We start from the raw sequence: 72,089 nt of genomic DNA, 5'->3' as shown, positions 1-72,089 counted from the left end.
TGTACCACGTCCCCAGTCTCTGGCCATCTCCTGTACCACGTCCCCAGTCTCTGGCCATCTCCTGTACCACGTCCCCAGTCTCTGGCCATCTCCTGTACCACGTCCCCAGTCTCTGGCCATCTCCTGTACCACGTCCCCAGTCTCTGGCCATCTCCTGTACCACGTCCCCAGTCTCTGGCCATCTCCTGTACCACGTCCCCAGTCTCTGGCCATCTCCTGTACCACGTCCCCAGTCTCTGGCCATCTCCTGTACCACGTCCCCAGTCTCTGGCCATCTCCTGTACCACGTCCCCAGTCTCTGGCCATCTCCTGTACCATGTCCCCAGTCTCTGACCATCTCCTGTATAAAAATATTTTTTAAAAACAAACAGTCATTTTCGGTATCGGTTTCGGCCTAGTGTATTTTTCATTTTCGGTATCGGTTTCGGCACCAAAAAACACATTCGGTGCATCCCTAATACTAACCTTTCTACCTGTCTGCTTTGTTTTTTCTTATTGTACTCTATTTTGTACACGTTTGAAAGTCTATGACCTATACATGTATCAGTGGCAGACATTTGCTGTATCACTGAACCTCCCTTAATAAATGTAAAAAAAAAAAAAAAAAAAAAAAAAAGAAGAATACTGCAAGCAGAATTTGTTTTTTCAGTGCACACCAAAGCAACACTGTAGTGTGAACATTAGAAGCCAGGTATTTTGCCTTGTCATTGCATTGGCACTGTACTGGAAATAGCAGCCAGTACAGCCCTAATGCCCTAAAAGCAGGGGTCAAGTCCTAGGAGAAAAAAAATAAAATAAAAAAAAAAGAAGAAGAAGTGTGGGGACTGACCCAAGATCCCCACCTGAAAAAAAAAAAAAATAAATAAAATTTATTGTTTATATTTTATCAAATAAATCTATCTATATTACACATACATACACACACAAATAAAGTGCAACATTTATTGTAAAGTGCCTCCAAAATTCACATGCATAAAACTAATCTAGAACAGATGTAACAACAAAATAATTTAAACTTGTGTGCTATACTAACAAAAGAAAAACACCACAATGTGCGATAATGGTTCAGTGCAGACTCACTGTGCCCATCACTGCAGCCTCATCGTGCCCATCCCTGCAGCATCACCGTGCCCATCCCTGCAGCATCACCGTGCCCAAGTTGGGAAGCACTGCAAGCCAATGGGAATTTTCAAAAATCTAAACACATGATGGCCTTCTCAGTGCTGAAAAAACAAGGGACCCAACAAAAAACCTTTTCAGAAAGAAGAGCCAAAGTCCACACTGCCACAAAGCAGAATGTGTGTTTGTGATATGCACTATCATGACTTCATGTACTTTGCACTTGATGGCAAACTGCAGGTCAACACCTTCCAAATGCAACAGGAACTGCACTGGAATACATGGATAGGTTATGTTAACAATGAAGTTACTCGCACCCATGCTGTTGTCTGCACTGGAAACTGCAGTAAACGTATGACAATGAAGCTGGACGGATCGGACCACAAAGGGTTCCATAATAAATAGAAACTGAAAACATTTTGCTGAACTAGAAAGTGCAGTTTTTTCATGTTCTGAGCAATTAAAAAAAAACGTATTACAATTTTAGAAGTCTACCAATAGGGCATGCGGCTTAATACATGCCGTTTTATCATCATGATTAAAGACCTGTAACAATGGATGAGGATATGGGCAACTTACAATTAAACAATATGTACAGAGACATATCCCTCACACTATAGAAAAGTTTATAGACTCCTGAATAAAGGGGAATGTCACTGTATCTGAGCACCAAACACTGAAAATGTGAATTCATTTTTATTAAAGCAAACTCGTCAATCCAACCCCCAATGTTTTATTTGGTTGAAAAAAAAAAAAACTGATTTGAAAAAGCACCACCCTAATATTTCTAGCTGTGGCCACCTTCAGAAAGGTCATATATTCATGTTTAATTTACTTTCTGAAATCCATCTGCCCTTAGCTCAGGCATGCATGCAGGAGGGTTTGCTGAGAAAGCCTCTCCTCCAGATATGGTGTCCCGAATCTCAGGAGCCTTTTTGGTCTAAGCCAGAAACCAGGAAGCAACTGAATGCTAGCAACAGAAGGATTAAAAATAGATCATGCTGATTGAAGGAGTTTAGATAATATACAGGATGAGAGAAGCATATTCTGGACTTGTCAGGGCAGAAAGTGGCAGAAAATCTCCCCAGTGCAACAAAATGAATATCTGTCGACTCCAGTGACAATACCGCCCCTGAATTCTGTCCAGCTATCACAGGGGCAGAAAGCTCCTCTGCCAATCCCATTAAAAAGGGGGGGGGGGGGCGTGCCGGTCCTAAAGTGTCACCCATAAGAGGTGGGCAGTCATAGGCACCATTTAGATACCGCCTGTTGATGCACAGAGTGGCTAGATAGACGCAGCAGAGTCTCTGCAAACATGGAACAGATAAACAAAAATGCCTGTACTGAGTTGGAGGGACTGTAAACAACATGGATTACCAAACAAGAATGCATGCAAGTGCTGCAACGTGATGTTCATCTTTAACAATAGGGCTTAATAACATTTTAAAAGCGTTTGAGGGTATAGAAATGCTGGAGAAACATAAAAGATATGATAAGGCCAGCAGATAAGGGAGGAGGAGTGGTGTGACTCTCGAAGGAATTTTACCATAGGCAGATTAGTGAGATGTTATCGGATGAAGAGACATATCGATTACTTGAAAAGGATCCCATTCAGCCCTACAGAGACCAATGAAAGATCTTGGTGGATATGGGATTCCGGACAGGAATACTATCAATCAAGAAAATAGATTTTTGGTACCCTCAAGCAGTCGTATCCCAACTCTGTATACATTGCCTAAGATCCATAAGGATCCAGTTAATCCTCCAGCTAGGCCCATAGTAAACAGCATAGATTCAGTATCCTCAAGAATGGGCCAATATTTGGACAAATTTTTTACAAAATAGTGTGATAAAAACTAGGATCCTATTTGAGGGATACGAAGAATTTTTTTAATTGTCTTCAGACAGTCAACCTGATAGATAGGCCGGATGTGATACTTGTAACAGCTGAGGTGTCATCTCTATATTCAGTAATACAACATGAAGACGCACTCCTGCCTTTAAACTGGGCCCTGAGCCAAAAAGATGATTTACCGCATAATCAAAAAACATTTTTGGGGCATTCCCTTGAATTTTGTCTACCCCACAACTATTTTTAGTATAATAATAGCTGCTAAGAGGTGTTGCTATGGGTGCAAAGTTTGGCCCAGTCTAGCAAATTTTTTTTGGTTGAGTGGGAAGACCAGGTGTTTTTTTAAAAATATGCGTGATTAATTGATTTTTTTTTATTTATTTTTTTTACAGACGTTTTATAGATGACCTCTTTTTTATTTGGGTGGGGACTAGCGAGTCACTATTACAGTACAAGTATTGAACAACAGGTTGACTTGTCAGTTCCATACTGAAGAAATTAATTTCCTCGATAAATTAGATACAAAAGTCTATTTTAAAGCGGGAGTCCACCGGGACTCCGCGTTTTTTTTTTTTTTTTTAAAGCCAGCAGCTACAAATACTGCAGCTGCTGACTTTTAAATAGTGACACTTACCTGTCCAGCGCGCCCGCGATGTCGGCACCCGAAGCCGATCGCTCGCTCGTCTGGCGGGTCCTGCCGCCGCCATCTTGGGTATGGGAATCAGGAAATGGAGCCTTTCGGCTTCATTTACCGGTTCCCTACTGCGCATGCGCGAGCCACGCGGCTCAATCCGGACGGTCCCCGCTGCCTCTGGGAGCTGTGTGTTTCCCAGCAGGCAGCGGGGCACTTGCTGAAGGGGGCGGGCGCTTGCGGAAAGGGGCGTAACGTACGCCCCTTTCCGCAGAGAGCTAGCCCGGAAGTGGGTGCAGTTACCTGGATTATCCAGGTAACTGCACCCCCCTCCCCCCTGAAAGGTGCCGATTGTGGCGCCGGAGGGGGGGGGATTCCGATGAGCGGAGGTCCATTTTAGGGTGGACCTCCGCTTTAAGGCAACGGATAGAAATAGCTATCTTCCGACCTCTAATGGCCATCACCCTCTTTGGCTTAAAAATATTCCAAAGGGGCAGATTATGAGGGTCAGGAGAAATTGCTCGGAAGATACCAACTTTGTCCTTCAATCTAAATTTTGACTAATATGATCCGCAATTATTGGAAAAAGTGATTGAAGAATTAGGTTCTATTCCAAGAAATACATGTTTGAACGAAAAAGAAGAAGATAACACCATCGTGAAATCCTATATGAATAAAGAATGGGGATTCATCTCAGGATTTAATGCTCAATATAAAGGAGGTTGAGTCCATCTTTTGACAACGCTGGCATGCATGTCCTCTTAATGGATAAAAAAAAACAAAGTCCTGTTTTACCATCTGCACCACAATTTATCTACAGAAAGGCACCCAGTTTTGGGGATTGAGTGGTTACAAAAGTTCTTGATCCACTAGAGCGGCCACAATCCTTGGAACAAAAGTGTTTTTTTTTTCCCCCGTGTAGAAGATGCAAGGCCTGTAGGGAGGTCTCAAAACCAAAATTCGAGGACTCAAAACATTTAGTTCCCCTGCGAACAATAAAAGTTGACATCAAACAATTCATAACTTGCAATAGCACACATGTGGTGTATGTTCTAAAATGTCCTTGCAATCTCCTGTATATAGGGCATACCAAAAGGATGCTAAGAGTCAGGATAGCTGAACATATCCAGAAAATTAAGGTAGGATTCAAGGACCACAATGTATCCCTCCATTTTAAATTAAAACACAACCAGGACCCATCAGGTTTACAATTTTGGGGTGTGGAACATCTAGAGCCCCATTGGCGAGGATCCAATCTCATTCATGAGTTATCAAAACGAGAAACTCAATGGATATCTAACAGAGGCGCTCTCCCCAAAAGGTTTAAACATTGAGTTAGATATCAACTGTTTTATCAGGGATATGTAGTGGGGTCTGGTTAATTTCAGTTTTAGTTTGGATGTTAACGATTTGAGTCAATTTTGATAAAATTACAGTATTGTTGTAATAACACCAAATTTTAAAAAAGGTCTATTTTGCAGTGTCTATTATTCGCCTTCTTCACCCATGATCGCTTATTTAGATAGGTATTTGTGTGTGTGTGTATTGCATGCGCATAAGAATTTGTGCATTTGTGTACACACATATATTTTAAAATTTATTCTATTGGTTATTATGCTTTGATGTTTGCTGCTGTATTGTATATATTTATAGTAGTATATTCATATGCCCCACTCTGATTTTATTTAATTTATTTACAGTGGTAGTAATTTTTTTTTAGGAAAGAAGAGTGGAGCCTCACGCATTTTACATATACTCCTATATGCAGACCCATGAGCTTGATTACACGTTAGTATTATTATTTTAAATGTGCAGTTTTATGTGTTTTGTCATACGTTAGCACTACACATATTTAGAAGTTGGTGGCTTCTTATATTGTGAATTGATTATGTACCGGATTACGTTTATAAATGCACATATACCATTGTTTTTAATCAGAACTAATTATGCACATTCATTTACGTATGTAATGAATTGCATATCTGCGTTTTAAATAGCCGGTCTCCAATGTTGCCCATTTCAAATCTACGGCGACCTCAGGGCTGCTTTGTTTACATGTGTGGCTGAGAACCATACGGCCAGCTGGGTTAGACATCACGGTGGTCTGGGCGACGTGGGCCGGTGACATGCTTGAGCTCCATATAAATGTATCTTCCAGACCACGCTCTCAAACGAAGACAGGAAGTGACGAAACGCATCATGGACGTGATCACGATGGTTTCCGGAAGTGACGCGTGCGTTTTATGGACAGCTGGAATGCTGATATTCATACACACTCTGCAATTACTACCAGCTAATGGGCGATTCATGCACTGGCACTTTGTTCGCTTAAGTTTATGATTTTTTGGTACGTATATATTGTAAGGGGCTGTTCTGGGAATTAAAATGTGGATTGACAGACTTACGCTATGTGGCCGATTTGTTCTTTTCACATGAATCCCTGCATAATACATTGGTAAAAACGGTGGGAGTTCATTCAGAACGGTGGAGATTCAGTCTGAGATTGTATGCACATTATCTCTGCATATGTGTTTAGTGCATTCCCAAAGGGGAGATCATCTCACGTGGAGGATTTTTTTTCTGGTGGAAGGTGCTTCTTCACAATTGATGACTACATATGACATCACTGAATCACATCATTTCCATATATGAACATTAGATTGAAGCTTGCCATCTTTAATTATATGACAAGAGTGCTGCTGCAATGTTATAAGGAGCTCAGTTGTTCGAGTGATTTTATTATTGTTTTGTATGTTTGTAAACCCACTAACAAAAAATAAATAAAAAACAAAAAAAACACCTGCAAAACAAAGGCATAATGAGCTAGTATGCATAGCATACTAGCGCATTATGAAATATTCACCTTAGATCGAAGCACCTGCTGCGGTCCCAGTACACAGCTCCGGCTGGCGACATCACTCCTGGAATTACTTCAGGATATCGCAGGCTCCGACACTGATTGACCGCAGCCGCGATGACGTCACTCCCACACATGCGCGTGGGAGCCGCCAGCAACTACACAAACATGCCATTGCTTCAGTGCGCATGTGCCGATGACGTATGCAGATACAGGGGATATCTCCTAAACCGTGCAGGGAGATATCTGGGGTAGCTACAGGTAAGTCTTATTATACCTGTAGTAAAAAATGGATTGTAAGGGTTTACAGCCACTTTAAGGGCTTGTTCACATTTGACTAAATTACTGACGCTCAACAAATGCTCCTATAGCGTTTGTATGGCATTAGCATGGGCGTCAGACAGACATCAATGAGCTTTAGAATGGGTTATTTTTTTAAAGTGTTAAACGCCCCCTAAACGCCCTATGCGCGTTTTAATTCACTGCACCCATACCGCGCCAAAAACACTAGAGGGTTTGCAGAGCGTTTACATAGACTTGAATGGGAGGCGCTGAAAGGCCTCAAATGCCTCCTGACTCGACATGAGGCTTCAATTTTGAAGCGATGCAACGCTAATGCTTAGTGTGAACAGCACAATGTGCTGGTTATTATATCTTGTGCATAGGCATTTGAGGGGCATTTTTAATGCCTCTCAAATGCTTGCTCTTAATGTCAGTGTGAACTAAGCCTAAGTCTTGGGGTAGAGTAATCTGCTGTATGAGGTCATTTACATCAGCCTGCCTGCTAACACGGAGACTTCCGCGTACCAAGCCAGGCCATTGCCCCCCCCGGCAAACTCTGTGTACTAAGCCAGGTCATTACCCCCCTCCAGCAAACTGTGTACTAAGCCAGGCCATTGTCCCCCTCCGGCAAACTCCGCGTACTAAGCCAGGCCATTGTCCCCCTCCGGCAAACTCCGCATACTAAGCCAGGCCATTGTCCCCCTCCGGCAAACTCCACGTACCAAGCCAGGCCATTGCGCCCACCCCATCTGGCAAACTCTGCATAATAAGCCAGGCCGTTGCCCCCCTGGCAAACTCCGCATACTAAGCCAGGCCCCCCCCCCCCCCCCAAAACTCTGTTCTAAACCAGGCCCTACCCCTGGCGAATTCTGCATTCTGTGATCCACCCAGCAGAGATCCATCATGAAGCCCTTGGTTGGGATGATGTAACACTTTTTAGCAACATGTGAGTGCATGTTATTTTAACCCTATGTTTTAATAGATCTACACTTGGATGGCTGTGCCCTCCCTCTTTACTTTGTCAGCATTAGTGTGAGACTCCCAGCTGCCTTAGGCCGCGTACACACGGGCGGACTGTTCGCCCAACTTAGTTAGTCAGACAATCCGACAGACAGTCCGTTCAAAATTTGCATGAACGGACTTGACCACACACGATGAGCATACAGTCCGCTGAAAGCGTGCGCGATGACGTGAACGGCACGTACGACGGGACGAGAAATTCGACGTCCAATACACTGCAATGCAACCTTCGGCCGTGTAAATCCTTTCTGAGCATGCGCCAAACTTAGTCTGTCGAACTAGCCTACACACGAGCGGACTGTCTGCTGAAACCAAGTTTGGACGGACTGTCTTACGGAAATTCCGTAAAACTTTGTTCGTCAGACTGTCCGCTGAAGCGGACACACGAGCGGATTGTCCGCTGAAACACTGTTCAGCGGACTAAGTTGGGCGAACAGTCCGCCCGTGTGTACGCGGCCTTAGAGAAGTTTTGGGGGACCGGTTGCATGGTATGATTAAAGCCTGCTGGAGGGAGGAAAAAGGCAATTACAGCTTAATCCTCTACCCCTATGAATTAAAGTCTAAATAAAAAAAAAAAAAAATAATTCAAGAAGGCAGACTTGTTAGTACATGCAATGTAATTCCTGCAATAAAATAAACCTACCTGCCTGCTCATAATCTTCTTTAAAAATAAATGAGCTGTAGATGCACAGCTCAGTTTATACTGCCAGACAGTTGCTTAGTTGCAGGGATGAATGAACTCCCACACATTCACAGGAGTTACATCCACCCTGGCCAATCAAGACACGCAGGCGTCGGACCGTTAAAGCAGAGATAAGTATTGCAGATATTAGTTCTGCTGTAGCAAGCATTTACCCTTGCACTGTGGGTGCCCTCCAGGAGTTTAGCCGATACCTTGGCATTCTGAGAAATTTAGAGCTGCTGCTCTGCCCTGTACATCCTTTCACATCATCCTCCTAACAAAAACATACTTGATGGCTGTAGTGCCATGGCTGTATACCACACAGTACTACAATGCGATATGTATGCACATTGCGATTCCTTTGAATGGCATTGCAAAGCTCAAACACAATGCACATTTTCTACAGAGCACTGCAGCACACAATGGGGGATATTCGACAAATTAGCAACAAAATCAGATGCAAATCTGCTTCTCATTTGGCAAAGTCTATGCAACAGTTTTTCTGTCCATCTGAGACCCCTGTGCAGCCAACAGAGACAGATGTGCACAGGTCTGAGACACATTTCTCAAGAAGAGGAGGCAGCAAATGTTCCCTAAAAACAGCACAATAAAGTAGTAGGGAGGCTTCATTCTGTCCGTTGTTTCACAGCTCCCATTTAGCATTACCTTCCTGTGCAGAAGAACTGAGAAGTGTCTACCTGGGTGTATGCAGCATTGCAATACATGTCCCTGCGTACAAAAAGAGCTATAAAATGTGACTGGGTCCTTAAAGTGGTATTAAGCCCACAGTTTTAAGCATGTTCGGCAGCTTATTTAATCACTTCCCGAGTACGCAGTTTTTTTTTTTTTGTTTTTTTTTTACTTTTAATCCTTGTCTAGGTTCCAGTTTAAGCTGGTGCCATGACCACTGCCCCAATTTTCCTGTTTCAGGGCAGCTCCTTTCTTTCAGCATCCTATGGAGTCACTATTGCATGCAGAGCCCAGAGTTGTGTCTCCCTACATCAGGACCATTGAATAAAAATTTGTGGAGGTCCAATCGGTGAAATCTTCTTCCCGCAGGAGGTCTGCATTGCATGTTTGTGCAATGACTGAGATCCTTCACATCCTTTCCCCCTCCCCTCCTCTTATATCACAATCCTGTTCTTACATCGGTGTCCTCAATCCCCCTGCACATCACAATCTCCCCTTTAGAGCAGTGTCCTCTGCCCCTCTTTCACATCACAGCCACCCTTCCAATCACAGCCTCCTTGCAGTTGAAGCGCAATTCACATCACAATCCGCCCTGAAGCTCTGCCCCCTTTCCACATGACAGCCTCCTCGCAGCTTGGCCTCCCTTTGCACATCACAGCCCCCCCTGAAGCCCTGCACCCCCTTTCACATGACAGCCCCCTACTCCCCCTTTCACATCCCACCCCCCCCCCCGCAGCTCTGCTCTCCCTTTCACACCTCAGCCGCAGGCATTGACATCACCGCCTGGGCTCCCTCCTCATTCCCCGGCCGCCGGGCCAGTAGGAGAGAAGAGTGGAGCCTCGCGCATGCGCAGTAGGCTTCACTGTCGGGTTCCCTTACTCGCAATGGAGGCGGCATGCACCTGACAGCTGATGGGAACATCAGCTGTGGTACCGACATCGTTGGACTCCAGGACAGGCAAGTGTAGCTGCTGGCTTTTAATTTTTGCAGTGGTGGGCGGACCTCTGCTTTAAGGTGAGCAAGGAAGGTTTTTAGCCTTTGGGTAGAGGCACTATGATACATGTGACAATGTCATCGATGCATGAAAGTGGTATAATTGGGGTCAGTTGTACTTGATATTTTACCTAAACTCCTGAACTATACCCACATTTATGCTATCCTCTTGAAGAAGCAGACAGTGAAACGTGTCAGGAAGGTATCATTCTCTGCTCTACTGATTGAATTGATATAAATAAATGGACAGCATAACTATGTAAGCCAATGATGGATGCTGCATGACATATGTACATTATTAAGGGATATGTAAGGAGGTGGATACCAAGAAGTATCAGGGTCAATCCTTTAAACGTGGAACTATAGTTCCACTATAACAAACAGCGAGAAGGCAAGCTCTTTATAGTAGAAGAGAGATGCAGCGATTCTTCCACAATAAAATGCCCCTACCTGCCTGCTCGCCGTCTTCTCTGGCACTATAAACTGAGCTGTGCATAAGCAGCTCAGCTTACAATGTCGGGTCAGTCTCTGTGTGCGGGCCAATGAAGGCAGCCAAAGATCGGCACACAGGAGAAGGCACCGACAAGGCAATTTAGTTCTGCTTTAACAGGCGCATGGATATATCTATGGTTTGTATAGGATAGAATTTGAAGCTTTATTTTTAGTATTTGTTTATTATTTAGTGTTTTTTTTCTTTGTAATAAAATAATAATTTTAGAGGTGCTACAAAGAGTTAGGCCTCTTTCACACGGGGCGGATCAGTAATGATCCGCCCCGTGATGATCCGCTCGCTCAGCGGGGATCACTCCGTTGTCCCCGCTGATCCAGGGGCGGACAGGACGGTCTCTGCACACTGTGCAGGGACCGCCCTGTCAGCTCTCTGCTCTCCTCTATGGGGATCGGACGAGCACGGACCATCTGTTCGTGTTCATCCGATCTGCTCTGCAGACGGATAGAAAAATAGGATTTTCCTCCGTCTGCAGAATCGGACTGTTGCGGAGGCGGACAATAGCGGGTGTCTGCGGATGCTCATCCGCAGACACCCGCTATCCCATAGGGATGAATGTATGTCCATATTTCATCCGCAAACGGATGGATGAAATACGGACATACCATCCGCATGTGTGAAAGGGGCCTTAGGCTCTGAAATTCACACTAAACTCTGGTTAAAAAAGAAATATATAGATTTTTTTTTTATTTTTTTTTCAGAAAAGTAACATCTATTGCTCTCAGCCTCCTCCTCCTGTTTGAACCTAGCCATCCTCTTTCTCCATGGTGGCACCATATGTAGGAACATAGTAGAGTTGTGCGATTCTGGACAAAATGAGAATCACAATTTTTTTTTTGCTTAGAATAAAGCTCACGATTCTCAGCGTAACATCTTTTACATTATACAAAAAAAATTTGCGGAACTTTAGTGTGTTTTTTTTTTTTTTTTTTTTTTTAATTCATTGAAGTGTATTTCCCCCCCCCCCCAAAAAATTGTGTTTGAAAGGCCGCTATGCAAATACAGTACGATATAAAATATTGCAACAACCACCATTTTATTCTCTGGAGTTTCTGCTAAAAAGATATATGTTTGGGGGTTCCAAGTAATTTTGTAGCAAAAAATATTGATTTGATTTAAGCATCAAGTGTCAGAAAAAGGCCCAGTCTTTAAGTGGTTAAACTGATCTCATTTACAGACCAAAGTTCTTACCTTTGATCTCTAAAAGAACCGAAGATACGTTTCCTTTTATCTCTCAGCGCTGAGCAATGTTGATAAACATCACTGGCTGTTTTTTTTTTTTATTTTTTTTTTTGACAGTTGTATACATTCCCCTCCCCCCCATGATCTTCACCAAGTAAAAAACACATACAAAGAATAGATCCTTGATTGGATATTATTGGAATGCTGTGACCTATAGGGACTCCTATAACCGAGACAGCAAACAGGACATCAGAGAGGCAAATGAAAAGGGAAAAGGGGGGAAAAGGGGTTAGCCGCCCTCTCCTGCACCATGTTTTTATTGCAATCTGAGTTCTCGCTAGACAGATTGACACCATCAGTCCTACTGACCATTATCACCGTATTGGTCAATTGAGAGCACGCTCAGGGCACAGTACCAGCACAGAGAGAGGTGCCAAAGACAGCGCTCAGTGCAAACTAAAGAGCGGTAGCATCCAATCAGATGACCACTGTGATAGTGGTCACGATTGCCAATCCTTCCTGCTCCCCGCATTCAGTTTAAAAGGGATGCCGGGGTGGGTGGGAGTTCAAAATCCACTTTCCAGTGTGTGACAATTTAATCGCACGGGTTGTCAATTCTAGATGAATTATTCCCATTGGAAAAGATCAATAGATTTCTCAAAGCATGCAAATACCTCATACACACGGTCGGATTTTGATGGAAGCCTTTTGTCGGAAATTCTGACCATGTGTAGGCTCCATCGGACAGTTTCCACCGGAATTTCCTGTTGCACAAAATTTGAGAGCGGATTCTTAAATTTTCCAGCAAAACAAAATTCCGACGCAAAGTGCCACGCATGCTCGGAATCAAGCAGAAGAGCAGCACTGGCTATTGAACTTCATTTTTATCAGCTTGTCGTACGGGTTGTACGTCACCGCGTTCTTGACGTTTGGAATTTCCGACCAACTTTGTGTGACCGTGTGTATGCAAGACAAGTTTGAGCCAACATCCGTCGGGAAAAAAACATGGGATTTTGTTGCCGGAATGTCCGATCGTGTGTACGTGGCATTAAACTTACCAACACCATGTAATAGGACAAACCTAAACAAGTCAATTGAGTTTGTATGGGCAGGCTGATTTTACCCAAAGTCAATCCATCAATCAACACGTCGTAATTTTTTTTTTTTTCCGTGCTTGTGATCATTGCTGGCGGCTATAGCCTCTAGCAGTAATCGTGTTCTGCAAGTCAATAAGGCTCCCTGTGCGCACATCCCCCCCCCCCCCATGCCAGAATACAATAGTGCTGTGGGAGGGATTCCACACTCTGTTGAGGAAATTAAGCGATTTTCTTTCTTGCAACTCATGGTGGAATCATCTACGGCCAGCCATACACTATGTAGATGAAGGTGGATCTGATGGTGATCATAGAGGGACTGATTTTATATACGATCATATTTAATAGATTTATAGTCTGATCTGAAGTTTGAAAAGATCACTCGATGTGCCATACACTTGACCATCGTGCCAAACAAGCAACGTTCCATATAAACAGATTTTCTGTCAAGACCACTCAGCAGAATTGCATCAAAATCAATCCGTGTTACTCAAAAATCGACTGATAAACGCAGCGTGCGTCTTTTCCATTATTCAAGCATCCGATCTTGTGAAGAATCCTTCCATCAGATCATTTGGTGCATGACCACCATAAAGAAGACTGTACAACCAGATTGTATCATGTACAATCACCTCCAGACTTTCCAGGTGTCACCAGAACACAAGGAGAGAGTGAACTAAGGGGCTTGTTTATACCTGTGTTGCTCTTTGAAGAGTGAGGTGCAGTGGATCACTTTTCAGAGGGGGGGTACAATTGTCAGGCACACAGGAGGCGATACTGCTGCCACCTAACTACCTGATTTTTTTTTTGGACAGCTGAATGAGATGCTTTAATGGGAACACCACAACCACCAGCCTAGCGTTTCACTTGATTGGGTCGCACTCAGTGGTAGTATTTCCCACCCAACACAACAGGGAGGGATCATTTTTGCACATCACAAAGCATCAGAGCCATGGCATGTGTACACCCCGTCCAACTGCCTGTGCAGCTTAACCCCTTCCTGCCTGCCCTGGTGTCCCTTCAAATAGTTCTGAATGTATAGGGGTGGGAAGGATCAGCGATCATGTGACCGCTGTCACAACTGGAGGCTGGTCCTGTCAGTTACCGGTTTCAGGGAGAATTCACACCAGTCAATGCAGCAGCTGGTGTGCAGTACAGTGGGATCCCAGCACTGCCAATTGCAATGCATTGCACTTTTTTCTTTGTAAATAAAAACTTTATTGAATTCTCAGAGTGACAGGACCCTGCATTCACTATATATGGTCTCCCACAGAACACGGAAATGCAATTATTTTAGTAACTATAAACTGCTAAATACCTTTTCTCCTCAGCAGTATATAGCAGTCTTGTGACTTCTATCAGTGTCTGGTTAAAGCTTGAAGGAGTTATTCTCCTCTGTCTTATGAGGCTGCGGGGCCCCTGTGCTGATCACATGCACCCTCCCAAGAGAAAAAAAAATAAAAAATACACCACACTCTAGCAATACACACAAAACTAACGTTGGCCATACACTATACGAAAAATCGGCTGAAATTCGGTCATTTAGACAGCTTGTTCATTTTTCGGCCAGTTAATGGGCACAAAATCCATAATTGTTGGGATATTTCTGAGCCTCTGAGCCGAAAAAACGAAGGACAAGGTTGGAAATTTTCTCCCAACTGAATGATAAATTGAAAGGTTAATGCGTTTCCCTGTCCAAACTGTCTGCACAAGGTATATGTGCAAAAAACACACACACACACACACAAAAAATGCATTAATTTATGTCCACTGAACGATTTTTTGATCATTACATGACGGCACTATTGTTTGCGCTCGCGGCCGAATGTTGGTTTTTTCGAAAATGGGTTTGGCCGATTTTTCATATAGTGTATGGTGAGCTTATGTGCAGCCTGTCCTCTGGCTCTGTATTATCAGGAAATATATATTGGGGACAGTGGAAGAAGAGGAGGACCAGAGAAGACGGGATCAAACAGCTGTTTTAGCACAATGCAGAGGTTTAACCCCTTGGGTTCCACAGTGAGTACAACAAGCGTGCTTTACTGCATATAGACTGATTTTACTAATGTGGGTTTAGTAACACTAAAGTAGAAGTAAACCCTCCTGTCATTTTCAGCCAAGGAAGCTGCCATCTTGGCCTTTGTTTTTAATCCCCAACTGCCATGTGATCAGTTATGACACCAGCTATTGGATGGTCTGACAGTACAAGCAAATGTGACAGTTAGCGATCCCGGCATGCTGGGAATGTAACTGTTTTCTGAAATCTTTAAATCAATGGGTTTATACGGTGGATTGCCTTACACTGCACTGCGTTGATGAACAGTGTGGACTGCCGCACTTTTTTTTTTTTTTTCACTGCCCCCCACTGTAATGTGGTTGTGTGAATCGGGTAGTTTGCGTTGCTGAGCGGCTGGAATAGCTGCCCCCACACCTGCTGTAAACAATCTCAGTCCAGCTGAAGCTCCGTCTTTGACAGCACTCTCAGAATACAATCACACCACCCAGTGACACATATGTGCGGCACGAGAGCATTAAAACCCACCCTTTAGCCGCCACACGTGTTGAGTGGTCGTAAGGGGTAGGGTGGGGGGGTAGAAAAAAAAAAAACCAGCTCAGCCACCTACTTTTATTGGTGTAAAAAAGTGAAGAGGAACCTCTAACTTTGTAGGGATTTCCTGTTGCATCACAGACAGGAAATGGAGTGAAATCTTCCCATAGAGACACAGTCAGCAGAACCTAGGTAGCCAGTGGATTCCCCCTGCCCTCCTCTGGGCTCTACCCTGACCGCTCTGGGCTCTACACACTCTACCCTGACCGATCTGGGCTCTACACACTCTACCCTGACCGATCTGGGCTCTACACACTCTACCCTGACCGATCTGGGCTCTACCCTGACCGCTCTACACACTCTACCCTGACCGCTCTACACACTCTACCCTGACCGCTCTACACACTCTACCCTGACCGCTCTACACACTCTACCCTGACCGCTCTACACACTCTACACTGACCGCTCTGGGCTCTACACTGACCGCTCTGGGCTCTACACTGACCGCTCTGGGCTCTACACACTCTACACTGACCGCTCTGGGCTCTACACACTCTACACTGACCGCTCTGGGCTCTACACGCTCTACACGCTCTACACTGACCGCTCTGGGCTCTACACTGACCGCTCTGGGCTCTACACACTCTACACTGACCGCTCTGGGCTCTACACACTCTACCCTGACCGCTCTGGGCTCTACACACTCTACCCTGACCGCTCTGGGCTCTACACACTCTACCCTGACCGATCTGGGCTCTACACACTCTACCCTGACCGCTCTGGGCTCTATACTGGCCGCTCTGGGCTGTATGAAGCCTGGAGAGTAGTAGCAGGGAAGGAGAGCAGGTTGTGGCTGGGCAGAGCCGGTATAGGGGACCCGGGGAGCAGAAAAGCGATGGATGGAGGAAGGAAGGAAGTGAGCGGTGGGTGTGGCCACGGCACTCACCGATGGTGGAGATGAAGGTGGTGTTGAAGGCGTCCTCGCTGAACCTGAAGAGCAGGCACGTCTTCCCCACCCCGCTGTCCCCGATCAGCAGCAGTTTGAACAGGTAGTCGTACGTCTTCGCCATCTTCACACTTTCCTCCCTGGGAACAGGAGCCACCGCCGGCCCGCCGGGACCGCAGAACACCAATGGGATGCCGGTACGGGGGACTCTACTGATGACGTCACCTTTCCTTCCACTCGCTCGCCAATAGAGAAGGAGAGGCGGGACCCCGAAGTCCGGTGTCACCCCGGAGACGGGTGACGCGCCCACGTTATCCCCGCCTCTTCATTCTAATGAGCTGTCCTGGCGCAAGGCAGAGAGGGGAATGTAGTCCTCTCCATGCAGGCTGTGCTGACCAGAGGCCACGCCTTGTATGCGTGTTGTGTGTAGTACCACCGTCTGGAAGTGGATGATTATAGCGCTATGACTCCCTCTAGTGTGCGAAATGAGAATGGACAGGCCATATCAAAATAAAGTGTAACTCCAGTCTTGTGCAGAAAAAACGACACCCTCAGTCATTGAAGGGTCCCGTCAGCTTTGGTCCTCCTGCCCTCTGTTCTGCTGGCAGTACTGTTTGCTTCACAATGTCCTTCCTCACACTAGGCTAGGGTTGCCACATTTTCTTCAAGTCAAACACGAAACACTTTAGCGGCACACAGCAATTTTTTAATAAACAGACCTGGGGCAGCTTTTTGGGCACTCCAAAGAAAATAACAATGCTGAGTGCATAGTGCCCCCTCACCCTCCTGCCAGGCTATGTTCTGAGGCACATCCCTGTGAGAATATTGTGTCCAAGGTTCAGTCCGCTTGGACATATGATTCAAAATCCGAAGTGTCCGGGTGAATCCTAGACAGGTGAGAACCATACACTAGGCCCTATTCACACATTGAAGCTTCAAAATGCTCAACATCCAAAGTCCTGTGTACTTCAGTTGTGGCTCCTTACACCTGAGCATAGTGTCACTTCAGGCTTGACTTGCTTGTCTTTGGCCCTATGAACCTGAATATCAACGACATCAAGTTTCTTGCCTAAAAAACAAACATAAATGGAACAGGCGTAACCAGGCAGCATTTGTTTCCATCTAGTCAGATCCGTCTAAACAGAAAAGGACGCAGTCTTGTTGCATTCTAAAAAATGGACCTGAACAGACGCAGATGTGGTTGGCTGTAAATGGATGATAATATCGCCTATTAATCACCATTGAAAAGCGTTAATTGTTACTGGCACCCCCAGGTATCTGCAAACACAAAATGTTTTCATGCACACGAAATCGCATGGTGCCACGGTTTTGGAAAAGAGTCTGAGATCTGTTTTTCACACATGGGGCAGTCCACTGAAGTGGAAATGCACAAAAAACATGCACCTGTAGGTGTGGACCAAGCCTTATTCATGCATAAATCCTGGGGGTTTTACCGCCTTAATGCCGGTGGTACTCGTACACTATTTTGCTAAAAGTATTGGGACACCTGCCTTTACACGCACATGAACTTTAATTGTATCCCAATCTTAGTCCGTAGGGTTCCATATTGAGTTGGCCCACCCTTTGCAGCTATAAAAGCTTCAACTCTTCTGAGAAGACCGTCCACAAGGTTTAGGAGTGTGTCTATGGGAATGTTTGACCATTCTTCCAGAAGCGCATTTGTGAGGTCAGGCACTGATGTTGGACAAGAAGACCTGGCTCGCTGTCTCTGCTCAAATTCATCCAAAGGCGTTCTATCGGGCTGAGGTCAGGACTCTGTGCAGGCCAGTCAAGTTCCTCCACCCCAAACTCGCTCATCCATGTCTTTATGAACATTGAATTTGATGGAGGGGGGATTATGGTGTGGGGTTGTTTTTCAGGGTTTAGGCTTGACCCCTTAGTTTCCAGTGAAGGGAACTCTTAAGGTTTCAGCATACCAAGACATTCTGGACAATTTCATGCTCCCAACTTTGTGGGAACAGTTTGGGGATGGCTCCTTCCTGTTCCAACTTTACTGCGCACCAGTGCACAAAGCAAGGTCTATAAAGACATAGATGAGTGAGTTTGGGGTGGAGGAACTTGACTGGCCTGCATAGAGTCCTGACCTCAACCAATAGAAAAAAAGAAGGGGGTTTTGGGACTTTAAATGAGGCATGTGCGGAATAGAAAAGATAGTCAATGTTAAAAAACAAAAAATGTACACACTGTCAGACTTTGCAGCGGAGGTCCGCTGGACTTTCCGAACGAGCAGACCTGCACACACACGACCAGACTTTTCTGGGGGACTAGGTCCACTGGACAATCTGCCTGACTATGGCGGGGGTCCGCCGGACTTTTGAAATGAACAGACTTGCCCACACCTGGAGTAAAGTCCGTTCATTTTGAACTTGGCTCCAGGTAGACGGAACTAGCAAAGGAAGTGAAGGAAGTGAATGTCGCCGCCTCCACCCGCGAGATGGACACCTCGCTAGTCCCGTCACCTGGTATGAATTTAAAGGGGAACCCCTACACCGAAAAACCGGCGTGGGGGTCCCCCCAAAGTCCATAGCAGACCCTTATCCGAGCATGCAGCCCGGCCGGTCAGGAAAGGGGGTGGGGACGAGTGAGTGCCCCCCGCCCTCTGAGCCATACCACACCACGTGCCCTCAACATGGGGGGGTGCCTAAAGCACCTTGTCCCCATGTTGATGAGGACAAGGGCCTCTTCCCAACAACCCTGGCCGTTGGTTGTCTGGGTCTGCGGGCGGGGGGCTTATCAGAATCCGGGAGCCCCCTTTAATAAGGGGCTCCCAGATTCCGGCCCCCTACCCTATGTGAATGAGTATGGGGTACGATGTACCCCTACCCATTCACCTGGGGAAAAAAGTGTACATAAAAAAACACAACACAGGTTTTTAAAGTAGTTTATTAGACAGCTCCGGGGGTCTTCTTTCGTCTTCATGGGGTCTTCTCGCCGGACTCCTCCGTTATCTTCTGCTCTTTTGCTAGCTCTTTTACTAGCGGAGGAGCTCGTCTTTCTCCTTCGTCACCGCCACCGTCCGGGGATCTTCTTCTGACTTCGGGAGTCTTGTCCCGCTCTTCGGTTCTTCTTGCCGGGCCTCCGCTTTCTTCTTCCAGCTCTTTAACTAGCGTTGGCCCGGTCTTGTCGCTGTCGCCGCCTTCTTCTTCTGTTCTTCTTCCTTCTGATGTTGACATGATGCTCTCTCCAGCCTTAATGGCAGGGACACGTTATGTGGCGACTTATATAGGGATAAGGGGCAGGGTCACCGGGTGATGTCACATGGTGACCCTGCCCCTTATGATGTCACAGTCCTGGGGCTAGCGAGGAGTCAATCTCGCCAATGGAGGCAGCAACATTGACTTTCTTCGCTAGTTCCGTCTACCTGGAGCCATGTTCAAAATGAACGGACTTTACTCCATGTGTGGGCAAGTCCGTTCATTTCAAAAGTCCAGCGGACTAGCACACAGACGGGCGGATTGTCCGCAGGGAAGAAAAAGTCTGCCAGAGCCCACACACGGGCGAATTCGGCCGGATAGTCTGATCGTGTGTAAGAGAATAAATTTTATGCTTTTTAACATTGAGTATCTTTTCTATGCCTCACTCAAAATTCCAAACTCCCCTTTTTTTGCTCAACCCAATAGAACACCTTTGGGATTAATTAGAGCGGATACTGTGAGCCAGGTTTTCTAGTCCAACATCAGTGCCTGACCTCACAAATGCGCTTCTGGAAGAATGGTCAAACATTCCCATAGACACACTCCTAAACCTTGTTGACAGCCTTCCCAGAAGAGTTGAAGCTGTTATAGCTGCAAAGGGTGGACCGACTCAATATTGAACCCTACAGACTAAGACTGGGATGCCATTAAAGTTCATGTGCTTGTAAAGGCAGGTGTCTCAATACTTCTGGTAATATAGTGTATATGCGGCCTCTCAGCAGGTGGGCCTTAAAGCTGAGCAGCCACATATATGCGTACCAGAATGTAAATAGAGCTCTGACGAGAGCGTACACCCTGCGCACTCCCGGCACAGTTACCCACGGCTAAAGGAAAGCTCCCGATCTCTACTTGCGATTGGGAGCTCTCCGTTCATGTGACAGCCAATCGCGGTGGTCACATGATCAGAAACCCTACCCCACCACATCAGAAACCTCTTAAAGGGCCAGGAGGTACCAGAGTTAATAGGTTAAATTGTCACCTATGGAAAATTTAGTATTGAAACTTAATGCAGTTTCATGGGCACACACAACTGTAAAGCTTGAAACTGTAAAGCTTGTAAAAATTTTAATTTTTTCAAATGTGTGCAAAAAATGCACCATTTTTATTGAATGACAAAATTTCTAATGAAAAAACGAATATTGGTACCCCAGTTCAGTACACATATCCTAATGAGAGCTGTGGGGCTTCCTGTTATTCCAGAATAGTCATCAGCTTACATGCACATACTACAACAGGGGACTCAAAACTTTCTAAACAAAGGGCCAGTTTGCTGCCCCTAGACTTCATGGGGGCAAGACTATGGCCAATGGCAACCATATGACCTCTTCTTGGATGCACAGGGGCAAGAGAGAGGATAGCGTGAGTAGAGCAGCTCCACTGGAGACTTAGAACGGGGGAGATTTCCACATATAACCAGTTCTTCCTGAAGACAAAGGTGTGATTAAGTTGTCAACTGTTACGGTACTACTACAGTGAGCCCACGGGCGAGCAGGTAACTCGGGATCCCCCGGGGCGCGGAGTCTACGGGCCAGCTGGTATTCTGCCAGGGACCCCCTCACAAGAGTTTGGGCTTAGCTGAGTGTTAACCCCAGGTCACGACTCCCGGGTTCACCTGCTCGCTAGGGGAGCACCAGAAGACACTTTCAGACAAGGGTGGATGGATGAAGCAAAGGAGAGCCGGATAGCGAGCCAAGGTGACTAGAGGACTAGCCGAGTCGGTACACAAGAGATCAGTTCACGAGAGGTCAGGTTCAAACAGGTTACACGAAGGGAGCTCAGGGACAAGCGTTGTTCAAGCAACCAGAAACTGGTCTGAGAGAAATTTAAATAGAGAAGCAAATGGGGGGCTGGACAGGAAGTAGCAGGAAGGAATGATATATTAAGCAACAGGTGAAGCCGGCGACATCCATAGCTGTAGAGTGCAGCCAGAGCTGAACACAAGCTAGTGGAACAACAGCTGCCAGTCGACCTACAGCAGTAAAGGTAAGACACAGATCAGCTCTGCAGCTGATCTGTGACATCAACCTTCCATGGGAGATCTCCTGAGAGTGAGCCGTGCGGGCTGGAGAGAGTCAGTCTGGAGGACTGAAGGCCTAGTGAAAGGGGGAGCTGCAGCTTGGTGGGTTGGAAGTCCCTAAAGAGGTGGTGCTGGGACCAGTAGCCACAGGAGGAGAAGTACAAGATGGTCAATGTATTCTGTAACACAGCAAGGGGCTTCGAGTTCAAACCTGTAAGGGGCCATTGCTTAAATCTGATGGAGAGTTTGTCAGATCTACTAACAGTGATCTACCTGGAGTCTGCAAGCAAGCGAAGTGCAGGAGGAGTGTCAAGGAGACTGTATATAGGAAGATGTCGCTAAAGTTGTTGGCAAAGTTTGTTGCTGAAGCCAAGTGGACATCCCATAACATCCCATCTTTATTCAACTTATTAGCCCACAATAAATTGCAAAAACAAAATCACGGGCTGTTCTCTGACTTTGGAGTGCCTGTGAAAATTTGGTGTGCCTAGCTGTGCAGAAGTGACGGATCCAGTTCATCTATGGCCCTTAAGGGAGTGCACTACACATCAGTTGAAGGAAAGGTGTTGCAAGGGCCAGATAAAGGCAAGCAAAGGGCCACAGTTTGGAGACCACTGCTCTACAGCATAATGCCCTTGGAAATCATTTAAAAATCAATTTTGGCTACTGTTTAGAAAGAGTATGTGGTATATTAGATTGGAAACTTTTCTTGGTTAGGGACTGATGTGGATTTCTATATTTCTTCAATACAATACATAAACCAAAGACTGGAAGGTTTTGATAAGGAGGTTTGCTGGTGTTAAGAATAGTCCTATTCCTCAAATGCAATTATATAATATTGAAAACTTTTCCTAAACCTAAAAACTAGTTAAACAAATATATATGGGTTTCTCACAGCAAACTTCCATAGTTTCACCATCTTAGTACAGTAAACCTGTTTAACTCATATTCAGTGTTGCTGTATCGTATTTGTTATTGTCAAAATGTCTTTATTTTCATTGATAAAGGTATGAATGAATTCAGAATGGTTGAGAATTTTAGCATTCCTATTTATTGGCTGCATGAGAGTGGAAAGTAACGTGCTGATCCTTTGGCCTGAAGGCACTTGACACTAGAAGGCGTGGTGGATTATTTCATTTTCCGGAGACACCTCTGACCTTCCCATTGAGGGGTCTGAAAGTTTCCCTGGAATGTTTTATAAATATATATCCCATTATAATATCCACTGATACTACAAATGACTGCTCTATTTGTTCTATGTAATTTCATTGCATAGTCAATAGCCTAAACTTTAATCAGAGATTCGGTATCTGAGCAATGAATAAGCTCATTGTTTTAGTGCCCTGACTAGTACATTCCTAGAAATCCAACGTTAGGGAGTTATGTTAATGGACAGCATAAGTTGACATTTATTTTATTTTTCCATTGTGCATTTTCAGTTTACAAGTAGATTAGTTGAAATAAAAAAGTGGCATATACAGAACAATTTTCACCAAATCCATCCAATTATTGTTGGGATGGGCATGTTCTAATCTCTGTGGACCCTCTGCAATATCTTCAAGCCAAGCCATCTTGGAGGACAAAGCAATTGGCCAGGAGGGAATGATTGTTAAAGTAGTTGTAAACTCTTACAAACAGTATACCCAATGAAGTGGGCGGCACAGTGGTGTAGTGGGTAGCACTGTTGCCTAGTTCAAATCCCAATCACAACACTACCTGCCTGGAGTTTGCATGTTCTCCCTGTGCCTACGTGGGTTTTATATATATGTACTGTACACACAAGCATGGTTTGAATTGGTTTAGTAAAAAACACTTGATAAGACAGTGCCATACATAGAGCAACCTTCACCGAATCCACCTAGTTACTGTTGGAATGGGCAATGATTCTATCTATGTAGACCCTCTTCAACATCTACAAGCCAAGCACTCAAAGCAATTGGTTGGGTGTTTCCCTTCGGGGGGGATGGTTAGTCAAATTTTTGCAACATTATTTCATAATTATATTCATTCAGATAATTCAGTAATCAGAATTGGTTTTATAAAGAAAACGATAGATGGAACACTTGATATTCGATAGTATTGAGTGACCAGCTCTTGAAGTCTTTAGTGTAACTATGTCAGGGCTGGGCTCCTTCTCTGAGCTGGCCACTCAGCTGTCAGCTAATTGCCAGCTCCCATCTCTCTCCACAGTTACTCAGCTGTTGATGATGCTGCTCGTCAGTCCTGCCTACTTAAGCCATCCAGTCCAGAGGAGCTCTGCCTTCGCCTTGGTCACATCACAAGAAACTATTTCCTGCGTTCCTGTTTAAAGACTGGCTTTGCTGACATCAGTTATGGCTCTAGATCCTGCTTGTTGATCCACTACATTGATCCCTGACTTCTGGCTTGGCTGACTATCCATTCTGGTTACTGAACTTTGGATATGTTTTGACTATGTTTGTTCTTTTTACTTTTATTATTAAACAAGTGTGATTTAACTGTACTTCTGTCTGATTTCATGGTTTCTGACAAACTGTGACACTTCAGCTAGGATCCATTTTAGCACTGGACTAAAGCTGAGGTTTGGCTAAAGAGGATGTTTAGTCTAACAGCTTTATTAGTGACCTAACTTACCTGGAATGTATGTCTTGTGTCTTGCAGGCTGGATCCTGGAGAATTCTTCACTGCAGGGATGCCCCGTCTTTTTTTTTATCTCTGAACTTTTGGCTCAGCAATGGGTAATTGCTTCGGGTCTCCAGGCAGAATTAAATAGAAAAGTTTCTCAATGGGCACCATCCCCTCTCCCCCACCTTCTCCATTAAAGAGTATGGGGTTAAGAAAAAAAATAATTATACTCACCTAGGTGGATAGAAAATCAGTTCGATGTTGCAGCTGTCCCCCGCCAGCTCTACAGTGAGAACTTAGTGATCAAACACTGCTGATCGCTCAGTTTTCCTGGGACTGTCACGGCACCAGCTCTCTGCTGGGACCCTCCAGGGCTCACTGGAGTGCCAGACTGTGGAGGGGTGTAAAGGGCTGGCTCAGCCTCTCAGCATCCCGCTTCCAATCCCTGCACTGGCACCAATCTATAGCAAGATCGTGCACTGTATTGTGATGCTCCCTGACAGCTGGTTTGTCCACACAGTGATTGGGGACCCACGCCAGAACACCAATAGAAAGGTATTATAAAGGCACTATCAGCATGTTTTTTTTTCTAATCCCTTCATTTGTTATATGTTGTTTCTTAAATCTGTGATTTTGTGTTAATGTATTTGAATTATTTGAACTGTTTTGAAGGGATTTGTGATGTCATACCAGTCTGGGGGTGGGAGGAGCTTTGTTTTTTTCATCTTTTTTTCCGCTTTCTCTGATTGGTTGATGGTTATTTAAATTCTTTTCACTGTTACCCCACATTTATCACATGCCTGATGAAGGGTTCCTGCGTGACTCCAAAAGGTTGCACTCTCCCTGTGTTGGGATCATGCAATAAATTACCCGTTTGGACGCTATTTATGTCGTTCTATGGTGTGCTGGCAAATATCTTCACTGTGACTTGAACCAGGATCCAACTGGTTGTTGCTGGAGCACCCAAATTCGAGAGCTCATCCAGGAATGTGTGCGATGGGAATATGAAGTATTACTTTCTAGAATCGTAACTGATTGATTTTCGGAAATTGCTAAGAGGCATGTTGAGCCTTTTAAAGATATACATTTTTTCCACAAGTTCTTGGAATATGAAGAAAGAAAATAAAATGTTCAAGGAACATGTATCAAGAATATTAAATCTGTAAAAGACTCAACATGCCTCTTAGCAAATCCCTTGGAGTATCTGCTTTCCAAAAGTGGTAATTTTGTGGGTGTTTCTCCTGTCCTGGAACTTCAGGGCCTCAAAAATGTAATAGGTAGTCAGGAAAACAGATGCATAATTTATGCCTTTTGAAATCTTTAAAGTGGAAGTAAACTTCCATTGATTGTTTGTACCTATAGGTAAGCCTATAATAAGGCTTACCTATAGGTACTGTCACATGGCTCTGGCCAGTCACACAGCTGGAAGTCTGTGGACCTGGAAGAAAGATGGGTGAAGATGGATGCGGCCTCAAGCGGTGACAACGAGGACTTCATTTGCAGGTAAGCTTCACATAATTTGTTAGTATGCAGTGCATTATACATTATGCCTTTATTTTGCAGGTGTCAGAAACCATGAATCAGACTGAAAAAGAAGTACAGTTAAATCCCACTTGTTTAATAATAAAAGTAAGTAGAAAAAAAACTTAGTCAAAACATAGCCAAAGTTTGGTAACCAGAACAGACAGTCAGACAAGCCAGTAGGTCAGGAAGCCAGGAATCAGCGTAGTTTAACAGCAAGCAGGATCTGGAGCCAGAAGGAATGTTAGCCAAGCCTGTTTTTAATAGGAGCGCAGGAGAAAGTCTCTATGATGTTGGCGAAGGCAGAGATCATTTGGGCTGGACAGCTTAAGTAAGCAGGACTGGCGAGCAGGATATCATCAACAGGTGAATCACTGTGGAGATATAGGAGCTGGCAATTAGCCGATAGCTGAGCAGACAGCTCAGAGAAGTAAGGGCTGAGCTCAGCCCTGACAGTACCCCCCCTCAATGACCCCTCCCCCTCAGAGGACCACCAGGCTTGAGGGGAAAATGTCTATGGAAATCATGGAGGAGGACAGGGACATGTACGTCCAAGGATGAGACCCAAGAGTATTCCTCCAGACCGTACCCTTTCCAATGCACCAGGAATTATATGCACCCACAGAAACTACGGGAGTCAACAAAGGACTGTACTTCATACTCCTCATGCTTCTCAATGTGTACGGGGTGAGGACGTGGCACCAAGGTGGTAAAGCGGTTGCAGACAAAAGGTTTTAATAAGGAGACATGAAATACATTTGAGATATACATATTAGAAGGAAAGTCTAATGTGTAAGCCACGGGGTTAATCCTGCGGAGAATACAGAAAGGTCCAAAAAACAGAGGTGCAAACTTCAGAGAGGGAACACAAAGTCGGAGGTTGCGAGATGACAGCCATACCCTGTCCCCTGCCAGGTTGGAAGGCACAGGCAGGTGTCTCCAGTCAGCATGCAGTCTGTACCTATCATTAGCATGTCGCAAAGCCTCCTGAACTTGTGCCCACATGGAATGAAGATCACGGAGATGCTCCTCTAATGCAGGAATACTCTACGGAACAAATGAGTCAGGCAACATGGAAGGCTGGAAACCATAGTTCACCATAAACGGGGACAATCGGGAAGCAGAATTCAAGGGACTACTGTGAGTAAACTCTGCCCATGGTAAGAGGTCTGACCAGCTGTTATGATGGTCAGAAATATAGCAACGTAGAAACTGTTCCAAGGACTGACTGGCTCGTTCTGCAGCCCCATTAGACTGCGGGTGATACACAGAGGAGAAAGCAAGCTGCATACGCAACTGTGCACAAAAGGCTCACCAGAACCAGGCCACAGACTGACTACCCCTGTCCGAGATGATCACCTTGGGTAGCACATGTAAGCGAAAGATCTCCAGAGAAAAAAATGGAAGCCAGTTCTTTAAAAGTGTGCAATTTCGTAAGTGGAATACGAGACATTTTCAAGAACCGGTCAACCACCATAAGGATAACTGTGTTGCCCTGGGAGTTGGGTAACTCCACAATGAAATCCATAGACAGGTGGGTCCTGGGCCTATCTCCATTGGGTATGAGTTGTAGGAGGCCCACTGGAAGGTGTCATGGAGTCTTACTCTGAGCACACACGGAACAGGCAGCTACGAAGACGGTTACATCAACACGTAGACTAGGTCACCCGAACTGTTGGAAAATGGCCCAAAAGAGTTGATTTTTCCCAGGGTGGCCAGCAGCCTTGTGAGAATGGTAAGTCTGGAGCATGGCTGTACAGAGACTCTCTGGGACAACACAGCGGTCACAAGGTTTCTCAGGAGGAGCATGGACCTGAGCAGCAAGAATTTTGTAACCCAAAGGAGAAGTGAGACTGGTGCAAACTGTAGCCAGAATACGATCAGGAGGGATCACAGGATGCGGATGACATACTCCTATATATGATCAACCCCCAAACATCGATGCCAGGCCTGATAAGGGAGATCAGAGACTATGGGGCCCTCTCTAATTTTAAAATAAATCCAACTAAAACAGTTATCCTGAACATTGGATTAGGGGTGCAGGAAGAGGAAAAGATACGGTATAAATTTCCCTTTACATGGGAAAAAAAAAGAAATAACATACCTAGGGATCAAATTAACAAAGACAATTTGAGGGCTATATCAGGCTAACTATATCCCACTAATAAATGAAGTAAAAGCGTTACTTACGAAGATGAATAAAGGAACGATATCATGGATGGGAAGAATCAATGTGTTGAAGATGATGGTATTACCAAAAATTATATATAAAATGCAAATGCTTCCGATAAACATTCCAATTGGTTTTTTTAATATATTAAGATCTTTATTTCTAAAATTTATATGGCAAAATAAAAAACCTAGGATAAAATACAATCTATTAACCAGAAAATAGGGGAGGGATGGCACTACCAGATATATACAGATATTATTTAGCAATTATTTTAACGAGAGTGGTTGAAAGCACTAATTTAAACACTAAAAAGAAATGGGTAAAAATGGAGGAGATATTGATGGGGTCACAATTACAAAAAAATATCTGGATTCCACCAAAATTCTGATTTATTAGTAACACCACACATGAAATCACCTTAACAGCACTGAAAAAATGGGATACAATACACCGTAAAAATAAATGGCAATATAATTCACCACTAATCCCTCTCGAGGGCACGAGTTTTTTTTCACCAGGATATGATACACTACTAGGGAAACAAATAAAGGATTTACAATTAAAAGATATTATAAGGGAGGGGAAGCTAATGCCAAAACTAGACTTAATGACAAAGTATAAGTGGCAAATATTGAAAGATTGGGAATACCTACAGATGCAACACTTTGTTAGTTCCATCCCAAAACCAATAAGAAAAGAAAATAGGTTAACCCCAATGGAAAAATTATATATAAGGAAAACAGCACTTAAACATAGTGTCTCACAGCTATATGACTGCTTGTCTGAATTAGAAGTCCAAGGAAATATCCCATTCATAGTTAAATGGGAAAAAGACCTGGGCTATAAAGTGGATGAGACCCAAATGATCAACTCGGTATATGACTCTGTATTTGATATAAGATCAATAGAAGTAAACTATAAATGTTTAACGAGATGGCATTTTACACCTGATAAATTACATAAAATGGACGCCTCCAACTCTAAGTTATGTTGGAGAGAATGTGGTACACTAGGAACAATATTCCATTTCTGGTGGGATTGCCCAGAAATAAATCAATATTGGAGTAAAATAACAGAATATATAGAGAAAATAACAGGGCAAAAAATACCTCTAACGCCAGGGGAGTGTTTGTTCTTAGGAGTAGATGAAAAAACGAGTAAGCACTTTAAAAGAAGAATAAAACTCACTAGTACCCATCTTACTTAATGCTGCAAAAGCCACAATCCCAAAAAATTGGCTACAGGTGAAAAAACCCTCGATTCGCGAATGGATTCAAAGAATAGAATATATCAATAACATGGAATATCTAAGAAAAATGGAAGAAAATAAAATGAAAAAATACCGCAGTACATGGGAAAAATGGAGATTATTTAAAAAGACGCAGCATTATACACAAGCATTAATGGAATAAAGAGTAGTGGAGACGAGGAAGGTCAACAGATAGTGGAGAAGAGGGAAGGGTGGGAAGGTTTAAAAGTAATCAAGTTTAATAACTAAGATATTGGTAGCATATAAAGGATGGTAAAGATAACTAAGTAGATGTTAGTAGAACTGTTGTCTTTGCTGTTTTTTCTGTTTTTTCTCTCTTTCTCTCTCTTAATTTGAATGGCTTTTTTCTTTTTATAACGGATAAATAATAAATAGATACAAGCAAATAAATGAGAAGATAAAAAAAAAAAAAAAAAAAAGAGAGAGACTTGGGAAAAAGATAAAAATATCTTGCCACAATGATGTTAAAAGAGAATATAAGGATTCTGATAATGAACCTGATTAGAATCTATCAATACACAAGCATTTTACTGAGTGGTAAAAAAAAAAAAAAAAAGGAGGGATCACAGGAAACGGAACGGACTCTTGGAACTGGAGGAAAATTGTTGCATCAAAGCGTCAGCTCTTACATTCTTAGTACCAGGTAAGAATGAGACAATGTAATTGAAACTTGACAGAAAAAAGAGCCTCAGACAAGAATGTGAGATTCTTAAGCCGCGTACACACGTAGCCGTCTGTCCGACGTACTTAGTCTGGTGGACGTCCGCCAAACTGTCCATCGGAATTTTCGAACGGGCTACTTGCCCACACACGGCACTTTTTCAGCGGACTAATACGGCGTACTAAGTCCGCCGTACTAAGTCCGCCGTACTTTCGAAATGAACGGACTCGCCCACAAATGTGGAGGAAAGTCCGCTCATTTCGAGCGCGTCTCCAGGTAGGCGGGCCCGCGAAGGAGACGTCGCTGGCCCCGCCGCCTAGTATGGACTTAAAGGGGAACCCCCAACGCCGAAAAAAATCGGCGTGGGGGTCCCCCCCAAGACCACAACAGACCCTTGTCCGAGCACGCTACCCGGCCGGCCAGGAAAGGAGGGCGAGCGAGCGCCCCCCCCCTCCTGAGCCGTACCAGGCCGCGTGCCCTCAACATGGGGGGTGCCTTGGGGAAGGGGGGGGCCGCGCGGCCCCCCCACCCCAAAGCACCTTGTCCCCATGTTGATGAGGACAAGGGCCTCTTCCTGACAACCCTGGCCGTTGGTTGTCGGGGTCTGCGGGCAGGGGGCTTATCGGAATCCGGGAGCCCCCTTTAATAAGGGGGCCCCCGGATACCGGCCCCCCACCCTATGTGAATGAGTATGGGGTACAATGTACCCCTACCCATTCACCTGTAAAATAAAAGTACAAAAAAAAACACAACACATCTTGATCTATATCTTTCTATATTTACTGATTTTTCTAATGCTTTAGTGTATTGTTTTTGTTTTTGCTTTAAAATTAATAAAAATTACAATTATAAAAATAAAAAAAAAGTACAAAAAAAAACACAACACACGAGATAAAATACTTTATTGCACAGCTCCGGGGGTCTTCCGTCTTCGGGGGTCTTCTCGCTGGACTCCTCCGCTATCTTCTTGTAGCTCTTTTGCTAGCGGAGGAGTCCGGCTTTCTTCCTCGCCGCCGGCCTCTTCTTCCGACTTCGAGGGTCTTGTCCCCCTCTTCAGTTCTTCTGCCGGGCCACCGCGCCTTCTTATAGCTCTTTTACAGGCGGTGGCCCGGTCTTCTGTCGCCGCTGCCGCCTTCCGTTCTTCTTCTTCTTCTTCTTCTCCTTCTTCTCCTGGAGATGTTGATTCGACTCTCTCTCCGGCCACAATGCCAGGGACACGCTGCGCGGCCACTTATATAGGGACAAGGGGCGGTGTCACATGGCTTTATGTCACATGGGTTGGTCACATGGGTTGATGTCACATGGGGACTGTGACATCGTAAGGGGGCGGGGTCACCATGTGACCAACCCATGTGACATAAAGCCATGTGACACCGCCCCTTGTCCCTATATAAGTGGCCGCGCAGCGCGTCCCTGGCATTGTGGCCGGAGAGAGCGTCGAGTCAACATCTCCAGGAGAAGAAGAAGAAGAAGAAGAAGAAGAACGGAAGGCGGCAGCGGCGACAGAAGACCGGGCCACCGCCTGTAAAAGAGCTATGAGAAGGCGCGGTGGCCCGGCAGAAGAACCGAAGAGGGGGACAAGACCCCCGAAGTCGGGAGAAGAGGCCGGCGGCGAGGAAGAAAGCCGGACTCCTCCGCTAGCAAAAGAGCTACAAGAAGATAGCGGAGGAGTCCGGCGAGAAGACCCCCGAAGACGGAAGACCCCCGGAGCTGTGCAATAAAGTATTTTATCTCGTGTGTTGTGTTTTTTTTTGTACTTTTTTTTTATTTTTATAATTGTAATTTTTATTAATTTTAAAGCAAAAACAAAAACAATACACTAAAGCATTAGAAAAATCAGTAAATATAGAAAGATATAGATCAAGATGTAAGGCATAAGTTACAACAGACAGAGAAAAAAGTCCACAAACGCAGGCACAAGGGTGAACTGCGTATCCATATCTCGTACTATAAATAACAAACAGTCAGTGTAAATCAAACAAACTATTCTGAGCATCAAGAGGCCGGAGGCCAAAAAGAGGCAAAAAACGAATATTCACATGGTCAGCATAGTATGTCCCCGGGAGGGGAGGGGGACAAGACAGGGTAGGGAAGGGGGGGGGCGGAAGCCATCAACAAAGGGCCCCGATCGGTAGCTGCAGTCAGATGGACATACCGGCAGGGGGGGCCCCATATGCTGATCGATCCCAGGGTTCCCATACTTTATCGAACTGGGGAACCAAATCATGCACCGAGGCTGTCAAATACTCCATTCTCCGAATTTCAGACACCAGTTGGAGTAACCTAGGCCAGGGGGGAGTTGCATTGGACAACCAACACAATGGGACAAGCCTCTTAGCAGCAAGCAAAATGTAGGAAACCAGTCGATTGGTGTTTTTAGGTATACCTGGTATAGGGAGACCCAGCAAGCAATATAGGGGATCAATCGGGAGGGATACCCCCGTCACCTCCACCACCAAAGACCCCACCGCTATCCAGAAAGGCCGTATCAAAGGGCATGTCCAGAAGATATGGAACAATGACCCAATGTCAAGGCCACATCGCCAACAAGATGGCGAGACTGAGAAATCGTATTTGTGGATGACATTGGGGGTCTTATACCAAAACATAAGGATTTTTATTGCTGTTTCCCTTTGCGTAACACACTTAGAGGATTTGAAAGTAGAGGACCAAATCCTATCCCACGTCTGCAGGGAGATAGGCTTGTCCAACAACTGAGACCATCTACTCATATACAGATGCGTAAATTCAGTTAGAGGGGTCGACTCATGGAGGATGCGGTGAATAGAGGAAATTAAATTAGGTTGATGTGGACCTTGAGCGCAGAGATGCTCAAAAGCTGTGGGAGTGTCAAGGGTTAAGGTCGGAGATTTAGAGTTAAAGAAGTGTCTCACCTGTAGGTAGAAGTAAAACGAATGTTTGGGAATGTCATATTTTTCTCGCAAGGTCTCAAAGGCGTGAAGTCTACGGGAGACAGGGTGTACCAGGTTTCTAAGTTGGAAAAGAGGGGGATCTAGCCACGGGGAAATCCTACCCATGGACAGTCCATCAGGGATATTAGGATTAAATAAGACATTCGTGAGGGGGGGGGCAGGCCGAAGAGAGGGAGTACTTTTTGTTACACTTTTGCCACAAGTCCAAGGTAAATGACATTGGGGCAGTACATTGACGTCTGAGGGTGGAGGGTAGTGGGGATGGTGCGCCCCAGATCAAGGAGCATGGGTGAACCGGATACAGGACCCCCTTTTCAATAGTAGCCCACCGACTCGTGGCATTAAGAGAGGACCAGGTAGCAATAATTCGTAAATGGGTAGCTTGATAATATTTCACAATATCCGGAGCACCCAACCCCCCCCGACCCGCGGGCGCAAACACCACAGAGCTGGCAAAGCGATGAGACCTATCAGCCCAAATAAATTTAAGGAAACGTCGTCGGAGGAGTTTAAGCTGAGGGGACGGAACGGCAACTGGCAGTGTCTCAAAGTGATAGAGCAGTCTGGGCAAGACTGACATTTTAAGGACGTTGACCCTGCCTAGCAGGGATAGAGGGTATTTAGACCAGGTCAGTAGTGAATTATTTATATCCTGAAACAGGGCAGGAAAGTTCGCACGGAACAGGTGGGAATAAGAAGGGGTCAGAAAAACCCCCAGGTACTTGAGTGAATCACTGCACCATCTGTAGGGGTAAGATTCTTTTAGTCTAGAAAGTTGTGTGGCAGGGATGTGTATGGGGAGGGCCTCAGTCTTAGAGGTGTTAACCCTGTACCCAGAAATACCCCCAAAGGATGTTAGTAGCTTGTGCAAAGAGGGGAGGGATATCTGGGGGTTGGTAATAGTTAGCAGGACGTCGTCAGCAAAAAGTGATAATTTGTACTCTCCCTGTCGCATCACCACCCCACGAATATCTGGATGAGAGCGTACAGCCTCGGCCAGGGGTTCCAGACATAAAATAAATATTAGCGGAGATAGAGGACACCCCTGCCGAGTACCATTCAATAGGGGGAAGCGAGGCGACAGAAAGGACGACATCTGTACCTGGGCAGTGACCGTTGAGTATAAAGCTTCCAATGCCCTCAAAAAAGGGCCCCGAAACCCATAAACCCTGAGCGTGGCGAACATATAAGGCCAGCTGAGCCTATCAAAGGCCTTTTGGGCGTCTAAGCTAAGTAGGAGTGCTGGTGTGTTGGTCCTATCCAAAAGATCGACCAGGTTGATCGTGCGGCGGGTGTTGTCACCTGCATGTCTGCCAGGCACAAACCCCACCTGATCTCTGTGAATAAGTTTGGGGGCAAGAACCGATAGCCGGGAGGCAAGAATTTTTTTTTTTTGTATAATCAGTTTTTATTGCAATATAACAGAGACAGAAACATAAATAAAAAAATAAGACAAGTCCAACATCACATTCAAGTGCAATGCTTATCGGCCTCAGAAAAAGCCGCTTCAGTGTCAGATTAACAGCATGTAAGTTGAACATATAAACAAACTGAAAGAGAGAGGTCTTAGAGTCATAAAGAAAGGGAGAATGTCGTGGGTATACACAAAGTAGGTGGGCGGGGAAAACCGTATACTTGCAAGGGCAAAAAGAAACTAATTACCCCAACAGATAGCGGGACTACTCTGGCAAAAAGTTACCTGAAAAATGGACACCGTCCCGGCACTAGGGTAGAGGGGGGGGCCCTAACAGCCGCCAACTAACCATCCTCCACCGCCAGCGTTTCCCAGGAGCCGGTGTCACCACAGAGGGTCGGCCGGAACGCCATCCTCTGTCAATCTCAAAAATTCTTGCCTGGCAGCCCCCGCGTCAAAATAGGGATCCCCGCCCACCATCTACCAGCTCCGTTATCTCAGACTACACGACATTCAGACCAGAGAAAGGTGGAGAGGTAAGGAAGGAGGAGGAGGAAGAGAGAGGAGGACAGCATAGGGTAGTAAGGAAGGTTAACTGCATCTGCAGCGGATAGAGGGGAAGAGGTATAGTAGGGGGGGACAAAAGAAGGGAAGGGAGACAAGAGGAAAAAGACAGGAAAAAAATAGGAAGAGTAGGTCAATTTACCTGAGTATAGGCTCCGAATGTCTGCTCTGTCCGCACCGGGCGCACCACTCTCGATTGTTAAGTTTCATAGGCAGTATTCCCTCGCTAAGAGCTTCCAGGGGGAAATCCAGTCCCCCCTCGGGCTCCACCCAGTCTGAGAGCCTTAAGGGTAGGGTCTGCCAACTCCAGCAGAGCCACGTCTAAACTGGAGGGTACGTGGTTAGGGTCTGATGCATATGCCGACCAAGGTCTCCAGATCTCATGAAATCGATCTTCAAGGCCTTTACATGTGGCAACCCAATTCTCTGCCTCTTTCACCGCGTGCACTCCCCTGCACCACTCTTCTCGAGTGGGGATTCCAGGCCTTCTCCAGTATATCGGAATCAGGCGTCTTGCTGCATTCAGCAAATGTGCCAGCACAGTTTTCTTATAAACACTGAGCGGGACCGGGGGTATCTGCAAAAGGAAGTGCAGCGGCGAGAGAGGGACATCTATCCCGGTCACTGCTTTCACTTGGCCCTGTATGTCTTCCCAGAAGGGTCGAATTAGGGGGCACTCCCACCATATGTGGATTAGGGTCCCTCGTTGCCCACACCCCCTCCAACATAGCTCCGAAGCGGAGGGATAAATACAAGCTAAGTCTGCTGGCACCCGATACCAGCGTGCCAATAGCTTAAAATTGGTCTCCTGGACCTTGGAGTCCCTAGAGGACGAGTGGGTGAGGGAATAAAGGTGTGATAATTGCGTCTCCGTAAACGTCGTCCTCATGTCAGTCTCCCATCGTCTAATATAAGCAGGGGTGGCCTGGGGGCCGGCTGAGTCCAACAGCTGGTATAACTCAGAAACCAGGTGCGGAGTCGGCTCCTCCGCTAGAAAAATGCGCTCAAATGGGGTAAGGGATAAGGGATCCCTGATAGTATGACCATGTACCTGGAAAAAGTGGTGCAGTTGTCGGTATCTCCAGAAGTTCATGCGTGAACCGCACCTACCCACGGGCAGGGCTTCATATGGCATGAGACCACCATCCCTTAAGAGCTTCCCGCAACTAGCGTTCCCATCGTCCACCCAATCCTCAAAAAAAGCCATCCGTTCTCCCGGCGGGAACCATAAAAAACCACCTAGTGGGGCCAACGGGGACATAGGGGGAGCTAGCTTAAGGGTTGGGTTAAGCCTGTCCCAAACTGAAAACACATGGGTCGTCAAAGGGGAGGTCGTCTCCGCTAGGCCTCTATATTCCCGGGGCAGCCAGGGCGCGTAAGATAAATTCCTACCCGCCAGACATTTCTCTAAAGGGACCCAGAGCTTAGTTCGAGAATGGAAATGCCAATCCAGAATCTTCTGGAGGGCCACAGCTTGATAGTACCGTCTAACATCCGGGACACCCAGGCCACCCCTCCTCTTCGAACGACGCAGCATCTGTAACGCTATTCTAGGTTTACGGTCGTTCCAAATAAAACGAGACATCATACTACTTAAGCGGTCAAAGAAGCACTTAGGTAAGGGGACCAGAAGCATCTGCAAGTAAAAAAGTATACGGGGTAGGACATTCATCTTTATGACGTTCACCCGGCCAAGCCACGTGAACGCCGTCCCCGTCCATTGCAAAAGATCTCTCCTGATCGCATCAAGTAAAGGTGGGTAATTGGCTAGGTACAGGGTATCAAAACGGTTCGTTAAGTGCACTCCCAAGTATCGTAGGGACGACATAGTCCAAACGAAGGGGAAAGCTGCCTTAAGGGACGCTACTAGGTGAGGGGCTAAGTGAACGGGGAGTATTTCCGACTTCGAAAAATTGATCTTAAAATTAGATAACGACCCAAAAAGTTTCAGTTCCTTCATCAGGTTCGGCAGAGAGAGCAGGGGGTCCGTAAGGTGAAACAACACATCATCAGCATAGGCCGAGAGTTTGTGTTCCGTATTACCAACTTGGAGGCCCTTAATATCAGGGCTAGCCCTTACCGTGCGGAGAAATGGCTCCAGCACCAGGGCAAACAAGGGGGGCGAAAGAGGACACCCCTGCCTCGTGCCGTTTCTAATGGGGAACCAAGCTGACAAAGACCCATTCACCTTGACCTGGGCACAAGGCGTGGAATATAGGGCCGCGATCGTAGTCAACATCCGTGGGCCTAATTGTATAGAGCGAAGCACTTCCGTCAGGAAGGACCAGTCTATGCGGTCAAAGGCCTTTTCGGCGTCAGTGGACAGAACAATATACGGTTGCGGGGTTGGGTGGGAGCGTGCCCAGTGAATAAGATGGACCGCTCGAAGAGAGTTATCCCTGGCTTCCCTCCCGGCAACGAAGCCCGTCTGGTCAGGGTGGACAAGGTCAGGAATAAGGAGCTTCATTCTATTTGCTAAAATTTTTTACAGAATCTTTATGTCCAAATTAAGAAGGGAAATAGGGCGGTAGCTCTGGGGGACGGTGGGGTCCTTGCCCTCCTTCGGTATCACGGTGATGTGAGCTAGAAGGGCTTCCGGGGGGACGGCACCACCTCCAGCTATAGCATTAAAGTAGGCGCACATAGGAGCCCGCAGCTGGGGCAGGAAAGTTTTGTAGTAAACCTTAGTAAATCCGTCCGGACCAGGACTCTTACCATTAGGCAAGGACTCCACCGTGGCCCCAAGCTCCTCCACAGTAATTGGGAGCTCCAGGGCAGCGGATTGTTCTTCAGTGAGTTTCGGCAGGTCAGCCGCCGCCAAGTAGGTACGGGTCGCCTTAAGCCTTTCCACTCGGGACGCGGGGGAAGTTGTAGAGTCCAGATTATATAGCGTCGCATAGTAGGCACGGAACCCGGCCGCTATTTTAGAGGATTGGACCACCGGAACCCCCGCAGAATCGTGCAATTTGTGAATATAGGTCTGAGCGTGGCGTTTACGGAGGGCGCGGGCCAGCATCCGTCCGCACTTATTCCCGTGTTCATAATATTTATGGGCCAAAAAGCGAAATTGTTTGCGGGCTTGGCGGTCCAACAACCGCAGAAACAATTCCCGTAGCTCCGTCAATGCCGACAAAGCCTCTGGACTCCCATTAGTCTTATGATCGAGTTCAGCTTTCTGAAGGGCAGTGTATACCCGAGTGAAATCAGCCTGGCGTTCTTTTTTCAGCCTAGACCCCTGAGAAATTAAGGCCCCTCTAACCACCGCCTTATGGGCCTCCCATACTACCCCTACACCCACCTCGGCAGGCGGATTCTCCTTAAAGTAGTTAGTCAATGTATCTGTGATCTCCTTCACTGCTACCCCATCATCTAATAAATTATCATTGAGCCGCCATGTCCAGGTCCTCTGCAGGCCCATGGGCAGGGCAAAAGCCACCGTCACTGGGGCATGATCTGAGATAGAAATTACGTCAATAGACGCGGACTGAAGGAGTTCCAGGACATTGCGGTCAACGTAGATGTGGTCAATACGCGTATAGACATCATGCACCTTCGAATAATAACTGTAGTCCCTTTCAAGGGGGTGCAGTGTCCGCCAACTGTCCGATAGGAGATGGGATTGCATAGTCTTGCGGTAATGTTTAAGGAATTTGTAGGAATGGGAGGGTCTCGCATGGGATGTGTCCAACTGGGGGTCAGGGCTTACGTTAAAGTCGCCTCCTACAATTAAAAAACCCTCCCTGAAATCCGCTAGTCGGTCTAATGTACGGTCAATAAAAGTGAGTTGGTCGGCGTTAGGGGCATAAATCGTCGCGAACGTGTAGAGTTGTCCAGCTATGGTGCCCTTCAAAAAAACATATCTGCCCTGGGGGTCTACCTTATGATCAGAAGGTTGGAAGGGGCAGGACTTATGTATGCCAATAGCTGTACCTCTCGATTTAGCCAGGGGGGAGTTACTCAAGAACCACTGGTTAAAAAGATGGGTAGGCAGTCTAGGGGACGACTGATGTGTAAAGTGAGTCTCCTGAAGGAAAATCACCTGTGACCTCAGCCGCTTCAATTCCCCCCAGAGCTTACTACGCTTATGAGGAGAGCATAGGCCCCTAACATTGTAAGTGCTTACCTGTAGTGCAGCCATCCAAATAAGTCAGGTCGGGTCATACTCGAAAAGTGGAGGCGCGCCCGGTGCAGACGGCAGAGTGGCGGGAATGACCTAAAGAAAGGAGAGTCAGAAAAAGGAGAGTAGTCACGGGAAGAGAGAGAGAGATAGGGGGGGAGAGAAAACATACACGTGAGAGATATATAAGGCACAATCGGTAAAACATAGCGGCCTAGGCCGGTCAGAGGTAGAAAAAAACTAAAAGTTACGGCGAGGTCCCCCCCCCCCCCAAAGGGAGGGTGGGGACCAGGCCACAACTTCAGATCCCAACCAGGATCTAAGCCCGTAAAAAAGAAAAAAAAAGTAAAGAACGGGCATCCTACTGGGGGTACGTGGAATCCCATAACAAAGAGGGAAGTGGGTCCCCACCTCCGCCCACCGCATCTAACTTGGTGCGATAAAGGAGGGGGAAAATAATAAAAAAAGAAAAAGGGGGCAACAATGACCAACGTGTAGCAGGTTCCCCACTGCCGAACAAAAACAGTGCCATTCAAAGAGGAAAAAAAGGAAAATTAACTACATATGTGAGGCAAAAACTCAAACCAGCACAGGATGCCATGGGGAATCCCAGGTAAGTCAAATCGAGTCAACGCAGAGTTCCTCAGAGCACAGGCGTGCGTCTTTGGGATAAGATGTGGCACCCTCAGGGACCTAGGACAGCAGAGTCCGTGGAAGGATCCATGGATTGTCTCCTATGGCGCCGTCTGCGGTTCTGACTTCTAGCGGGAAGCCACGGTTGCGGTGTCGGCAATCTAAAGGCCGCAAAGTCCGAAGTGTTCCTCCAGTCCGGAAAGTCAATCTGTTCCAGCTCCAAGGAAGCTAAAAAGTGCGGGAGATCATCCTTAGTACGAAGAGTCACGGTCTTTCCGTCCCTGGTTGCCTGGAGGGCAAAGGGGAACCCCCAGCGGTACGGCAGGCCAGCCTCTTGAAGAGCCAGCAGGAGGGGGCGCAAGGCCCTGCGTTGCATAAGAGTGCGCCTTGAAATGTCCTGGTAAAAAGCCAGATGTGCACCATCAAAGTCAAAATAAGGCTTCCCTCTCATTTTCTGCATTATGCGATCTTTAAGCGTATACTTATGTAGTTTACAGATAATGTCTCTGGGATTATTCACGTCTTGGGAGGGGGGCTTCAAAGCCCTATGTGCACGGTCAATTTCCACAGTAGCCGTGGCAGGAAGGCCTAAGATCTCCTTAAAGACGCCTTCCAGGGTGGGAACAATGTCTCTAGCTCCTGTGGCCTCCGGGAGGCCCCGGATCCTAATGTTAGCTCTGCGACTGCGATTCTCGGCGTCGTCCAACTGACAAAGCAGGGCCTCAATCTGACGGCCCTGCGTATCACATTGGTCCCGCAACATATTAATAACAGGGAGGGTCTCCTCAAACCTCTGCTCCAGGGACTCCATCCTGCCCCCCAGGTGTACTGTGTCTGCCTTAAGCTGTGCAATGTCCTCCTTAAACGCCTTCTCCACTCTATCAGCAAAACGCTCCAGGTCAGCCTTGGTGGGGAGGGACAGAATATGGCGCCTGATATCAGCATCAGCCAGGGGGTCCGGTTCGTCAGGGGCTTCCATCGGCAACTCGGGGGACCCTGGGGAGGTCGGGGGGACCGAATCACTCACCGACTGCGGGGAAGGTATCGGCGATGCGTCCCTCCGGTGCGACTTTGCGGCCTTGCCAGCTTTCGGGGCCTTGCCGGCCGGCGCCATTTTGTAGGCCTCCCGGCCCTTCTCCTCCTGTCCTGGGAAGAAATTATCGAGCTGTGCTTGCCGTGAGCGGTCCACCCGCGGGTGCTGGGATGACGCCCGGCTCTTGTGGGACATCGCCGTGTGAGGATGGGGAGAGATTCACCCTCCTTGCGCTGTTATAATGCGGCGGTGAGACGGAGCTGAGGAGACACACGTCTTCACTCCTCCATGGTCAGGCCACGCCCCCGGGAGGCAAGAATTTTAGTAAATATTTTGTAGTCAGAATTCAGAAGGGCTATGGGCCTATAATTATCTGGGATGGAGGGATCCTTACCCGGTTTGGGGATCACTGAGATCAGGGCCGGCGCTAGCAATAGGCGGGTCAGGCGGCTGCCTAGGGCGCCCGGGTAGGGGGGGCGGCAAAATACGGATCCCCAGCCACTCGCTGTGATTCGGATTATTAAAATATATCCAGGATTGTAATTTTTTTTAAATACATGCTGCCTCATAGAGGGCGATTGCGCCTGTGAAGAGACATCCCGGACCGCTCTGTCCCCAGCCTGCAGTGCCGCCCTAGCAGTGAGAAGCCGCCCTAGCAGTGAGAAGATGAGGGGAGACAGCCGGCCGATCCGGAAGTACAGCATGATCGGTGGAACTGGCTGGAGCGGATGAGATGGCATGCAACTCTGGGCTTGCCGATATCCGCTCCCCCTCCTCCTGGCCGCTCGGCATCTGTTATAGAAGAACAGGCAGGCAGCAGCACCACTCTCCTGGAGTAAAGGCATCACCGCCGCTGGCTCAGGTATAGTGGAAGCTCAGGCAGCATGCTTAGTTCTGCAGCCTGCAAACACATGAAATAAAAAAATGTACTCTGTCAAGTTTATAGTTTATTTCGCTGTGTGTGTGTGTGTGTGGGATTAGGAACAGACGTGCAGGGGGGTATGTAGGGGGAACAGAGGTGTGTGGGGGGGTACATAGGGGGAACAGAGGTGTGTGTGTGTGTGGTACATAGGGGGGAACAGAGGTGTGTGTACATAGGGGGAACAGAGGTGTGTGTGGGGGTACATAGGGGGAACAGAGGTGTGTGTGTGTGGGGGGGCACATAGGGGGAACAGGTGTGTGTTTATGTATGTGGGGGGGTTACAGAGGGGGAACAGGTGTGTGTGTGTGTGTGTGTGTGTGTGTGTGTGTGTGTGTGTGTGTGTGTGTGGGGGGGGGGGCACATAGGGGGAACAGGTGTGTGTTTATGTATGTGGGGGGTTACAGAGGGGGAACAGGTGTGTGTGTGTGTGTGTGTGTGTGTGTGTGTGTGGGGGGGGCACATAGGGGGAACAGGTGTGTGTTTATGTATGTGGGGGGGTTACAGAGGGGGAACAGGTGTGTGTGTGTGTGTGTGTGTGTGTGTGTGTGTGGGGGGGGCACATAGGGGGAACAGGTGTGTGTTTATGTATGTGGGGGGGTTACAGAGGGGGAACAGGTGTGTGTGTGTGTGTGTGTGTGTGTGTGTGTGTGTGTGTGTGGGGTACATAGGGGGAACAGAGGTGTGTGTGGGGGTACATAGGGGAAACAGAGGTGTGTGTGTGTGTGTGTGTGTGTGGGAGGCAGACAGACGTGCAAGGGGGTATATAGGGGGAACAGGTGTGTGTGTGTGTGTGTGTGTGTGTGTGTGTGGGGTACATAGGGGGAACAGAGGTGTGTGTGGGGGTACATAGGGGAAACAGAGGTGTGTGTGTGTGTGTGTGGGAGGCAGACAGACGTGCAAGGGGGTATATAGGGGGAACAGGTGTGTGTGTGTGTGTGTGTGTGTGTGTGTGTGTGTGTGGGGGGGGGGGGGGGGAAGGAACAGACATGCAGGGAGGTATAGAGGGGGGAACAGATGTGTGTGGACACGGGACAGATGTGCAGGGGGTACAGAGGGGTAACGTGTGTGTGGGGGAGGGAACAGACTTGCAGGGGGGTACAGAAAGACAACAGGTGTATGTCTTGGGGGGGGGACAGACTTTCAGGGGGTACAGAGGGGTAACAGGTGTGTGTGGGGGGACAGACTTGCAGGGGGTACAGAGGGGTAACAGGTGTGTGTGTGGGGTGGACAGACGTTCAGGGGGGTACAGAGGGGTAGATTGTGTGTGAGAGGAACTGATATGTGTGGGGGGTTTGAGATGAACAGAGATACAGAGGAGGGGTGCAGAGGGGAACAAGTATTCAGGGTGATAGTGATCTAGTGAAAGTGATGGAGAGATCTGACGTGTGAAGATGGAAGAATTGTGGTGATCTGAAACTTGAAAATAAAGAAATTGGGGTGATTTGAGGTGTGGAGGTTCAAGTCCACCTTTGTAAAAAAAATTAAGAAATTAAGATCCTTTTGCATACAAAAAAGGTACAAAAATGTGCATTTATTATTATTTTTAGTAGGTGTCTGTAAAGCAAGGTAAGTAAGTGTATCTGTATACTCGTACAGACAGGCAATTATACAGTTAGCCTGTCTGTATACTGCCCTAGCTTGTGGACCACAGCTGGCTTGATTAAGCAAGCCGGTGCCATCCACTATTTGTTTTCGGGCCGGGTCCAGATGCACAGGTACAGGCCTGTGGACCACAGCTGAAGAAATGGGTGAAGAGGCGCCGCAAAAGTCTCAGTGAAGGGGCGGAGCCAACGGGGGCGGCAAAATTAGGTTTCGCCTAGGGCGCCAAAAATCCTTGCACCAGCCCTGACTGAGATGAAGGAATGTGAGAAATGTGGATGGGGATGGGTCCCCTGTAGTAAAGTATCAAATAGAGTGAGCATGTGAGGTCCTAAAATGTCTAGATAGGTTTTATAGTAGAAAGTCCATCAGGACCAGGTGACTTATGCGATGGAAGATCCCGCACTACGTCAGAAAGCTCCTCCGCCGATACCGCCTTATTAAGGGTCTCCAGATCGCTCGACGAGAGTTTGGGGAGTTTAAGATTGGAGAAGAAGGCTCTAAATTTCTCTTGAGTAAAGTGAAAATGGTTTTCCGGGGAAAGACAGTTGTAGAGTTTATGGTAAAATTTACCGAAAATGTTTGAAATTTCACGAGGGCAATAGGTCCTAGATCCGTCAGGTCGGGAAAGAAACTCAGGAAAAGAATTGAATGCACGTGGGCGCAATTTGTTGACTAGCATTGTATGAGGTTTATTGGAAAATTCGTAGAATTTCTGCCTCATCCAAAGCAGCGATTTGGCTGCCCGGTTGAGTTGTGCTGTTTTAATCTGTTCCCTAAGGAGAGTGACCCTCCGGAGTCTTTCCACCGTGGGGGCGGCCAGGAGCTTCCGTTCAGCCGTGAGAATTTTTTTGTACTTTTATTTTACAGGTGAATGGGTAGGGGTACATTGTACCCCATACTCATTCACATAGGGTGGGGGGCCGGTATCCGGGGGCCCCCTTATTAAAGGGGGGTCCCGGATTCCGATAAGCCCCCTGCCCGCAGACCCCGACAACCAATGGCCAGGGATGTCGGGAAGAGGCCCCTGGTCCTCATCAACATGGGGACAAGGTGCTTTGTGGTGGGGGGGCCGCGCGGCCCCCCCCTTCCCCAAGGCACCCCCCATGTTGAGGGCACGCGGCCTGGTACGGCTCAGGAGGGGGGGGCTCGCTCGTCCCCCTTTCCTGGCCGGCCGGGTAGCGTGCTCAGACAAGGGTCTGTTGTGGACTTGGGTGGGACCGGCGTTGGGGGTTCCCCTTTAAGTCCATACCAGGCGGCGGGGCCAGCGACGTCTCCTTCGCGTGCCCCGCCTACCTGGAGACCCGCTCGAAATGAGAGGACTTTTCTCCGGGTGGGAAAAGTCCGCTCATTTCAAAAGTACGGCGGACTGGCATACACACGGCCGGATTGTCCGCCGAAATGCGAGTACGGCGGGCAGATTGATGTGCAACACGAAATTCTAAGTCCGCCGTACTGTCGGGTCAAAAAAGTATGCCGGAGGCTACACACAGGAGGATTGTTTGGCGGACTTGAGTTTGCCGGACTTTTCCACCGGATTGTTTGATCGTGTGTACGCGGCATTATGGTCAGTAAGAATGAGAACCGGCACAGTGGTACCTTTGAGGAAATATCTCCATTCTTTCAGGGTTAAAATGATCGCCAACAGCTCTCTGTCCCCAATCTTGTAATTGGAAACAATTTCTTGGAAAAGTAGCCACAAGGATGCATAGAGCTCTCAGAGGCAGGACGCTGAGACAGAAGGACGCCAACTCCAGTCTCAGAAGCATCAACCTCAAAGATAAAAGGTAACGTAGGATCAGGATGTGCCAACACAGGAGAAGAAACAAAGGCAGCCTTGAGACTCTCAAAGGCCTTAATGGACTCCGGAGACCAACTCTGTGGGTTACCGTCCTTTCTGGTCATATTAGTCAGGGGCTTGACTAGAGATGAGAAGTTACAAATAAACTTCCGATAATAGTTGGCAAAGCTAAGAAAGCACTGCAGAGGAGGTAAACCCTCACGTTGGGGGCACTGTAGGACTGCTGAAAGTTTCTCTGGGTCCATCAAAAAACCAGCAGTGGAAATGACATAACCCAGGAATTTAACCTGTTCACGATGGAATTCGCACTTCTCCAATTTACAATAGAGATTGTTTTCTCTTAGTTTTTGAAGCACACGACAGACAACTGTGTGGTGGCTCTCCAAGGAAAATATGAGGATATGATTGAGATAAACCACCACACGTAACTGCAACAAATCTCGGATGACATCATTAATAAATTCCTGGAAAACTGCCGGAGCGTTGCAAAGGCCAAATGGCATTACGAGGTACTCACAATGGCCTGTTCTGGTACTAAATGCAGTTTTGCACTCGTCATCCTCCTTAATCCTCATGAGATTGTATGCACCTCTCAAATCAAGCTTTGTCAAAACCGTTGCTCTGTTGAGGCGGTAAAATAACTCCGTAATCAACAGATTTGCGGATGAAACCTCAAGAAAGTGAGTCTGCAAGATACTCCTTCATGGCTTTATCCTCCAAGACAGACAAAGGGTAAACCCGGCCACAAGGGGGTATGGCACCAGGGTGAAGGTCAATTACATAATCATACGACCGGTGTGGAGGCAAACTACCGGTTTGAACTTTGTCAAAGACATTGCTAAAATTGCGGTACTATTCCGGCAGGGAGGAGAGTGAAGAGGTAAACAGGAACATGGCTACCTTCTGGAAGCATGATTTACTGCATTGTGGTGACCAGGAGAGAACCTCAGCATGGAGCCAATCAAAGGAGTGGTTGTGCCTCTGTAACCAAGGATAACCAATAACCAGTGGAAACTTAGGAGAGAAAATAACTTTTCTTCTAAAATAACTTTAATAACAGCCATGGACAATGGAACAATCTTATGAGTCACATGGGCAGACTGTAAAGGTCTCCCGTCAAAAGCCTCAGTGGCGAGTGGAGTGGCACACAGCTGCAGCGGAATCGAATGCTTCGATACAAAGGCAGCATCAACGAACAGGCCTGCAGCCCCAGAGACGATTAGAGAGCCTGTATCTCAACGGACGACTCAGCCCAAGAAAGGGTGACCGGAAGCAGGGGCTTATCCTTCTGGATAACTGGGGATGAAACAACACCACCTAAGGTCTGTCTGTGACAGGACCTCAAGGTTTGGGCGTTCCCTGGACAGGTAGGACAAGACTTCAAAAAGTGACCTGCCTGGCTACAATAAAGGCACAATCTCTCCCTCCTCCTAGGGGTTTTCTCATCCGCAGAGAGACGCATGTAGGCCAAGTGCATGGGTTCACCTTCACTGACCTACTCGGTACCAAGAGACATGGGAGGTGAGGGAGGCGAGGGTGGGACTGCAAAGCTCTGAGACAAATGTACACGAGGCTTCCACAAGTGCTCCTTAAAAGAGAGTTTTCCTCTGAGTCTGGAGTCAATGAGGATGGCAAACGTGATTAACTTTTCCAGCTCAGTGGGTATATCTCGGGCTGCTATCTCATCCTTGATGGTATCCGAGAGACCATGAGAAAAAGCAACCACAAGGGCCTCATTGTTCCAAGCAACCTCTGCTGCCAGAATACAGAATTCAATTGCATAATCGGCAACAGTTCTCATACTCTAGTACCCATAGTGCAGAATGTAGTAATGTTACATAGGGAGTATACAGTGCAGAGTGTATGGCAGTGGGTAGTATGTGCATGTGAGGAGTGTGGACTCTTACAGCGGTGAATAGTAGGTGCAGGATGGTGTCAGTAGGGCAGTAGATGGTGCCAGTAGCTCTTTATTTTTACAATTATTATTTTTTTACAATTGTATTTTTAAAATTATTTTTTACAATTAACTTTTTTGTTTTTCACAATGATTAGGGGTGGGGGGAGGGGACAGTGTCACTAGAGCAGTGTGTCAATACTTTTTTGTTTTTATTTTTTTCTTTAAATCGTTTTTTCAAATATTTTTTTCATGGTGCTTCTGGGGAAGAGGTGGAGAGTACGTGGCATTGATGGTGTCAGTAGGGCAGTGGGTGGTGTCAGTAGTTTTTATTTTTACATATTTTTTTTATTTATTTTTTATTCACAATGCTTTTTGGGGGGGAGTGGGTTGGGGCAGTGGACAGTTTATAATTAAATTTTTTATAATTTTTGTTTACAATTTCATTTTTTTCTTTTTATTAAATTTTTTTTTTAATCAACCCTGTTGGGGGGGGGGCGGCTTAGGTGATATATCAGGGGTCTAAACAGATCCCTGACATCTCCTCTTTGAGACAGGAAAAGGGACTGAGGACACAGATTCCCCAGTCCCTTTCTCAGCATTGAAGATGAATGGACAGGAGTCAGCGGCTCCTGTCCATTAATAAACTCAGCAGAGTAACACAGAGGTTACTCTGCTCAGTTTTCACAGGACACAGGAGCGATCTCGTTCACTGTGTCCAATTCAGAAAAGGTAGGGGCTGGTAAACGACTGGTCCCTTCCTCCGCTCTCCACCCTGACAGATCCCCACAGCTGGAGGGAAGAGGAGAGGAGGGAAGCCGGCTGCGGGGGATGAGAGGGGGGGGGGGAGGAGGAGGACAGGGAGTGGAGAAGAACAGAGGGGGGTGAAGGACACGGAGGGGAGCTGTAGAAGAATGGGGGAGAAGGACACAGAGGGGGCTGGAGGAGGAGGATGCAGGGAACAGCTGGGATGATCGGTGTGGCGGGGAACAGCTGTGATCACCGATCTCCCTGTGTAGCTTTTTATCCTTCACCCGTGGGAGGGAGAGAAGGAAAAGCGGATGTCAGCTGTCCCTCCTGCTGCACGGATCATCCCCCGCTGTGAACCAGGGGACAATCCCGGATTGGCCCCGCAGCCAGGATATCGGGCAGTACTTGCGGGTGTCTGGGAGGCACCCCCAAGATGCGGGAGACTTGGGATGTCTGCAATGCATTGTTGGAAATGTACATTGAACACACCTCTCAACTTTTTGAGATGAGAATGAGGGACACCTATTATCAAAAGTACCGGTATGTAGGCATAGGACACACCCCTGCCACGCCCCCTTAAAGGAGGATTCTACGGGCAAAAAATGATTAGTTAAACCCACATGTGTTTTTTTTTAACCACTACTATTCCTTTATACTGTCTGTTGAAATTTACAAATGCAGCAATTTAGCACTTTTAGCGCTTTTTAGCACTGGGAAACACTTTTTTGAAGGATAAAAAGTGCATTTTATATGCAACTATAAAGATCAGACCAAAATGAGGAACACATGAGGAGAAAAGAGGAACAGAGGGACTTTGTACCAAATCAGTACTTGATCACATGCCTGACGAAGGGGCCCTGCGCATCTCTGAAAAGTTGTGTTGTGATCATGCAATAAATCACTCGTTTGGACGCTATTAGTGTCGTTCCATTGTGTTCTGGCAAATATCTTCACCACCACTTTGTACCAAATCAGGGACAGTCCCTCGAAATCAGGGACAGTTGGGAGCTATGCATTGAATGCTATGGAGTATAGAAATGCAGCTGTCAGGTGGGAAAGTGAACCATGCTATACTATGATGAAGTGAGTGTACAGGAATAACAAAATCCTTCCACTAATAATCAGTGCAATGTTTATTAAGGCCTAGTTCACACCTATGCAGGTTGCAGTTTGCATTTTCCAGGTGCATTTTGCAGTTTTCAATTCACGTTTTTGATCCATTGAAGTCTATGGAACCAAAATCTATAACAAAATCCCTAACCCTTTCTATAAAATGCACAGATGTGAACTACATCCATAGGATCATCATCAACATCATATGACGTCCTCCCATTTAAACAGGGAATACGCACGATCATGCGCACGCATCTCTGTTCCTACGGTGGCGGCGAGACACCGCTCGCCACCGAGGGGGGTGAACAGCCATTAGGTATGGCTGTTTAACATGTGATCGGCTGTGATGAAGTCACGGCCGATCACAGATGGTTACATCCCCACTGTGCACAGCGTGTGCACGTCGGTGGCAGTGTGTTCCCGGGAACATTGCTCATCACCGACGCTGGTAAACAGCCATTGGCCGGCTGTTTACCCACGTGATTGGCTGTGATCATTTCACAGCCGATCACTAAATGTAAACAAACCGCCGTAACGAGATGCTACCGGGTTCTCCTCCTCACACACCGATCATGTGTGAGGAGGAGATTGCAGGAACATCTCGTTACCGCTTACAGTGTACACCAATCACACTGATTGCCCCCCCCCCCCCAATTAAGAGGACCTGTCACCACCCATCATAGTACCTGTCACTCACAGTCCATCAGAGTACCTGACACAGTCTGAGTACCCGAGTACCTGTCACAGCCCATCTGAGTACCTGTCACAGCCCATCAGAGTACCCGAGTACCTGTCACAGCCCATCTGAGTACCCAAGTACCTGTCACAGCCCACCTGAGTACCTAAGTACCTGTCACAGCCCATCAGAATACCCGAGTACCTGTCACAGCGCATCAGACTACCCAAGTACCTGTCACAGTCCATCTGAGTACCCGAGTACCTGTCCCAGTCCATATGAGTACCCGAGTACCTGTCACAGCTCATCTGAGTACCTGTCAAAGTCCATATGAGTACCTGAATGCCTATCACAGTTCATCTGAGTACCGGAGTACCTGTCAGTCCATCTGAGTACCTGAGTACCTGTCACAATCCATATGAGTACCTGTCACAGTTTATCTGAGTACCCGAGTACCTGTCACAGTCCATATGAATAGCTGAGTACCTATCACCGCCCTTCAGAGTACTCGAATACCAGTCACCAGGCCATCAGAGAACCTGTCACCAGGCCATCAGAGTACCCGAGTACCTGTCACCAGGCCATCAGAGTACCTGTCACCAGGCCATCAGAGTACCCGAGCACCTGTAACCAGGCCATCAGAGTACTCCAGTACCTGTCACCAGCCCATCAGAGTACCTGAGTACCTATCTGCAGCCGATAGAATATACGTTGGGGTGTTTGTTTTCCAAAATGGGGTCATTTTGTGGGTAATTTCACTGTCCTGGTGCTCCAGGACCTTCAAAGGTGTGATGGGTAGGAATGAGGGAGAAATGAGATGTGTCATTTATGCTCCTAGAACGTCTGAAGGTACTACTTCAATGTTTGGCCTCTCTATGTGAACAGGCTGTGTAAAAGTCCTACACATGTGGTATTGCCATACTTAGGAGGAGTAGCAGAATGTGTTTTGGGGTGTAATTTTTGCTATATACATGCTATGTGTTAGAAATATCTTATAAATTGACAACTTTGTGTAAAAAAAAAAAAAATGCGGTTTAATTTTTTTTCACATATTCCAAAAATTTCTGGAAAAAAATGAACCTTTCAAAAGACTCATCATGCCTCACAGATTATACGTTGGGGTGTTTGATTTCCAAAATGGGGTCATTTTGTGGGCAATTCCACTGTCTTGGTACTCCAGGGCCTACAAATGTGTAATAGGTGGATGTGAAATGAGATGTGTAATTTTTGCACGTAGAACGCCTGAAGTTGCTACTTCAATGTTGGTGCTCTGTATGTGGCCAGGCTGTGTAAAAGTCTCACACATTTGGTATCGCCATACTCGGGAAGAGTAGCAGAATGTATTTTGGGGTGTAATTTGTTGTATGCATATGCTGTGTGTGAGAAATAACCTGATAATATGACAATTTTGTAAAAAAAATAAAAAAAAATCTTAATTTTGCAAAGAATTGTGGGAAAAAATGACAACTTAAAAAAACTCACCATGCTACTTACTTAATACCTTGGAATGCCTACTTTCTAAAAAGGGGTAATGTGGGGGGTATTTGTACTTTCCTGACTTGTTAGTGTCTCAAGAAATGAGATACACCTGATGTACTGAAGGCCTGATCAGATTTGATCGATTTTCAGTGATTGGCACCATAGTTTGTAGACTCTATAACTTTCACAAAGACCAAATAATATATACTAATGTGGGTTATTTTTACCAAAGATATGTAGCAGTATAAATTTTGGCCAAAATTTATGAAGGCAAATTACTAATTAGCAAAATTTTATGACAGAAACAAAAAAAAGGCATTTTTTTCACAAAATTTACATTTTTTTAAATTTATAGCACGAAAAATAAAAAACCTACTAGTGATTAAATACCACTAAAAGAAAGCTCAATTTGTGTGGAAAAAAGGACGCAAGTTTCATATGGGTACAGTGTTGCATGACTGAGTAATTGTCATTCAAACTGTGAGAGCGCTGAAAGCTGAAAATTGGTCTGGCCAGGAAGGGGGTGTAAGTGCACTGTATTGAGGTGGTTAATGGACTGTAGTGTGTTTCTGCAAACCTGAAAACGCACTAAAAAAAGCATAGGTGTGAACCAGGCCTTAAAAAGCGGGGTTCCACCCTAAAGTGGAACATCCACTCATTGGAGCCCTCCCCCCCTCCGGTGTTACAGTTGGCACCTTTCAGGGGGAGGGGGGTGCAGATACCTGTCTAAGACAGGTATTTGCACCCACTTCTGGGCATAGACTCCCACGGGAGTCTATGCCTCTTCCTGTCCTGGTGCGCTGTCTGCTGGGATACACCAGGGTCCCAGAGATAGCGCAGACCATTCCTATTGCACTGCGCGACTCGCGCATGCGCAGTAGGGAACCGGGAAGTGAAGCCGCAACGTTTCACTTCCTGATTCCCTCACCTAGAATGGCGGCAGCAGCAGCCGAGAGCCGAGCGATCGATTGGCCTCAGCTGCCAACATTGCTGGACCCTGGGACAGGTGAGTGTCCATTTATTAAAAGTCAGCAGCTGTAGTATTTATGGCTGCTGGCTTTTAATAATTTTTTTTCCAGTGAAATCCCTCTTTAACACAGGCTAATATTCCCATGTCTTCACTTCTACCAAATGCCCAGAAGGTGTCCACATAGAGCAAGGCAGGGTGACCAAACAAATGACAGGAAGCCATGTATACTAAGGGCAAGCCTTTCACTCCTCTGTGCAGAGACGTTTCTGTCGTGCAGCGACAGCTGTGCCCACATTAAACATGGCGCGCCCAATCGCTTATCTTGCGCAGCCGCCTTATATCTTTCTCCGCCCCTCTTTTCCCGGAACTCGGATTCTGCGTGCTGCGTGGAGTGTGTTGATGTCCACGAGGGAGAACCATGCCTGTGAGTTGACAGTTCGTGGCGCACTTTGGGTGCCATCTTTCGCACATGTCCCTGTTAGGTGGAGGTATTTGCGAAGTGTTCGTAGGAGCCCGCCGTCTATGGAGCGGCAAGTGCCCTGACTTGGAGTTGGGTGACGTCACGTGATCCTGTCCTGGGTCCTGCTGACACATGACAGCTGCAGTGTGTCCATGTGATCGGCGGGTGTATGGAAGATCGGTCAGTGTGTGCTGTCCGGGCTGATCTGTGGCCTGTGAGGCATGCACCGCTGACCGATCACACAGCTGATCGTAGGGCATGGTCATTATTCATGTCTGCCAGATGAAATGACCTGTGATCAGAGAGGACTTGTTATTCATAATATAATATTCTTCACATTCCATGATCTGGGATTCGCCTTACATTCACCTTCCGGGGGTATTCCCCTACAGATCATTCTGTACCATATGGATCAGTGCTGGGCAGTGTATGGCTGCCAGTCGTATACAGGCGATTCTATTGCAGTGTATGCCAACACACTACATTTGTCTTCCCAGCACCCTGTGGGCAGATTCATACTGGTGCGGGCAAGGTGCGTTCCATCTGCGTTTCCTGCGCCACACGTGAATGCGCCACCCTCACAAGATGTGGGTGACATTAAGGTTTGGTTCACATGGGCATCTTAGTCTCCTGACTCTGAAGTCGTACAGCTCGCAAAAGATTTGTTTAATCACTTCAGGCCTGGAAGGTTTTACCCCCTTCCTGACCAGAGCACTTTTCTTGCAATTAGCATTATGTCGCTTTAACTGACAATTGCACGGTCGTACGACGTGGCTCCCAAACAAAATGTCCACCCCTCCCCTTTTTTTTTTTTTTTTTTTTATTTATTTTTTCCCCCCCACAAATAGAACTTTCTTTTGGTGGTATTTGATCACCTCCTGCAGTTTTTATTTTTTGCACTATAAACAAAAAAAGCGACAATTATTAAAGGGGGGGTGGGGGGAGTGGTTTTTTTTAATATCCCCCAAATTTTTTTTTTTTAAATATGGTTACGGTTTGCGCAAAAGTTATAGCTTCTACAAAATAGGGGATAGTTTTATGGCATTTTTATTGATGGTGTTTTTTTTTTTTTTTTGTGACTGCAACATGGCAGACCCACTGGACAATTTTGACACATTTTTGGGACCATTGTCATTTACACAGCAATTAATGCTAAAAAATTGCATTGATTACTGTAAAAATGTCACTGCCAGTGAAGGGGTTAACCACTAGGTGGCACTGTAAGGGTTAAGTGTGTCCTAGGGAGTGATTCTAACTGTGGGGGGAGGGGCTGTGTGTGACATGTCACTGATCAGCGCTCCCGATTACAGGGAGCGCTGATCAGTGTCATTGGGCAGAACGGGGAACTTGCTTACATTAGCATTTCCCTGTTCTTCCTCACCGTGAGATGATCGCGGGTATCCCCACAGATATAGGGTCCGTGGTCACGGAGCTCCCGGTGGGCGCGCGCCACCTCTTAAAGAGCAATGTACAGGTAAGTTAATCTGCCTGTAAATGCCCTTCTGCCGCAGTGTATCTGCATGAGGTGGTTGGGAAGCGGTTAATAGAAGTCAAAGCCAGCTGCTCCAAAGTCGCCTCCCAAGTAGGGCAGGAACCTTTTTCTAAGTTAGCTATTTGTGTCTCTCTGATCAGAACGGATCCATTGCACTGAATGGAGCGTGACTTGTCACATGGGGCGACTTGGTCACCTGACATGTTTATGTCACCCCAATCACAGCTCACAATTGCAACACATTTGCAGCCACCAAACTGCATGGTACCACAGTACTGTGTGCGGCACAACCTGGGAAACTAATAGGCTTGCCCCACATTTTGGGATGTTTGGCAGCCCCTTGAAATGAACAGGCTGTCAAATCAGAAGGTGGAGGAGTGAATGGGGATGAACATTCTGGGGGCACGCGTTCTGGTGTTCTATTGAAAACTGCCTCCAATGGTCTGCATAGTTCACAACGCCAATCCAGCTGGTGTGATGTCAACACTGCGCATGCGCAGATTGTCGGCCGCATTATCTGAAGATCTGTACAGGGAGAAGGTAATCGTCAGGTTCTGCCTCGCTGTTGCAGGGTAGATTTTGGTGTGGCACAGGGCAGTGTTCTAGCGAATAATTCCTCAGACGGTCTGTGCATGTGCACCAAAACCCCACCGTTCAACAGCGAGGCAGAATCTGACAATTACGTCCCCGTCGAACACCCGCCCACCCCCCCCGCACTTTGCAGATCGTCTAAAATTGCCTCTGATGATATGTGCAGTGGTGACATCATGCCCGCTGTTAAACATCTTGACCGGAGTGAAGTTTTGTACGATGCAATCCGTCTGAGGCGTTATTCGATAGAACACTGCCCCCCCCCTCCATGAATATGAACGGATGTTAACTGATGGCCTGTTTACATCCATTATATTTATGTCCGTTTTTAGGCAAGAAAACTTGTTTATACTTTTGTCACCTCTAATTGGTTTCCTGAAAAAAAAAAAAAACACTGATGTACAGAACAGAAGTGCAGACTGCTGAGAGCTGAAGATGGACATAAATTGAATCCTCTGCACTGTGTGTAAATCCTGTCTTCTCTGTTCCTCCCCATTTTCTACTGTCCCCAATCTATCTTCTGATAAGATAGAGCCTTTGAAGTCGCACACATGCTCAGCTTGGTGCGTGTGTGCGCGTGTTTTTCCCTTGGGAAGGTGCATGTGATCAGCATTGTCCAGGGAGAGGGTCAGGAGTCCTGCAGCTTCATAGGATAGTCAGAGCAAAGTGAAAACGACACTGACAAGCTTTAGAGGGATTGTAAAGTCAGGTGTTTTTTAATGCATGCTATGCATGAAGATAAAAAGCTTTCTGTGTTCAGCATCACACCTCAGGCCCCCATCACGTACATGAGGTCCCTCTCTGTCCAGCGATGTCCACCAGTGTCTCTGCCATCAGAGATTCTCCCTCCTGAATGGCTGAGACACAGCAGTGGCACCATGACTGCCATCAAACAAAGTCAGCTAGCCAAATTGGGAGAGTGCGCAAGGGAGCTCCGTGTCTAAATTTAAACAGGGAGCTGTGATTCTGCTTAGGTGCCCCCATAGCAAGCTGCTTGCTGTGGGGGCACTCTACGTGAGGGAGGGGCTACGATCACGCAAGAGGGATCTGGGCTGCTCTGTGCAGATCTACTGCAACAGAGCAGGTAAGTATAACATGTTTTTGGTAATTTTATAGGAAAAAAAAATAGACTTTATAATCGCTTTGCTCAGACACTGATAGAAGTCATAAGACTGCTACATACTGCTGATGAAAAAAGGTATTTATCAGTTTATTTTAGGGTTGTCCCGATACCACTTTAAAACTGAGTACAAGTACTGATATATTTACTTGCCGATACTGATACATTATTATTATTTTTATGTCATGTGACGGTTTTCAAAGCACAATACTGATTAGGTGGCACTGATTAAAGCGGGATTCCACCCTAAAGTGGAACCTCCGCTGATCGGATCCCCCCCCTCCGGTGTCACAATTGACACCTTTCAGGGGGGGGGGGGGTGGAGATACCTGTCAAAGACAGGTATTTACATCCACTTCCGGGCATAGACTCCCGTGGGAGTCTACGCCATTTCCTGCCCTGCCGCGCTGTCTGCTGGGACACACACGGGTCCCAGTGACAGCGCGGAGATTTCCTATTGCGCGACGCGACTCGTGCATGCGCAGTAGGGAACCGGGAAGTGAAGCCGATTCGATTCACTTCCTGATTCCCTCACCTAGAATGGTGGCGGCAGCAGCTGAGAGCCGAGCGTTTGATCGGCCTCGGCTGCCAGCATCGCTGGAACCCGGGACAGGTGAGTGTCCATTTATTAAAAGTCAGCAGCTGTAGTATTTATAGCTGCTGGCTTTTAATATTTTTTTTTTGTTTTTTTGGTGGAATCCCTCTTTAAGCAGCTCTGATGAGCATGTTTGCGAAAAGTGTGACTTTGATCACACCAAGTGATTCTAATAGGTAATGGACAATAGGAGTTTAAATACAGAGATATGATTATGAAATGATTACGGCTGGGACATGTCTGAACATGTTCACTGAGCTTCATTTACTAGGCAAGTCCCAAAGTGTAAATTCCACATTGCATGGTGACATGAATAGTGTGACGTTATGGTGAACATTTTTATTTGCCACACTATTTGCACAGCAGTTTTGCAAATTTTTTTTTTTTTTTTTTTTAAATGCAAATTGTGCACGCCCGTGCAACAAATGACATACATTTTACCATCCATAGGCAATGCCTTAAAAGCCTTTAGGTCCCTTTCACACTTGTGTGACTTGTCCTGGGACTTAGGACTGCAAAGTCACATGACAAGTTCCCCCGTGATTTGCAATGATCACCATTCATATCTGTGAAACGTCAAGTCGTGCCAACTTTAAAGTAGTCCCTGTACTATTTGGTCCGACTTTCAAGCGAGTTGAGGTCCATAGACCTCAAGTTTACACAGGCATTCCCTGAAATCGCAGCTGCAAAATTGTGCGACTTAAAGAGGGATTCCACCAAAAAAAAATATTAAAAGCCAGCAGCTATAAATACTACAGCTGCTGACTTTTAATAAATGGACACTCGCCTGTCCCGGGTTCCAGCGATGCCAAGGCCGATCGATCGCTCGGCTGCTGCAGTCACCATTCTAGGTGAGGGAATCAGGAAGTGAAGCGAATCGGCTTCACTTCCCGGTTCCCTACTGCGCATGCGCGAGCCGCGCCGCGCAATAGGAAATCTCCGCGCTGTCACTGGGACCCATGTGTGTCCCAGCAGACAGCGCGGCAGGGCAGGAAATGGCGTAGACTCCCACGGGAGTCTATGCCCGGAAGTGGGTGAAAATACCTGTCTTTGACAGGTATCTCCACCCCCCTCCCCCCTGAAAGGTGTCAATTGTGACACCGGAGGGGGGGAGGGATCCGATCAGCAGAGGTTCCACTTTAGGGTGGAATCCCGCTTTAAGCCGCGGCAGTGTGAAAGGGGCCTTGCAGGTTACTACTTTAGATTTACACAGGAGGTCTGGTGCTAGAATTACTGCCCATGATCTGACATTGTGGTGATAGCCCCACATATTTATTCAAAGTTTTTTGATCACTTTTATTGCTGTTTTACACGGAATGTAAACTTGCAATAGGCAGGGACAGGTACTCTTTATACACTTAAAAGCATTTGATCCCCCTAAGATCGATGTGAACAAATGCTTTCCATTTCTAAAAATGGCACTGGGGAAATCAGAAGTGATTGTACTGTATGCTAATTTCTTCCTGTTCCCTATATCAGAGGTGGTTCTCGTCTTTGTCTGCCTCTATGATCAGCCGGTGGAAGAGCAGATGAAGCTTCGGAAAATCTCCGAAGATGAACGGCACCTGCGCTGTGAGTGGAGGTGGTACCCCGCCATGCAAGTGGACATAGGGTTGTGAAAATTAGAGGGCCCCTCGCGGGCACGCTGCGCTCGGCTCTTTTATATTCCAACTCTGTTTTAGAGAGGTTATAACCGATTTCTGGGATTGTTTACCATTGTATGCAAGTCTCTTGCATGTTGAAAGTAATACTTGCATTCACTGTAACAGATCCAGTAATGGTCTTTTATGGTGCATACAAAACCTCTTTATCTGGCTGCATTCCAGAGAAAAGTTAATGCCATAAAAACAATGAAGTCATTGCTGAGGTTAATGATTACTATATACAGTAGATGATATAAGATGTGTTGCCTTCTCTTCCAGTTTAGTCATCGGGAAAACCTTGCATTCGTTTAGATTATAGCGCACACAATCAGAGGAACAAAGCAGTCTTTTTATTTTTCAGCATGGTAAATACATTATTGATGTTAGTGTTTTTTTTTATTTTTATTTTTTTATTTTTTTAATTACCTTTTTGTAACGCCTATGCAAAATCACAGCTGACATCTTTAGGTAACTTCAGATAACGTTTGTTCTTATTGGGAATACAAATATGTTTTTTTTTTATTCTTTTCAGCTAGCCAAAGATTTACTGCATCCATCCTCTGAGGAGGAGAAGACTAGACATAAGAAGAAGAGGTTGGTACAGAGCCCAAACTCCTATTTTATGGATGTTAAATGCCCAGGTAAGACCAATTAGACCAAGTTCATGTTTGTAAATTTTTAGAAGAAAATGGGGGGAGGGGGGAGAGAGTGACCAGGCATCCAACATGTTTTCGGTAAGGACGTTTGAGGTCACTTGTGCATTCCTGTATCGTCTGGTGGTTGGCTAAAGTCTATCGGCTGACAATACAGAGCTGCTTCAGTCTCTGTATCCAGACAATAATGTCAGGATCCACCTAGATGCCTGATTTAGCAGCTGGTTTAGCCTTTCAGTGTGTCGCTAAGAGCCTGAGCCAGCAGTCCCCATCCCCTCTCCTGCCTGAGCACCAGTGAGCAGGAGGGACAGAGCACAGGGTGGTGCCTGACAGTGCTTAGAGCAGACTTGAGAACTGTGCAATCGGTGATCACTCCATTCTTGGGCTTGGAGCCGACAGGGGACAGCTGCAGCATCAGCCTGTGTGTCTACATATGAGAGGAAGTAAACCCTGATGGGTTTACTTCCTTTGTCTCCCTGCAAAGGTAAAGCATAATGGACTACTATGCATCGCATAGTAGCCCATCATGTGTCACTTACCTGACACAGGAGCCAGGGAAGTCACCGCTGTCCCCTGTAGCAGGAAGCGTCCATCTTCTTCCAAGTATCGCTGCTCCAGCCACTCACAGCACCAGAGCAGCGATGACGTTACTTCAGCGCATTCGCACGGGAACCACCACTAACAGCATATCACTGTTAGCAGCGGCATGCCCAGTGCGCCTGCGCACCGCTGTCTATGGTGCATGCACCGTAGACAAATCGGTACCTGTCTTTTTGTAAATATCTCCTAAACTGTGTAGGTTTAGGAGTTATTTCTTGGACCTACAGGTAAGCCTTAATCTAGGCTTACCTGTAGGTCAAAGTGGTTTGTAAGCTCCAGCTCCACTCAAGCTCCAGAAGGTTTTACCCCCTTTGTAACCAGGGCAGTTTGTTATTCAGCCCCTTGCTACTTTTAACAGACAATTGCCCGGTCATGCAACGCTGTACACCAGGGCTCGACAAACCCCAGGTGCCAGGTCGCATTTGCGACTAGAATTGGCGATCTGGGGCAGCACAGCTGGGGGTATCCTGTCTCCGTGCAGCCCCCCTGGCGTGATCGCGTTGGGTCGTGCCGCCGCCCGGTAATTCAGGTCTTCTGCGGTCCTATGCTTCCTTCTGGCGCCCTCTTGTGGTGGCCATTGGTATAACAACCAGCAATGCTAATGGAGCTTCCCCTGCCTGTTTTCACTGCCCGCCCATCTCCCTCCATTTACTTAGAACCCCTAAACATTATATATATACATACCCTAGAGAATAAAATGGTGATTGTTGCAATACTGTCTGTCACACCATATTTGCACAGCAGACTTGCAAGTGCACTTTTGGGTAAAAATAATTTAATTAAATAAGACAACGGGAGAGGGGGGAGAGGGAGAGAGATTTTGTGTGTCACGCTTCAAAATTGCGCCCGCTCATGGAATGGTGACAAACTTTTACCCTTTAAAATCTCCATAGGCGACTTTAAAAAAAATTCTACAGGTTGCATGTTTTGCGTTAGAGGAGGTCTAGGGCTAGAATTATTGCTCTCGCTGTACTGATCACGGCAATACCTCACCTCACATGTGTGGTTTGAACACTGCTTTCATATGCAGGCGCTACTCACATATGCGTTCGCTTCTGCATGCAAGCTTGGCGGGACAGGGTGTGTTTTAAAATGATTCTTTTTTTCTTATTTTAACTTTTAATTTCTTTCACTGTTCTTCTTCTTTTTTTTTTTTATTTTCTTTTTTTTTTTAAAGTCACTTTATATTCCTATTACAAGGAATGTAAAAATCCCTTGTAATAGAAAAAAGCATGACAGGGCCTCTTAAATATGAGGTCTGGGGTCGGGGGGGGGGGGGGGGTGTATTGTCTTCCCCTCACTCGTCTCCATGTCAGGCCAGGGACAGGTCCAGATCGCCGTTACGGACCTGGCTCCTAACTTTTTTAGCGGACTCCTAGATTCCAAGCAAATTTGTCAAGCCCTGCTGTACACAAATATAAAATCATATTAAAATAAGTTTTATAACTTTTTCTGCGCACAAATGGAGCTTTCTAATGGTGGTATTTAATCACCACTGGGGTTATTTTTTAATTTTTTTTTTTTTTTGCTTTATAAATGAGAAAAGACTGAAGTTTTGAAAAAACAAAAAAAAAAATTGTACTTTTCGGTTTTGTAAAACGTATCCAATAAAATTTTAATTTGTTCACAAATTTAGGTTAAACTTCTGCTACATGTCTGGTTTTAAAAAAATAAATAAAATGAATCACAATTTTATATATTGGGTTTTGTGTGAAATTATATCATTTATATGTATGTATATATTTCTCGACCATTGTCGGTATCCACCCAGCTCCCTCATTAATAGATGGCTCCGGCTCGCCAAAGCCAGCTGCACTCATCCCCTCTCCTGCTTGGCACTCCAGTGAGCCCTGTAGAGGCAGAGCAGAGAGTGCTGACGGACAGTCACTGCTCTCTGCTCCGAGCAGACAAAGAACTGAGCCCTTAATAGTTATGTGATCAGCTCTCGGGCTTGGAGCTGACCTAGGGCAGCAGCGTAAGATAAGTGAAGGTTTTTTTTTTTTTTTTTTTTTTATATGCACCTTAACCTTATCCTTTTAGCCCTATGATGCTTTGAACTTTCATTAAAATTTTCATTTGAAATCCATTAATATTAAATCATATAATTACAACCAGGACTTGGCAATTTATTATAGCTACCATAAAAAGAAAAGTTTGGGATTTAAACAAAACATACATTTTATACTTGCCTAGGTGGATGCATTATCGCTCCTCTGCAGCCTCTAGACCAGGGGTATGTGACCTAGGGAAATGTAGTTCCACAACAGCTGGAGGGCTACTGGTTGCCTACCCCTGATCTAGACCGACAACTGAGAAATCCTAGATCTGTGATCGCTCAGTTCTCAGAGTGGTGACTGATGGCTGCAAATAGGTTGTTGTAAATATGAACCTATTCAGTTGAATTGCAATGATTACCTTTTAATTTATTATGTAATCTTGTTGGTGCCTTTTCTTTCCAGGCTGCTATAAGATCACTACTGTATTCAGCCATGCACAGACGGTTGTCCTCTGTGTAGGATGTTCGACAGTCCTGTGCCAGCCCACAGGTGGAAAAGCCAGGCTCACAGAAGGTAACTGTCAGTTTCTAAACTCCTTTTGGGAATGATCCTAAATTTGAAGTCTATGGACAATGGGATGGTTTTTTCTTTTCAGTTATTAAGGGTCACAGGATTCAGTTTTTCTGGGAAAATTGGTTTATATGGCTGCTAACTGGAGGAATTAAACAAAAATATATATAAATTTGGCAGGCAGGTATAACCCCTCCTACTTCCAGCTTGCTGGTCCCTAGGATGATGGGTGTCTTTTCTCTATTAAGAAATGTTTACGCTCACTAGCTATTTCTTTTTCGAGAATTTTTATTTTATTTTTTCCCCTTCGGTCAAGACTTAATATACAAGCTTCAGCTATCCGGCTCGCTGTATGCCTAGTAATTGGCATATTGGGGGGGGGAGTGTGAGTTATAAATGAAATCTGGCAACCCCCTGCACAAGTTCTCGCTCCCAAAACACCCCCTTGCACATACAGTATCTTACCCAACCTCCCCCACCTCCAAATGGGAGATGCTGGCTGCTACACAAGGGACAATCGTGGCATCTGGGCCCCCCACTAGAGATGTGGGGTAATGTCCCCCTGCCAAGCAAGTTGGTGGCGCCAGATGACAAACTTTTTTTTTTTTTTTTTTTTTTTTTTTATTTTTTTTGGTACTGGGTTCCAGGACTCTGGGCCGGTTCACACAATGAATCGCACAGGACTGCACTAAGTTCCTGTGCAATTTACATTCCAGGTGCAGCATCATTTGAATGGGCTGACATGCCAGACCACATCAAGGGTTATAAGACTTACAGGAACCGGATCGCATGGTACTACTTTACCATGCGATCCAGTGCAGGTAAACGCATTCGATTTGTAACGTTTTTGGGCTATCATTGAGTTAACATTGACACCCGCTGCAGATTGCAACTGCGTAGTTTCCCGCCCTGTGTGCTGGTGTCAACTGCCCCTTAGTCCGGATTTGCGATATTTTGTTCTGATCCCAGGAAGGTCCCACAAAAAAGCAGTACAGTTGGGATGTATTGTTGATCTGTGTTCGGGGGGGGGGGGGCTCTAAAAAGTGCCTTGCCTGTGTAGACAAAAATCCTTGCACTGTCCCTGAGTGACCTGTTTAACCTCCAGCCATATTTGCCTTTCCTGGTGCAAAGGGGGGGGGGGGGGTGCTAAAGTGGACATGTTTGTAGAGTTGACTATTTCTTTGCGAGTAGGCTAGTCTATTGGCCTTTGTGAGCACAGGGTTAGAAAGCGTCTCAGGTTCCCGTGTTGGTTTCCAAGAGTTCCAAGTTAGAATTCTCCCCTCTCCCCCTTTTTTCCTGCTTCATGTTTTCCAGTTTACCTGTGTTGCCACACAGACCAGCAGACCCTCCATTCTGCTTTTTACATATTTTCTGAGCCAAGGAATTTATTATTCCAACAGCACAAAGGTTTTGAGGTTGTACTCTCACCTTTTCACTGCTCCAAAGCTAAAAGGTGGCATTTAACTTATTTACTCAGCCTGAAAGCTTTAAATGTCTTCATTCAAATCCAGAAGATCTGTCAGTCTCCCTCCATCACAGGAAAGTCAGCAGCTATAAATACTGCAGCTGCTGACTTTTACAATATGGACGCTTACCTGTCCAGGGCGCCCGCGATGTCGGCACCCGAAGCCAATCTGTCCCTCGGGTGCTGCTGCTGCCATCTTCAGTAAGGGAATCTGGATGTAAAGCCTTGCGGCTTCACTTCCTGGTTCTCTAATGCGCATGAGCGACTTGCTCTGCACGTTCCCACTGGTCCCTACTGTCTCCTGTGACCCGTGTCCCCCAGAAGACAGCGGGGGGAGACGGGATGTGGCGTAGATACCGTGGGAAAAAGATGCCTGTATTAGGAAAAGCGGAAGTTCCATTTTTGTGTGGAACTCTGCTTTAACGCTACCTCCAATTTGCTGAGGGAGCACAACACTGCCAGTTTTTAGCCATACAATTTGGTCTGTCTTCTACAACTGGTGTTCACAAAAGTATTAGCACCCCTGCTACTGATGCCACAATCCCGGGGTATTCACATTGAGAAGTACCTGTACGATATCCTACTAAGAGCAGCTGGTGTAAATATTAACAATGTGATGCCAACAGTCCAAACAGTTTAGTTTGGATCCTAGACCTTCAGAACTCAGTGCTGTAACTAACATGTATTTTTGGAGTATCCGAGTCTCATCCTGGACACGGCTCAAGCCAAAGATACATTTTTTTATTTTTTTATCTCTAGTCTCTCCATTCCGAGTCTCAGACTGCACCATTCTGAAACTGTACAACTCTAGGATTCTTCCAGAGAATTCTGGGCTTGATGATTACCTCCTTTTGAGGCAGTTCTGCTCCAGGCCCCTTCAACACACTGTCATCGTGGGACAAGTAAATTCAGTCTCCAGACAAACTGACATGTCTTATGCTGAAAACCAGGTTATTTCTGGTATGGTGGCTCAAGAATTCAGCTGTGAACTTAGGATCATTCGAGACAGAAAAAGAGATTTCCCCAAAACATGCCAGTCCTAGATGCCTTGTAGGTGCAGAGGCCTTGATCTACCACTCATAATTCTGGACCCTTGAGTGATTTGGTTGTCCCTGCAATGTGACATCCTGACTAGAAGGTCATCTGATCAGGATTCAAATGGACGTTGCCATGACAGTGGCATACATCAAGGAGGAACCAGAGGTCTTGCTGCATCAAGAGGGGTAGAAAGGATTCTAGCCTGGGCAGGTCGTCATGTTGCAACCTTGTACGTCATTGGGGAATAGACCCTACAACTCAAAGTGTTTCAGGACTTGTATCATTGGTTGGAGGATTCTGCATGTAGTCTTCTAGGTTTTACAACAAGCTATCAAGGTTTGCCTGCATATAATGCTTGTGGTGTAGGATCAGTACAACCGTGTGTGGGTTTTTTTTTTTTTTTTTTTTTTTTTTTTTTGTTTTTTTTTCTCATTGACTAACACGGCTCCTTTTTAATTCTTTACCTTAGTTATCACGCCACCTTCAGGAGAGGACTAGGCAGAACATGTAACACATGTAAAAACAGCAAGACTGCACAGCACTGCAGCTCAGTTTTTACTTTTTTTTTTTTTTCCATGAACATACTACAGGGGTTTTTGGAGACTAGGGGCATGCTTCGGCAGTCAGTCATAGACTGGAGACCTAGTACATGACATATTACAGATAAGTGTCTGCAAGGGACCAATGGGCCACACAAAAAGTGGCATTGGTCTACATGTGGCCCCAGGCACTAAGCACTGCATTGTACATTTGGACGGAAGTGCACATGCTTTTTCCAAAACCAAGAGCTAGCTCTCTTCTCCAGCTCTGGCAACACTGCCAGGATGCTTGCTATGAGAAATTAAATACAAATCTTTTGCTGAGATCGGGGACCTGCAAGGGCGGGTCTTCATTAGGGTGACCACATTTCCAAACTGCCATTCAGGGACACTCCATTCCCAAAAAAAGATGGGGACAAGAGGTGTAGTCTCGGGGTTGACAGGGAATTTGGCGGTGGGGTGACTTGTTGGGCGAATGGCTGGTGTTGTACTAAATTTTTAATACATAATGAAATGGTTCAACTTGCCATAATGCAGAATCAGTGGGAACCCGGAGTTTGTTGCTTGCCACCGTCGCCTGCCCCCAGATGCGGCTTGCCACTTTCCACTCAGCCTGCCACCAGTCCAACACACCATAGCCCCAGGAAAGTGAACGTCACTGGCTGCTGTTGTGACTACTTCCATGGGGGGGTGTCACGTCGTCAACTCTGAGGGGTTCATGCTGGAATCTGTACGTAGCCATTTTTTTGAGGGGGGGGGGGGGTGGTGGTGGTGGTGGTCATATCTCCCAAAAGTGAGACTACAGGGCCCAGCATGAACCTCTGATATCTAAGGATGTGAACCCCCCCCCCCCCCCCCAAAAAAAATTGAAGGACTACAGGTCCCAGCATGGACCCCTGAGAATTAAGGGTGGGGCCCATGCTGGGACCTGTAGTTCTTCAGTAATTGGGGGGGGGGGGGGAGGCATGACATCTTCAGTTCTGAGGGGTTCATGCTTGGACCTGTAGTCCTTCACTTTTAAGGGATGTGATTTTCCCCCCAGTGAAAGTCCCAGCAAGAACCCTGCCCTGATATGTAATGTGTCCTTTCATCCCTCCCAAGGGTGTAATCTCATCTGTCAGTGTCCTCTCCTCTTCTGCCAGCATACTTATCTGCCAACCATCTGTTTGAGAGGTATGTGACACAGGTCTTGGAATACAGGGTGAACGGTTCACTTCTTCAGGTCCAAGGTTTGACTGACAAAATCTGCCTGCCATGTATGCATGGCTGGAATGTGAAAGTCAACAAAGCATAGGATTCATTATACCTTTTTTGCCACAGCAAGACCTCTTCTGGTTTCCTTCTGATTTGATGTACACCACCGCTGCAGTGTTATCAAACTGAATCCAGATTGGATGATCTTCCAGCAGGATGTCCAAAGCTACAGGTTGATTAGAGCGGTTACCCTTAGTTACATTTTTGTATGGCCAGTGTCCATTTTCTTCTGTAAGATGGCAGTATAACCTCTAAATACATTGTATCTTTTGTTGCTGATATTTTAAAGTGGTTCCAAAGCCTAAACCATTTTTTTTTTTTTTTCATGCATTCCCTGCATTAAGTAAAAAAAAAAAAAAATTGGGTAGCAAAATTGCCCCACTTACCCCCTTACACCTAGCTCAATCCAGTGCTGTGCCAAGCTTGTCTTCTCTCCCCCACTTCACATAGGGGTTAATGGGTAGAAGCGGAAGCACTTCGCTGCCAAGTTGTCTGTGTCAATAGACGCAGACCGCATGCTCAGGACTGAGCCTGCACGTATGCCATGAAGTGGTTTCCTGTGGTGGCACACTGAGCAGTTTGGGGCTGCTCTGTGCAATGCCTTTGCACAGAGCAGGTAAGTATAAACCTGCTTGTTTAAAAACAAAAAAACATTTACAATGGCTTGCGTTTTGAGTGTGCATTTATTTTATTTTTCTTCAGGGTATCCAATGCATATTACATGGAGCAAAACGAGTAGATGTGACATTCACTAAATAAGTACTACAGTTGTAATTGCTGTAAATTCAAAAGGCATGCATCGGAAGGATTTACATGCACTGAATGTTTGGCAAATGTCACATTCACTGCTTTTGCAGATGCCTGCAATCTGTGGAATGTGGCAGTATACCTTTTTTCTTTTTGGGAGCACAGACTTTCTTGATAGTGATTTTAAAATGCTAGTTGCATGTGCCAAAATAACTGCATGTACAGGTTTTTTTTTTTTTATCCTTGTATTGATCAAGCAACACTGACTTTACACTATCTTTACAGGTTGTTCTTTCAGACGAAAGCAACACTAAATTATTCATCTTTGTTTCTGTGACATGCTGCTGCACCTTGCAGATTGCCCCTCAGGATGATTTGCCTTATGTCCTGCTCGCACCACTTTCCTCACTGTGGTATAATACGTCTGTCTTGTTGGCTTTTGTAATTCAGGGAGATTTTTTGGAGTTGCAGTTTGATTATGTGCAAACCATTTCCTAAATAAATTAAAAATTTACAATTGACTACATTGTGTCATGTTGTGATTGTTTAACATTACGGTATTTAAAAAAAAAAGACTATTATTTATTCTGATATACGGTGGGTATACAAAATCAAATTTCTGGTACTTCGAGGCATGAATTTTTTTTTTTATTTATTTCATATTCGGCTGTATTTTTTTTTTTTTCTTGTAGCATCCAGGTAAAAGGTAAAACACCATGTCAGAAAAATAGAAAAAATAGAAAAAATAAAATAAAATAGAATCACTAAAGCTGGCCATACACCTATAGATTATCTGCAGATTTTCTATGGTTAGATGGAAAAAGTGGGAGATTAATCCATCCACACCTTTTAGCGAACATGGAGAAATCCGTTGCACTTTTTCCATCTAACCATAGAAAATCTGCAGATAATCTATAGGTGTATGGCCAGCTTTAGTTGGAAAAATGACTTGTAAACTCAATCAGGTGTAGCTAATTGCCTTCTCAATAGCACGCAAAGCTATTGGACTTTCAACTATGATCAGCTGTGTCATTTTGATTAGCTCAGCATGACAACCCAAAGCACACATCAAAAATAACCACACAGTTGTTTGAAGGCAAAAAAAGGGAATGGTGTCCACAAATAGTTACCATCAAATTTAACTGAACAGAGGAACCAAGCTGATGTTAATCACAGGCTGTATGCTGGAGATCCCTCCCATCACCCCCCCCCCCCCCATTGGTGTCAGGGAAAACCTGTCAGAAGTGATTCATGGAGATAGCGAGGTATGAGACAAGACACAGAAATTACACTTTGTGCTCTGGATTGAGACAAGTACACACTATAGAGGGATATGCTTTGTTCATATTTCATGTCTGATGTTTACAACCTTTAAAAAGGAGCTCCAGCCATATTTGTGTGTGGTTTTTTTATTTTATTTTTTTTGTCAGCAGTAACAAACTGTAGCTGCTGACTTTTTTTTTTTTTTTTTTTTTTCCCCCCAGTTGTCTTCCAGGACAGCCCTTAAAAGATGGAGTCCCTCCCATCGACCCAGGAAACACATTGCCAAAGTTCAAAAAGGCGGTCCTTCAGGTCCCTGGCCAGTCACTTGTGTTTCCTCCGGAGGAACATATTGCCAGGAACCAGGAGAAGGACTAAATCTCTCAGGGGCCACCTGAAGGAAACAAAGCTGCACAGGGGGACTGGGTCCTATCCGGCAGTTTCAGTCTAGTCCGCACCTTTTTAATTTGGGGCTAGGGTACCGTCCGGCGGGTTAAAGACCTGCTCCCCTCCTCTTACCAGCGCCAATTTGTGCCAGGGTCAGGATAGTGCAGGTTCCCCCCCCCCCCAAGAGCGGTGTATTTTTCTTTTTTCCTCCTCTGCTCCAATAGCGGTGGGGGTCGGAGATGCCGTTGTGTCATTTCCGGCGGAACTGCGTCATCGCTGTGTACCGAGACTTCCGGTTTCGGGTCTCTGGAGGTACAGGGAGGAAGAGGGAAGCCCACGCTGTGCCTGTGAGCTCCCGACCAGCGTCCAGCTATACCAGAACTTGAGGGGGACAATGGAGGCTGATCCCCAGGATACTCCAGTGGAGGTAGGCATCAGCCAAACCCAGGTAGGCTGCTGGGCAAGCCATTACTCTGGTGGTTAATGAGGTTTTTTATGGTGATGGTAAGGCTGGGACCTGTAAGTACCTCCCATGGTGGTGGTCACTCTGCAGTCCAGGAGATTTTGTGGTGGTGGTGCAGCATGAGTTTTTTAGGAGGGATACGGTTTCGATACTAAGGATGCCTATCTTTTGTTTCAGGCTAAGGAGGCCCCAAGGGAAGACAAATCGGGCCTCAAAGTGCCCTAATTGTGGAAAAGGACTGTCCTCGGGCTCTAGCAAAGCCTTATGCAAACAGTGTATTGCAGGCATTCTTAAGACCGAGGCAGACTCCCCCTTGGCTAAGAGGAGATGGCATCAACTTTTAAATCTCTCCGGGATTTAATTACGGATGTGGATACAGCTGCTTCCACCAGTAGAACTACAATCTCCTCCTCACCATGCCTTACAACACCCAGCTCCGGGGAGCCCCATATAGTCAGGGAGCATAGCCCCGTGTTAGTCCTGAATCCTCTGTAGTTTCAGACCAGGATGAAGATCAGGCTGTAGCTAACAAAGGCGCAAGATATAAGCTATCTCTTGAGGAAGTAGGAGCTCTTGAGCGCCATATGATACGCTGGAAATTGAGGAAGAGACTCAATTAACCACTAAGGCTGCATTCACACCTGAGCGTAGCGTTTTCAAGTGTTTTTGCGGCTTTTTTACAGCGATTTGCCGCAAATTTGTGCAGGGCAAAAGGTCACCAATGTTAAAAGAGGAAAAACGCCCAAATCGGCCCGATTTGTGCGACAAAAAAGGGTCTGGAACTTGTTTGAGCTTCAGGCGACTTGGAGTGGAAATGTGAACCATCTCCATTGAGAATAATGGTTTTTTTTTTTTTCCCCTCCAGCGTTTTGTAGCTTCAGGCGTCAAGCTACAAAATGCTCAGGTGTGAATGGGGTCTTAAGCCCTGGACCAATTGTCGGCCTAAGGACCAGAGGTCTTTTTTTACAATTTCGCACTGCTTTAACTGGTAATTGCGCGGTCATGCACTGTTGTACCCAAATGAAATTTGTGTCCTTTTCTTCCCACTAATAGAGCTTTCTTTTGATGGTATTTTATTGCCTCTGCGATTTTTATTTTTTACGATATAAATGGGGAAAAAAGGCTGAAAATTTTGAAGAAAAAAAAAGATTTTCTACTTTTGTTATAAGAAAAATCGAATGAACTAAATTTTAGTCATACATTTAGGCCAAAATGTATTCAGCCACATGTCTTTAGTAAAAAAAAATAAGCGTATATTTATTGGTTTGTGCAAAAGTTTTATAGCGTCTACAAACTAGAGTACATTTTTCTGGAATTTACATAGCTTTTAATTTATGACTGCCTATCTCATTTCTTGAGGTGCTAAAATAGCAGGGCAGTACAACACCCCCCCAAATGACCCCGTTTTGGAAATTGGACACCCCAAGAAAATTGCTGAGTGGCATGTTGAGCCCATTGAATATTTTTTTTTGTCCCAAGTGATTGAATAATGACAAAAAAAAGTTTACAAAAAGTTGTCACTCAATGATGTATTGCTCACACATGCCATAGTTATATGTGGAATTGCACCCCAAAATATATTCTGCTGCTTCTCCTGAGGACGGGGATACCACATGTGGGACTTTTTGGGAGTCTAGCTGTGTACGGCACCCCGAAAACCAATCGCTGCCTTCAGGATTTCTAAGGGTGCAAATTTTTGATTTCACTCCTCACTACCTATCACAGTTTTGAAGGCCATAAAATGCCAAAATAACACAACCCCCCCCCCCCCCCCCCCCATGACCCCATTTTGGAAAGTAGACACCCCAAGCTATTTACTGAGAGGCATGTTGAGTCCATGGAATATTTTATAAGTTGCGGGAATATAAACTTTTTTTTTTTGCACAAAGTTGTCACTAAACGATATATTGCTCACACATGCTATGGGCATATGTGAAATTATACCTCAAAATACATTATGATGCTTCTCCTGAGTACGGGGATACCACATGGGGACTTTTTGGGAGCCTAACTGCGTTCGGGACCCCGAAATCCAAGCACCGCCTTCAGGATTTAAATGTAAAACGCTACCAAAAAAACTGTTAGCGATCGCAGGGATCAGGCCTGACTCTGCAGTTATGTGTTTAGTGTTTTGTAAGTGACAGTGATCGATCGATACTGCACTTGGGTGGAGGGGCAAAACGCAGGTGCTAGCAGGTATCTGGGCTGATCCCGCTAACAATGCGTTTTTTGGAACCCTAAACTGCTGGGGTCGCTAGTATAGATCTGATCAGATACTATACCACTACGGGAGGTGTATGCTTTGCGTGTGGGTATTAGCGGTACTGGCACTAACCTAGCGCTGCCTGGGGCGACGCTGACCCTAAAACCCAATTGATATCACCCGTCGGGTGATCAGGGGGTTGAAACCTCTTATTGGGTAATAAATGGTGGTTGCCCTGATGCTATAAACTAACCAGCGTCACCCGTAACTTATACGGTGATCACTGGTGAAAGAGTTAACTAGGCAATCGGGGGGTTAAAACCTTTATTAGGAGGGGGCGTGTCCGGAAGCCGACCTGGAAGGACGCACGGAGTGAGTGCTCTCCTCCAGCCCGATGCTACAGAGGCCTTAATTGGGGGCCCAACCTGCTAAAAATGGGGAGATCACGGGCCACACGTTCCTCTACGCTCCGGGGCACACCTCAGCCCCCAGACGGATCCCACGCAACAGCCCCTGCGCCCCTCGGAGACCGTGGGGGAGCGGGATGCCTCCTACCACCCGCCCCCCCCCCCCCAGACCCCGCTCTGGACTGCCCGAAAGCCCCGGACGGGCCGGCCCGGGACCTCCACCTTGGACTAAGCCGTAGCAGCAAGATGGCGCCGACCGGGCACGCAGCGTCTCCGCAGGTACGCCAGCCCTCCCCTCTGTCTGCGGCCACACAGCCCCTGCTCCTGTCAGCCTTCCCCCGGGACCTCTCGCAGGGCAGGCAATCTACTGGAGTGGACATCCAGGGCTACCCATCTCCCACCCCCCCCTCTGTGCTCCGGGGGGGCAGGCCATGGATCCTACACCTTTCCTGCCGCACACCCAATGCTCAGAGGCCTTTCCTCGCCTCCTCCGCACAGCTCCTCTCCCAAGCACGGCCCCCAGCTCCTGTCTCCCCCACGTCCTTGGGCTTTATGGAGGACTCTCAGGCCCGCTCGGATTATCTCCATGGTGGGGATGCTGGGACACCCCCTGCGGCTGTGGGGGGGGATCGAGCAGTATGGCCACTGCCTGCCTCCCCTAAGGCGCAGAGGCCCCCCCCCCGTTCTCGGGACTCCAGCGAGGTCAGGGACCGTTAAGTCACCCTCCCCTCCTATGCTCAGGTGGCCCGGGCCTCTGGCCACCCTTGAGGAACAGCCCAACTGGACCCCTCACCCTGTCCCCCTCATGCTACCTCCTGGGCTGACCCCAGGGGACCTCAGCC

General features: G+C 46.4%; 2 protein-coding genes across 3 annotated transcripts in view; one reads left to right on the top strand and one right to left on the bottom strand.

The window, feature by feature from the left end:
- RAB8B (RAB8B, member RAS oncogene family) overlaps positions 1 to 16,655 on the bottom strand; it is a 78,115-nt gene extending 61,460 nt beyond the window's left edge. Inside the window, exon 1 of the mRNA XM_077468523.1 lies at positions 16,405 to 16,655. Within this exon, the coding sequence (XP_077324649.1) occupies positions 16,405 to 16,528 (124 nt within the window). The 5' untranslated portion in view covers positions 16,529 to 16,655. The remainder of the gene's footprint in view (positions 1 to 16,404) is intronic.
- Positions 16,656 to 52,029: 35,374 nt separating this feature from the next.
- Positions 52,030 to 67,048, top strand: RPS27L (ribosomal protein S27 like). Of its 2 annotated transcripts, none has more exons than XM_077473087.1 (4): positions 52,030 to 52,187; positions 58,197 to 58,305; positions 61,377 to 61,487; positions 66,813 to 67,048. In XM_077473087.1, exons 1-4 carry the CDS (start codon positions 52,182 to 52,184, stop codon positions 66,839 to 66,841), a joined length of 255 nt encoding a protein of 84 aa, XP_077329213.1. In that variant the 5' UTR covers positions 52,030 to 52,181; the 3' UTR covers positions 66,842 to 67,048. The 2 variants fall into 2 exon arrangements, with proteins under 2 accessions (XP_077329213.1, XP_077329214.1); XM_077473088.1 differs by lacking the exon at positions 52,030 to 52,187 and adding an exon at positions 57,887 to 58,029.
- Positions 67,049 to 72,089: the final 5,041 nt, after the last annotated feature.

This window comes from Lithobates pipiens, unplaced genomic scaffold, assembly GCF_037356315.1.
Source record: "Lithobates pipiens isolate NorthernLeopardFrog02 unplaced genomic scaffold, aLitPip1_a1.2 Scaffold_8, whole genome shotgun sequence".
NCBI lineage: Eukaryota > Metazoa > Chordata > Amphibia > Anura > Ranidae > Lithobates > Lithobates pipiens.
This window is presented reverse-complemented; position numbering and strand designations above follow the sequence as displayed.

What these genes read in the sequence shown, in the direction of transcription:
- RPS27L (XM_077473087.1), top strand. An exon ending in TATGGATGTTAAATGCCCAG is followed by an intron (nt 58,306 to 61,376) that starts GTAAGACCAATT and finishes TTTTCTTTCCAG; the next exon opens with GCTGCTATAAGATCACTACT. An exon ending in AAAAGCCAGGCTCACAGAAG is followed by an intron (nt 61,488 to 66,812) that starts GTAACTGTCAGT and finishes CTATCTTTACAG; the next exon opens with GTTGTTCTTTCAGACGAAAG.